General features: G+C 39.1%; 1 protein-coding gene across 2 annotated transcripts; it reads right to left on the reverse strand.

Moving 5' to 3' along the window:
- Nucleotides 1-14,265: 14,265 nt before the first annotated feature.
- On the reverse strand, nucleotides 14,266-56,928 carry LOC107770546 (two pore calcium channel protein 1A). 2 transcript variants are annotated; one of them, NM_001325066.1, is given in 25 exon segments: nucleotides 14,483-14,654; nucleotides 14,901-15,010; nucleotides 15,105-15,136; nucleotides 15,825-15,905; nucleotides 17,573-17,659; nucleotides 19,664-19,754; nucleotides 19,978-20,042; nucleotides 20,399-20,567; nucleotides 21,159-21,222; nucleotides 22,304-22,411; nucleotides 24,377-24,434; nucleotides 25,458-25,601; nucleotides 25,678-25,743; nucleotides 27,467-27,539; nucleotides 29,081-29,142; nucleotides 30,330-30,407; nucleotides 30,558-30,663; nucleotides 30,975-31,141; nucleotides 31,333-31,393; nucleotides 32,863-32,987; nucleotides 49,568-49,663; nucleotides 54,789-54,896; nucleotides 55,042-55,185; nucleotides 56,464-56,622; nucleotides 56,716-56,764. In NM_001325066.1, coding segments are annotated over 23 exon segments (2,208 nt in total). In that variant the 5' UTR covers nucleotides 56,599-56,622; nucleotides 56,716-56,764; the 3' UTR covers nucleotides 14,483-14,654; nucleotides 14,901-14,922.
- Between the last annotated feature and the right edge of the window lie 4,033 nt (nucleotides 56,929-60,961).

Below are 60,961 nucleotides of genomic sequence, written 5' to 3' on the forward strand. Positions count from 1 at the left end.
AATTACACAACTCTATAATTAAATTATAATTTTTAGAGTTTGGTTCAATTTGTGATTTTCCCTTGTTTTTTAGAAGCAGCCTGCAAATTCGGGGAAAAAGCTTCTAAAAATCAATAGAACTATATAAGGAAGAACACAACCTAATGAATTCCCTAATTACATGTATATTGTGTATCGTGTCATCCACCAAAAATACCATAACTCATAGATAACCTTTAATAAAAGGGACACTCCATGCATCTTTACAAGTTTTAATTAATTAAATAAATCAACAAACAAATTTCTAAAAGAATTTATAGGGAACTTTTTTAAAAGAAAAAAGAAAGGAGCAAAAGTATCATCCATCCTCGGTAGTGAGATTGAAAAGTTACCTCCTCAAATAAGTTGTTGGATCAATAATTACTACTCCCTCAGAAGTACACAGGTAGACAACTTCATCAATCCATCAAAACTATTTCTTCTGTGACATTAGTGATGCTTCAATTATTAAAAGTGAAAGTACTTCAAAGTGTCAAACAACCACCTTTCAAGACTGATCTTGTATTTGATTTCAACAGGTTCTGTTGCCAATAAGATTAGTGTTTACCCGAAAAATGAATAGAGTTGAATTTGTATCTAGTTCTAAGAATATGTGATATAACTTGACACAAATCGTAAAGACGAATGGAAATATCGAATATTGACTGTAGAGAATAAAAAATAAGCAAAGTTGGAAGGAGAATGATCGGATTGAGCGAATGATCGGATTGAGCAAGATGAGTCAACCTATGAAGCTGAAAAAGGATAATTCTTCAGTATGAGAGTATATGATATCTGAGTTACAGTGTATGCAAAACTTGTTCCTTTACAGAAATAATAACCAACCCCTTTATAGTAGAGGGATCCTACTTTAGATATAATTAAAAATACATAGTGGGAGACCCATGATAAATCAGTTTTTTCATAATTCCTCCCAAGATTCTCTCTCCTAATGCGGTTGCAACGGCTTTTGTCTATAAGCTCGATATTGTCTCGAGCTCGATATCAACTCGAGCTCTCGATCTTGACTCGAGCTCAATTCTAATTCGGAGCCTTGTATTGATTCGGGGACAGTGTTGGTCGGTCTCTGCCTCGTAAGGTCGGTAACTTCATCATAGTTCGATTTGGATTCGAGCTCAATAATGATATCAAGCTCGACATTGATCGGTCCCCAGGGCTCGGAGCTTGATGACCTGACTTTGGACCTCAACCTGATCTTCGATCCAATGCCTTACCATTTTGACCAGTTCGTACGAAGGACTAATCGATTTTTACCGTATATAGATAGTCCCCTCGTTTCTTGGGAAGGATATAGCGAGAAATGACATGATTTTTTAACGGTACGATTAGATATATATTGACGTTTGCATCGAGTCCGATCATGACGTGCGTGATAGCTGTCCCGTCGATTCAGTTTACCAAGGTATTTAATACGTGTCAGACGATGGTCGGCCATTATCGAAATTGAACCGCCATTGCTTTACCTATAAATATCCCCCATTTTCACTTTTAATCACTTTTACATCTCCAAACTCTAAATTTTCTAGCTTCTTTCTCACACCTTCTGAATTCATTCGCAAATCTGTGATTCTTCTATGCAAAATCCTTCTTCAAAACACCATATCTTTGTTATATCTTTAAATCCAAAAATGGTAAAAACATCAAAGACCGTCCCCCAAAAAGAAAAAGCTTCTTCTTCCTAATCTGCCGCTGACAAAACACTGGTGGATCCATGGCCTGAGGAGTGCGTTCCCGTGGCGTATGTTCTTACCTCCGATTTTAAGTTCAACAAAGGCTCTTCGGTTTCGAGCCGATGTGAGCTAGTATCGAGGTATATGTGTTCGATAACTGGGGGATATCTCGAACAGATAAAAAAAGACTGTAACTGGGGGAACAAAGAAGTGGTAGTTCCGTCTCCCGAATAGGATATTACTACTCATGTGGAAGGGTTTTTAAGTGTGTACACTTACCCTTTCATGTTAGGCCCCCTCGACCCTGTCACCATTGATTTTTGCCATAAATACCAAATAACCTTAGGCCAAATCCATCCTTCTTTTTGGCGGATCGTTATTCTGATCCGTTTCTTTGTGAACAAAATCGAGAGGATGTCTTTCACCCTCGACCACCTCATTAGATTGTACTTCCCCCGCCTCTTTCAAGACGGGTTAATAAAACTACAGTGCCGGGCTACCAAGGTACTGTTCTCGAGCATATATGAGGACAAGGATCGAGGCTGGATGGGAAGGTTTGTTCGAGTAAAGACGTCGGACCTAATATCGGCCGAGAATATGCCATTTCCCAAAGAATGGAACATGAAGCGTAAGTGTAACTCTGTTGTTACCTCCCATTGTTTTGCCCCTTCATTTCCTTTCTTACTGATATCCCCTTTTGTGGTGTAGCTGTTCCTTGGATGCCCTATACGGTTCCCGACCTCAAGAACTGGGTACGGGCCCTGGCTTTGACTTCTACGTACGCCGAGCGCTCGTGGCGCGATTTGTCATAGAGCCGATGGGATGCCAAAAATCATGGTAATCTCCTTTCTCGCATCATTGATAGTTCAAGTTGTTTTCCGTATACTCAAATCAATTTTCTTGTGTGTAGGTTTGGACAAGGATGCGGTTTTGAGACCCCTGTCCGGCGAGGAGGAAACTTCGACTCCGGCTTTTAAACCGGCGAAGGACAATAAGAGAAAAAGGGTCTCTACTCTCGAAAATCCAAAATCGAAGGCTCGTAAGTCGAGGAAGAATAGCATCCCTTTAACCTTAAAATAAGTTCGGTGTCTGAGGGATGAAGACGAGGAAGAAGAAAAAGATGATGGGTCCGTACTGGTGGCCCAAGTGAAGAAAACCATCGATGCCCCACATGCAGCTGAATCGATGGTGGTTTGCAAGGCTCCGCCTCAAACTGAGGGTATATCGGGGGAATATTCGGGCAAAGTCCCCGAGCCGTTGGGGATCGAGGATATTTTCCATCGAAGTCAATGGATGGTGGATCTGAAGGGGTCGTTCCTGACTCTCTTCGGACCGAAGAGAACGTCCCATACGACTCACTTGGGGCAGTAGTAATCGAAGACTCGCCCATTTTCCCTGCTTTTTTCGAAGGGGCGATTCGGGAAGCCCAAGCTTTGGGGGACCTCAAGATGAACCGATCTCATGAAGGGGAGGATCCCTTATGCGGTTTGTTTACTGGGGTCGAGGACTCTACTGGCCCTAGTGATGTGTCGGGCCTTTTCTGCGAAGTGCAGCAAGCTCTGAATCAGGTAAGCTTTAACTCTCTTCGTTGATATTACTTTTATGTTTGTTTTTATTTTCTAACTTTGTTTCTTCTTTCTTTGCAGGCCGCAGCAGTTCATCGAGAAGCATGTTCTCGGTCTCGAACTAAGCTGCATCGATATGAGGCCGAACTTTAACGGGTCACGGAGGAGAGGAATGCCCTTAAACTTCTCTTAGGGCAAAAGGGAGAGGAAATCAAAGACCTCCGAGCTGAGTTGGCCAAGGCTTACCAAGATCAGACCGATCTGTCCGAGCAGGTAATGATACTATTAAAAGCCTATGGGCTCGATACCGGAACGATGGCTAATATTTTGGTCTCACAGCTATAGCAAAAACTTGAGATGATCGGGAAACTCTATGAGGAGGTCGATGTGATAAGAGCGGAGTCCTTGAAGTGGAAAGAAGGTATGGACCGCTTTGCTGCAGAGAAAGAGGCTGCTCGAGCCCAATTATCATTGGCCGAAAGCCAACTTCAAAGTATGAAGGAGAAAATCTCGGTTCAAGCAAGAAGAATAGAGGAGTTCGAGGCTCGGTTGGCCACTGAACTTGCCAAGGCCGAATCCGATGCCAAAAAGGCAAAGGCCAATGCGGATGCATTCGTGGCCGTCTATCGGCCCGATGCTAAAGCTACTTAGGTACAAGCAAGAGAGGCAGTCGAGACCGCCAACACTCGAGCACATTGGGTTGCCGAACTTGCTAAGTGTCGATATCGGAGGGAGACCCTCGAGGAGATCCATGCTCGAGGTTTCGATGTCACTTAAGAGATAAAAAGGGCTAAAGAGCTCGAAGTTGATGCTAAAGCCTTGGCATTCGATGATGGCAATGATGATGATGATGACGATGATAGGATCAAGAGCGGGTCTGAGAGCGGGGAGGAGTCCGATGGAGAAGAGACCGCCCTCGGAGATAACCAAGAAACTTAGCCCTTAGTTTCCATTTCGGACGTTGTAAACAATCTTGTAAATAATCTGGTATATATATATATATCTTTCTTTTCCCGACTTGCCTTTGTTTTATTTTCTGCCTTGTGAAGATTTTGTTTCATTCATGCCTTATGAAGGTTTTCATAAGGCTTTAGGCAATTTGATCGGATTTGGACCTTGTAGCCTTTATAACCGAGTGAGTGCTTGCTCAAACTTGAAATGAGGTAGCCTGTAGGCTTAGTAGATGGGTGGGTGATTGCTTGAACTCGAAGTAATATAGCCCGTAGTCTTAATGGTCGAGTGAGTGCTTGCTCGAACTCGAAATAAGAGTAGCCCATAGGCTTAGTAGTCGAGTAAGTGATTCGAACTCGAAGTAATACAGCCCGTAGGCTTAATGGTCGAGTGAGTGCTTGCTCGAACTCGAAATAAGAATAGCTCATAGTCTTAGTAGTTGAGTGAGTGATTCGAACTCGAAGTAACGTAGCTCGTAGGCTTAATGGTCGAGTGAGTGCTTGCTCGACCTCGAAGTAGGGTAGCCCTTGAGCTTCGTAGATAGTCCCGAGTGAGAATGGTAGCTCGAACTCATTGATTTTAGGTTGGCAGTCCCTGATTTCTGGGGTAGTGGTCGGACCTTAAGCCTGTTTGCATAATAAGCCTCGAAATAGAGGAATTTTTCTTGGATATAAGATATCAGTAAAGAAGAAATTTCTCTTTGTAAGTCATTATACATGTGTTCATGTTTTGCGTCAGGGCTCGGGCCAACTACATGAGCATGGTTCATTTTGACCATTTGGCTCTTACAATTTTTCCTATCGGAACCCTGTTGTTATGAAGTAACTTTCTTGCATCGAACTTGATATATTTGAGGGGTAATGCCCCCCAGTATTCGAGGTCGATTGTAAAGAGGCCTCGGATACTGTCGAATTGCTTCTAAGTTAGCACGATCAATGGTTGACTCATTAAAAACCTTGCCGAAAAACCCATTTGGGATAAAACCGGTCTAAGGAAAAAAGAGTGCAACACGTGCTTTCAAACCTAGGGCTTCGTATTGAAGGATCCATCCTTGTTCCTGATCGAACTTCTGCAAGGGTTAGTTTCGAAATATAAACGAATATGGGATGGTCGTACCTTAGCAGTAGTATTGTTTTAGGTGTGACACATTCCAATTGCTTGATAGTTATTTATCGTTTATAATACCGAGCTTGTAGGATCCTTTACCAACGTTTTCGAGAACTTGATACGGTCCTTCCCAGTTTGGATCCAGTTTTCCTTCATTTGGATTTCGGGTACTAACGGTGACTTTCCTTAGCACTAAGTCCCTGATTTTAAAATGGCGAAGCTTGGTTCTTCGATTATAGTATCTTTCGTTCTGTTGCTTTTGCGCAGCCATTCGAACAAGTGCCGCTTCTCGTTTTTTATCCAATAATTCGAGTCTAGTATTCATAGCCTCGTGGTTTGATTCCTCCGATGTATGTCGAAACCTTGCGCTGGGTTTTTCGACTGGAATTAATGCTTCGGGGCCATACACTAAGGAAAACGGAGTTGCCCCCGTACTAGACTTTGATGTTGTTTGATATGCCCAAAGGACTACGGGCAGAATTTCTCTCCATTTCCCTTTAGCTTCATTTAACCTTTTCTTCAGGTTTTGGATGATAGTTTTGTTTATCGATTCGGCTTGTCCGTTCCCACTGGGGTGATATGGTGTTGACAATATCCTTTTTATTTTATGGTCTTTGAGAAATTTTGTCACTTTACTACCGATAAATTGCTTACCATTGTCGCATACTATTTTTGTAGGTATCCCAAATCGACACACGATGTGATCCCGAATGAAGTCTATAACCTCTTTTTCTCTCACTTTCTCAAACGCCTGTGCTTCAACCCATTTATAGAAATAAGCAGTCATAAACAAAATGAACTTAGCTTTACCTAGGGCCGATGGTAGAGGACCGACGATATCCATCCCCTATTTCATGAATGGCCATGGGGACAGGATTGAATAAAGTTGTTCTCCGCGTTGATGGATCATCGGTGCAAACCTATATTTATCACATTTTCGAACAAATTCCTTAGTGTCCTTTTCCATGCTATCCAGTAGTATCCTACTCTGATGATTTTGTGAATCAGTGGTTCGGTGCCGGAGTGGTTTCCACAAGTTCCTTCATGGACCTCTCGTAAAACATAATCGGTGTCTCCTGGTCCTAAGCATACTGCCAATGGTCCATCGAACATCCTTCTGTATAATGTTCCATATTCAGCCAATGTGACTAGAGCAGCTTTGGTTCGTAGGGCCCTCGATTCTTTAGGGTTCGATGGGAGTTTTCCGTTATTCAAGTATTCAATATACTTATTCCTCCAATCCCAGGTTATGCTTTTAGAATTTATCTCGGCATGACCTTCCTCGATTACGGATCCCGAGAGTTGAACGACAGTCCCCGAGTCGATCTTATCTTCCTCGACTGATGACCCCAAATTTGCGAGTCCATCGGCTTCACTATTTTGTTCTCGAGGCACATGTTGTAGCGTCCATCCATTGAAACGGTGCAAAGTTAGCTGTAATTTGTCCAAATACCTTTGCATTTTATCTTCTCGAACCTCGAAGATTTTGTTTACTTGGTTCACTACTAGTAAAGAGTCACATTTGGCTTCAATGACTTCTGCTCCCAAGCTTTTAGCTAGCTCGAGACCTGCAATCATGGCCTCGTACTCGGCCTCATTGTTAGTCAACCTAGAAGTTTTGATGGATTGCCTAATAGTGCCACCCGTGGGGGGTTTCAAAATGATGCCAAGCCCGGACCCCTTCATATTCGAAGCACCATCTGTGAAGAGGGTCCAAACCCCCAATGATGTACCCGATTTTATCAAGAGTTCTTTTTTAACTTCGGGCATGAGGGTTGGTGTGAAGACGGCTACAAAGTCCGCTAAAATTTGAGACTTGATGGTAGTACGGGGTTGATATTCGATATCGTACCCACTGAGTTTGACAGCCCATTTGGCCAATCGGCCCGATAGTTCGGGCTTGTGCAAAATATTATGAAGTGGGTACGTGGTTAACACGCATATTGAGTGACATTGAAAGTATGGTCTTAACTTTCTAGAGGCGCTTATCAGTGCAAGTGCCAATTTCTCTAAGTGTGGATATCTATTTTCTGCTTCTCCTAAGGTTCGACTTACATAATAAACGGGAAATTGCGTACCTTGATCTTCTCGAACTAGGACACCACTTACCGCGATTTTCGATACTGCCAAGTACAAGCAAAGTTTTTTGTCTGTTTTGGGAGTATGAAGCAGTGGTGGGCTCGATAGTATCACTTCAATTCTTCTAATGCATGTTGGCATTCCGGTGTCCGGCGAAATCGTTCTTCTTTTTGAGTAGAGAGAAGAATCTGTGGCTTCGATCCGATGACCTCGAAATCAATCGGCCTAAGGCGGCTATCCGTCCGGTTAGCTTCTGCACGGCTTTTACGCTATCCACGATGGTGATGTCTTCGATGGCCTTGATTTTATCGGGATTGATCTCGATTCCCCGATTTAATACCATGAAGCCAAGGAACTTGACCGAACCAACCCCAAAAGCACATTTCTCGGGGTTGAGCTTCATGTTGTATTTCCTTAAAATCTCAAACGTCTCCTGCAAATGAGTCAAACGGTCCTCTGCGTGCAGGGACCTAACTAGCATGTTATCAATATAAACTTTCATTGACTTACCTATTTGTTCTTCGAATATTTTATTTACTAGGTATTGGTAAGTAGCTCCTGCATTTTTTAGCCCGAATGGCATTACATTATAACAATATGTTCCATACTTGGTGATAAATGAAGTTTTTTCTCGGTCCCCCGGGTTCATTTGAATTTGATTGTACCCGGAATAGGCATCGAGAAAAGTAAGGATCCCGTGGCCGGCCGTGGCGTCGATCGTGTGTTCGATGTTAGGCAGTGGAAAAGAATCTTTGGGGAACGCCTTGTTTAAATCCTTATAATCTACACACATTCTAAGTTTGTTTCCTTTTTTAGGGACTACGACTACATTGGCTAACCATTCGGGATATTTCACTTCACGAATCGACCCTATTTTGAGAAGTTTAGTTACCTCATCCTTTACGAATGAGTGCTTTACCTCGGACTGAGGTCTTCTTTTTTGTTTCACCGGTTTGAACCTAGGGAGCGTTGTTATCAACGGTGGGATCCCTATCATGTCTAAATGGGACCAAGCAAAACAATCTATGTTATCGATAAGAAATTGAATAAGTTTTTTTCTGAGTTCGGGAGTCAATCCCGTTCCCAGGTATACCTTTCTCTCGGGAAGATGCTCGATCAATATAACCTGTTCCAGCTATTCGGCCGTTGATTTGGTCGCGTCAGAATCTTCGGGGAAGACAAAAGTTTGAGGGGTCAGAAAATCCTCCTCCTCTTCTTCTATTTCTTGCTTCCCTGATTTGGTCGAGGCTGGCGGCTGTGATTTCTATTTAACTTTTCATTTACCTTTGATGCTTGACCTTTCCGAGGTTGATAGTGTCGATGTCGGCATCACATCATCGACAACAAATATTTCCTTCGCAGCATGCTTCTCCCCGTATACTATTTTTACACCGTCCGACGTCGGGAATTTCATTACTTGGTGGAGAGTCGAAGGTATGGCCCTCATATTGTGGATCCAAGGCGTTCCGAATAGGGCATTGTACCTCATGCTACCCTCAATTATGTGGAATTTGGTATTTTAGATGGTCCCAGCCACGTTCACAAGTAGAATAATCTCCTATTTAGTCATTTCACTGGCCATACTGAAGTCGTTTAAGACCCGAGCTGCGGGCACAACTTTATTTTGCAGACCGAGCTGCTCCACGACCCTCGATCGGATGATATTCGCAGAGCTACCTGGATCCACTAAAACACGCTTAACTTGAACTTTATTTAATAAGATAGAAATTACCAGAGCATCGTTGTGAGGCTGAGATATGCCTTCGTCCTCTTCATTGTTGAATGATAAAGTGTCTTCGAGCACATAATCTCGGGTTCGTTTTTCTCTAGTAATCGGTATCTTGGTGCGTTTGAGTATGGGTCCTTGTGGGGTGTCGACCCTACCGACGATCATATGAATGATATGATGAGGTTCCTCCTGTTCATTTTTTCTGGTGGCATCTTTCTATGTGAAATGGTTCCTGGCTCGATCGCTGAGGAATTCTCGAAGGTGACCCTCATTGAATAGACGGGCTATTTTCTCCCTTAATTGTCTGCAATCCTCGGTCTTGTGGCCATGTGTTCTATGATATTTGCACATTGAATTTGGGTTTCTTTGGGAAGGATCAGTTTGCATGGGTCTGGGCCATCTAGTATCTTTGATCCTTCCGATTGCCTATACAATGCTTGATGCATCGATGCTAAAGTTATATTCCGATAATTGAGGTGCCTTTATAAGATCGACATATTTGTCAAAACCACTTTTGCTCATAAGTCCCCGAGAATTTTGTCATCGATCACTTCTTCGATTGTTCCGGGCTGAATTGCGTCCCGAACTATCGTTCCTTCGATTTGTGGTGTATGATTGATATCGGTCTCGGTTCGACCTTAGCTCTCTATTGATGTCCCTCTGGTTTTTAATAACCGACATGTTTGGATGTACTGGTCCGGAAGGAGCTCCTAATTGGTCGTCTTCGACTCTGATTTTTGACTGATATCGATTGTGCACATCTACCCAAGTTATAGCTAGATATTCAATCAAATTTTGTTTCAGCCGACGTGATGCTATCGAACTTCGTTCGTTCAACCCTTGGGTGAAATCTTGAACGGCCCAATCGACTTTGACTAGTGGAAATTCCATGTGTTCCCTTTGAAATCGGGACACGAACTCCCTCTGCATTTCATTATCCCTTTGTTTTACTTTGAAAAGGTCTGATTTCCTTGTTGCGACTTTTATGGCATCGGCGAGTGCTCTTATGAAAGAATATGCTATCATGGTAAATGAGTCGATGGAATTTGGTGGCAGGTTGTGATACCAAATCATTGCTCCCTTCGAGAGGGTCTCTCCGAATATTTTCAACAATACAGATTCGATTTCATCATCTTCTAAATCGTTACCTTTGATGGCACACGTGTAAGAGGTGACATGCTCATTTGGGTCGATCGTCCCGTTATATTTGGGAATCTCGGGCATAAGGAATTTTTTGGGGATTGGTTTTGGGGCTACACTCGAGGAAAAAGGCTTTTGCACGAATTTTTTGGAATCCAACCCTTTTTATCATTGGTGGTGCCCCCGGGATCTGATCGACCCTGGAGTTATAGGTTTTTACTTTTTTATCATTTGTTTCGATCCGCTTGTGAGCTCCTTGAGTATCTTAGCAATTTTGGGAGTAGTCTCCGATTCTTTCTCATTTGACCTTACTATTGCTGGCTCCGTTCAGTGGACAATTTCTCGAGGTGGACTGGGCTCCGGCCTTCTTGGTACCTGGGTTTGGATCTGTAACTGAGCTATTGCTACCTGTTGGGTTTGCAGCATTTCAAAAATCATACGCAAGCTGACTCTGTTTTCCTCAATGTTATGGGTGTCTCGAGCTGCAGATCGAGTACCACCATGAATGTTATTTTCGGCTTCAGAATGTTGGTTTGCCTCAGGGGCCATATGCGAATAGACATCTAGTGGTACTTCGACTCGAGCTTCAGGTACGTCGACTCAAGCTTCAACGGCATCGACAAGCGGCCTTCCGACCCTAGGCGTCAAGTTGTTATTTTCATCCTGAAGGCAAGCTTCATTGTCAATGGGTAAGCCCATTAATCGAAGGTTTGTCATTGCTAATCCGAAGTCAAAGACACTTACAAAAGACAAGCGTAAAATGGTGTGTATTGCAGATTTATATCAAATAACCACTGTTATCCTTAGCCCCACGGTGGGCGCTAAACTGTTTACCCGAAAAACGGATAGAGTTGAATTTGTATGTAGTTCTAAGAATATATGATATAACTTTACACAAATCGTAAAGACGAATGGAAATATCGAATATTGACTGTAGAGAATAAAAAATAAGCAAAGTTGGAAGGAGGATGATTTAAGGATTGAGTAAGATGAGTCAACCTATGAAGCTGAAAAAGGATAATTCTTCAGTATGAGAGTATATGATATCTGAGTTACAGTGTATGCAAAACTTGATCCTTTACAGAAATAATAACCAGCCCATTTATAGTGGAGGGATCCTACTTTAGATACAATTAAAAATATATAGTGGGAGACCCATGATAAATCAGCTTTTCCATAATTCCTGCCAAGATTCTCTCTCCTAGTGCGGTTGCAACGGCTTTTGTCTATGAGCTCGATATTGTCTCGAGCTCGATATCGACTCGAGCTCGATTATGATTCGGAGCCTTGTATTGATTCGGGGACAGTGTTGGTCGGTCTCTGCCTCGTAAGCTCGGTAACTTCATCATAGTTCGATTTGGATTCGAGCTCGACATTGATCGGTCCCCAGGGCTCGGAGCTTGATGACCTGACTGTGGACCTCAACCTGATCTTCGATCCAATGCATTACCATTTCGACCAGTTCGTACGAAGGACTAACCGGTTTTTACCGTATACAATTAGCATTTTAATTATTTGTTAATGGTGAGATCATACGAAAAAAAGAAGGAAATTGAAACTTTTTTATGCATTATCAAGTACAATCTTCTCATGTTTATGTGAACAACACAAAGAAAGATAATCATGTGGGCACCTTAAAGGAAAAGGCAAACTTATATGGACGATTATAATACTTCAACTTGAATTATAAACTTGAGAAATTTAATTCAGTTTCTCTTTTAATTCAATATAATGACGAGATTGTAATAATAGTCTCTTCATTTGCTCGTAAATAATTTTAATTATTACAAAGTGTTTAAGTTGAGTGTCCGAAGATAAAAGTACTACTACTTCACTTATAATTTACCTAGTTCACTTCTAAATGTAGTAAATTATTCAAAATTATGTAACAGATTTTTTTTTTCCTCAGGGACAAATTGACCTTCACTGAGAGTTTAAAAAGATATTATTATAAATCTATCTTGACGATAGGATCTTCCTATTTGATTTCCACCTAATAAGTATAGACCTTTTAAATGGTATGAATAATATTAGAATGTGTGAGATAATTTACACTAAATTTAAGGGATGAAAATACAAGAGCAAGTTAATTGTTGAAGGTCCAATTATCATATGAACTAATATTATTTACGTAAAATAGGATTGTCATACCAAATATTCAACGTGACAATTTTCTTTGTGATATATTTCAACAACATGTAAATTACGTTTGAATATGAGCAACATCGGCTATAGTTGCAAATACTTCACGTCTAGAAGTTTTTCCTTTGTCTTTAAGAAATTGTAGCCTTTTTACTTGTGCAGCCGCATACATATCAAGAAGTTGTTGTCGAATGAAAGTAGTAATTTGTAGAAGTTGTATAGAAATTCGATCAACATAGGTATTCTTTAGGGTGGCTAGTATATCATAATCAATTTCATGGTGTAAAGCTACAAAAAGAATAGTAGTTATTTATGATAAAGATATTTAATAGTTACTAATATCAAAAGGGTTTTATTGATATCATTGTTGCACGTACAAGGACACTTTGTCCGATTCAAGATTATGACTCGTAGTAACAAAAGAGGGATTAAAATTGGCCAAATAATAAGTGAAATAATACACTTTTTAAACGGGTTAATTAAATATTTTTGACAAGGAAAAAGACAAGAAAAATAATGCTTCTAAACTTTCAAGTGAAACATGCAACTGAAGAAAGGAGGGGGGGGGGGGGGTGTTTAAGAAAAACAAAAAATGATGAAGAAAGAAAGAAGAGGAAGCGAAAATGTTAAATAGCTTATACATTATTCTACTAATCTTCAATTGTCCAGATCATCTAGGCAAAGTATAATAATATAGCAAAAACTTACTTCTGGAAAACGTGAAGTGCTTTTGCCATGGATAGCCGCAATAGATTTTTAGGGAACTTTTAACATAACAAGAAAAATAGTATAATGTGCCTCAGTGATTAGAAAGTATGTTATGCAATTTTATAGAGTAAAGAATGTAAACAGACTCTGCAAAATTGTAATTACCGTGGAAGAAGAAACAAAGATGAAATGGAAAATGCTTTTGAAGGAGTAATAATTAAGGAAATTTACTGTCTGCCCCTTTTGGATATAAGAATTTTTTCCCTTTTTTCCAAAAGAAAATCACTTTTTTCCTAAATCAGCATTGTTTCATAAAATTTCCAATTTTCACAAGATGCATTTTGAAAATTTTCGAAAATTAGAAAAACTCCAAAAAACTGTTTTTCAAAATTTTCACTCAAGTCACTCACAAAACTTCAAAAACAACCAAAAATTATATTCATGTCCAAACACAACTCTAAATTTCAAATACCATTTTCACTTCAAAAACTTTTCCCCCTATTTTAGAATTTTACAATTCTTATGTCCAAACGCCCACTAATTATAGGTAGATAAACAATTCTCCATCTTCAACCACGTTAATGTAATAATAAAGAGTAATTGTTTTGTGGAAGATCAGATATTTTAATAGGGACAAAATTGTAACTTAGATTTTAAAGGATATTATTCAACTGTGAAATGTAGAAGCTTCCTACTTTTAGTATAATAATATGATTATCAAGGATGCTCTTATTTTATTAAGTAATATACACCAAATTTTTACACTATCAAATCATCTTTAACTGTCGTAATAGGTAACACATTTGCCAAGCCATTAAATACATTTGGAAGGTGCATCCCCTTTTCACTAACAATGGTGATATACAGAGAAGCAGTATCCAGAATGATTAATTGTTTTATTTTCCTTTTCACTAGGAACTAGGAATGGTGCAAAAGATTGTTCACGATTTCGTGTCAAAGCACCCTTATATATATGCTTTCATGAAAATGATGTGAAACGGTACAAGCATTTCAGCTATGTTCTCCAATAAAACAACAGCAATACATTTTGGCTATATAGCCTAAATTCTCCACAATTGGTTCCCAAGATTTATTTTGCATCACCTTAAACAAGTAACATAAAGATATGCATCAATTAAACAATAGACCACATAGAGTGAAAAACTAAAAATTGTTGAGTACATCATGTTTTAACTTGAATGTTTGAGCAGCAGAGTGAAAAACTAGAAGCAAGCAACGTACAATATTGAGAAAAAAGCAGCGTGTGAGGTGTTCATAGGTGAAACAAGGGCATCTTTTCCTTACATCCTTTCCCAAAGGTGCAGATAAATGATACTACTACATTACTTTGGCTAATTGCTTGTTTGAGTGGAGCAGCTAAAATTTTGTTTAGGCTTGATGGAATTTATACTACAGAGCACACTACAATTCACGATACACACACATAATTAGTTGGAGATGTACATTGCTTTCTCTTCACCACCAAAATAACTCAACTTCTGATGTTCACACGACTGCAGAAAGCTGAAATTAACGGAAAAATAATAGTTAAGAGTCAACAGCTTACACCTATAATGCGAGCATTTCTGTCAAGTTTACAATCAGAAATGGGTTTGGACATATTAGTGTATGTCCACATAATGATGAAGGATGCAATATTGAAGAAGGTTTGTGGAAAGAAATAAGAAGATTCAAATTAAACAATAAAAATGATTAGGTTTGTGGAAAAAATAACAAGATTCAAATTAAACCAAAAAAAAATGAAGTTACCAGCATGGAGAAAGGAGCAAACTTATGGATTCTCATTGGAGCATTCTGTTAGTTCAGATCTCAACATGTGATGGAGGAGGAAATCTACTCGCTGGCTCCGAGTCTTAGTGCTGTGCAATGGAAGTTGTCAATCAGAAAATTGGTTACATCCTATATGCGTTAATGAAAATTTCTCACAGTTTAAAATTAGTTAATAACACATACCCAACATTACGTCGCCGCTCACTTTTTGCTTCCTGAATTATAGAAAGAGAATTCAGGTTCACAAGAGTACTTAGAAATAAAGTGTATAAATACTTATTATTTAGCAAAGATAACACTGCTAAGTAACGAAATAAGAGATGTACATCTCCAAGGTTAGTACCGATTGGTTTGTTTAACGAGGACTTGGTTCAAGACTAAAGGAGCAAACCAGAGGGTAGGCTGGTGGAAAGACATAAAAGTCTTGAACTGTTTGAGGGTTATATAGTGATGAAAGCTAAGAATACAATTTAGTATGTTATGAAAACTGCTGCAGAAAAAGATGTGTAATGGTTGGTTTAAATGCAGAGAGTTGGGGGATTTAACAATAGGAGGAAGTGAGGGGAGAAGAGTAGAGAAACAGGTTTTATAGGGCAGAAGCTAAATATAGCTTGCACCAAGATATTTGTTGGTGTCATTCCATATGCTACTACATTTAGCAGTAATATTTTATTATGATTTGAAAACAGCTTCTGTTCTTCTCTTTTTAAGAGTGGCCTATCTGGTAGCTCATGAAGGAATATCTCTTTGTAAGTTTTGCTGGCTACAATTTTCATGAGGGTAAAAAATAACAGAGCATTTCTATGATGAGCCAAGAACTCCAACAACTCGCTAGAGTCTTTCAAGATGTTCCTGTCCGCAAAGGAATAACAAGAAATAATTATCTGCTGTTCATAAACTAACCTTGTCATCACCATCCACACATCTCGCTGATGCCTCTAGATCTACTTCTGCTTGAAATGCTTCCAAGACAAATGCTACAATCTAAAAAAGTCCAAGCAAAGGTGAAGTGTTAGTTTATCGTTTCAGCACTGATACATGCTATAGGGCTATACAGAGGATAAATACTTAGGAAAGAAGAAAGTGTCCGAACACAAAGGAAAAGCAAAAATGATAAGATCAACTATAAAAAACAAATCATTAGCTAAAAGTTTCTAAAAAATATGCAATATTACAACTTCTGTAATTTATTGAGCAGGAGTAGAACAATTAAGCTACCTTGCGTTGATATAGAATATAGTCGTACACACAAACCAGTATTACTACAAGAACAATAACAATTAGGCCTCAACCTTAAAGTAGTTGGGATCAGCTGTATGAACCCTCAGTATTCATTTTGCTCCATTTGGACCCATTTCATTCCAATATTCAAATGTACCAGTATCACTACCAAGAACATAAATGTTACGAAATTACATTCATGCATTACTTCTTACTTATATCATTATCTGTGCATACATAACTAAGCTTCTGAGACCATTTTGACAGCCATCAGAACAAATCTAGCAATTCTGAAAAAAAAGCAGATGCCTTATCATTTACTTCAATCTATTACTCCTAGCGCTACGATCGAAGCAGGGGTTGTTTTCTTATTGACCCCTCTCAGGAAGGTCGCTGAAGTGGAAAGTCTAAAGGCTAGTGATGCTAACATGGCTGGGGAAAGCCATGAAATCTCTGGAGATCTTAAGGTCATCAAGAAAAAGGCAAGTTGACTCGTGCATGAATTATCCAGTGATGATAAATGTCCAACTTCCCAATTAATGGCTCTAAATGGGCAGTCAACTGTATAGAATTCTTTAATTACTCTGTATGAAAAAAAACTGGTACCTATCTGTTCAAACATCTTCTCATTTATGAAATTTTTTAAATTGAATAAATATAAAATAAATATGAAGATCCTAGAAATATCAGCAGGAAAACACGGAGTTAGCTTGAATAAGACTACTAAGACTACTTGAATATATATATATATATATATATATATATATATGTATGTATGTGTGTGTGTGTGTGCGTTATAGGGGTGGGTAAACATATTTACATTATATCTTCTCAGATGATTCATAATCTAAAGGAACTAAATCCTTCCCACTTAGGAAGGAGGAATCTTCCTGGCATGGGTTTAGAACATTTTGAGGTCAGCTTTGAGTGGTTTAACTTTTCCAAATTCCAACTTCCGTATCAATCATGGAGAGAGAAATCAAAGGTCTTAGGAAACATCAATTTGGATACAGAATATTTCCAGTCATCAAAATAATTAGCTCTCAAGGGAATTTAAAGGCACATAAATTTAGCAGACAGCAGCTCATAAACATGTTGAATCACAAATAAAGCAATATAACAGTCTGTTTTGCGCATTAAGAGAAGAGGAGGGATCAAGAGCAGGCACATAAAACACAGATAACAAACTGGATATTGATGTAGTATACCTTCAAGTACCTAGAGATCAAAAAATGGGTAGCCACTGGAGAAGTACCCTCATTTTATGCAAACAGACACATTACCAATGTAATTATGTTATCTGGCATAGTGAACTCATGAGGACTTATCTCAACAATGAAATTTACTTTTTGGTTTGCCTTTATGTTTATGGAGAGCTTCAGTGGAAGTATAGAGACCAGACTTTGAAAAGAGTAGACATGGATGCTTACCAAATTTAACAGCCACAAAACTGAGATAAGATAGAAGCTGACAAAGTAGGCATAAGTCCAGGCAGTTCCCGTTAGTTCCTTGTAGCTCTGAAATGTTAGGAAATTATTATCAGCTACTTGGATCACCCATTGTAATAAGATATACCTACTTAAATTCATCAAGTTAGGAAAGCAGCCAGGTCAGAACTGTCAAAATGGAATTAATCATCAAAACTCTTTATATTTGCACGATAAAGCAATGCATGAAAGATGCAAAAACTGCAAATAGTTGTAACAACTAACATCTTACTACAGGTTACTCAAAGTTAATAAGTTCCCACGATTCATTGAATCCTCAAATACATAATTTAAACTTGTAAAGAAAGTCCACTTTGTTCACGTATGGGCTAATACTCAAAAAAGCACTAAGAGAAACCAAACCTATGACTTATCAACTAAGTTGCGCGGACTCTTCGATTTTGGTGCCGCCCCCGTCCGGATACGGATATGGGGACGGGATACGGTCAACTGACTTCGGACACTTTGACCGGAGTCCATCGACAAATTTGGGAGAAAAATTGAGATTTTGATTTCTCAAAATAAAAAATAAAACAGATTTAAAACAATAAAAGAATAATGTCCATCTTGGAGAATGAAAGATTGAATTGTACAATATTCATGTAAGTTTTTCACAGAATATCTCTCAAAATTTATAATTTTTTATAGCTCTATTTTTTATTAGCCGAATCTCCGCACCCGTATCCATATCCGGATCCGCACCCCCGAATCTTAAAATTTAGATTTTATCGAATCCGATACTCAGATCCGTCCCCGTATCGGATACCCGCACCCGAGCAATGAAAAAAAAAAACCAGATTTGTGATATTCATAGAACGTTGATCTTTTAAACCACATAAAGAAGGATGAGCAAATGGTGTTGGCTTTTCACAAACCACTCAAACATCAGAAATTTGCCAAGTGTCTTCGACTTCCATCTCTTTGGTGAGTACTCAATAAGCAAAAAAGAGAAACACTCTCCTCTCTCAAAATTGTTAATTACCACTCTACATAATAATCACCATCTCATAGCAGAGGAAATGTTCCTGAATAACAGAAATACCTCCTGTATATGTACTTGTCAATATAAACATTATGAAAGAATCTGAGCATCAGCCTAATGGTGGATGCTCAGCCTAATGGTCAAAGTCTTAGATCAGTGAAAACCCTTACATACTCGTCTAGGATATTGCATGTCTCCAACATAACCTGATTATAGAGTTCATGAATCAGACTTACAAGTGTCTGTCCAGGTCTACAAAGGTTGGATCAGATACATGCTGAAATATTTGAGCATCCAACCCAAAACTTTAAAGTAATGGGTGCGGTTACGAAAATGGACATTGGGTTTAATTCAACCCTAAAAGCTAGCTCATGAGGTGAGGTTTTCCCAAAACCTTATAAGAAGGGAAGGCAACTGCTCATCGCATGGGATACTTAACATCCCTGCCTTCCCCATGCATGGGACTGTGCATTGGTGCGTGGACAATATTAATTGGGGGGCCCATATTTGATAAAAGAAAAATAGGAATAGGTCTAGCTCTAATACGATTTTAAAGAATTTGAGCATCAAAATCCTAGAACCTTAAGCCAATTGGAGTAGTTCAGTATCATTTGAGCTCCTTTGGAAACCCTTACACAACCAATGAGGGACAAGTGTAATATTTTCTAGCAGGTGCAGTAGTCTAGAACCATTATACTCTTTCGGAAACCCTAATCCAAGTGATGTGTGCACTGTATAAGTGAATGCACATGGATGTTACTTTTTTCGTCTGTAAGATTCTCATTTTCTTAAAACCACACGACAAGCTTTCATCTCAATTATCCAGGAGAATTTTTCCTCCAAAGGAATTAATTCACAATCTGTAAAGACAAATATCTATCACAGCATTGACGAAACAAAGTTAGAATTCAGTAAAATATTACTTTAAATGTATGAAAAATACAGGACTGATTTATGAAGAATTTCAATGATAAAAGACGAAAAATACAAGTAAAAGATAGTTCTTCTAAGCAGATATAATGGTAATTGAGGAAATCCTAAAATCAGGATACCTGCATCCACACTTGCCAGTTTCCCATCACCAATATATTGAAAAGTGTGACCATGCCATTTGGATAGTCATTGAAGTTAAAAAGCAAATAGCTTAGACTGTCAAGAAAACAAAATTGATAAATTGACTTCCAAGTGGAGAACAGCACAAGAATATGCAACAAGAAAAAGGGATCTTGATATTATATGATAAATAGGATAAAATAGGTTCTTCCAAGAAGATAATTATGAAACAACAAAAAGATTATCCCCTTGTCGTTTGTTAAGAAAAATTGTCCTGTAGAATGCTCTAATTTAACCATTGACAAAAGGATACTCGTTACCAGCAAGATCAGTTTGGGCTAAATTGGGGTTTCCAGTGTTGACAATCCCCCCAAAGATCTGCACAAGTTAAAAGAAGAAACTAAGGATGAAAAGGCAGAGGAAGCATAGGAAAATAGTAGACACACAATACTGTAATATCAATAAAGAAAATGATGAGGAAAAGATATTTCAGTTTCTTGTATGACGCCATATAGACTAAAATCTGCAACCAAAGGCAATCTAACAGAGAAAAAGTCAAGTTAAGGACAAGGAGGTCTATACTTCAGAAAGATTAAAAACAGAGTTCACCATTACTTCAGGACAAATTTTTTGAAAGCTACTTCATTTAATAAGCAGAAAATGAGAGGAATGAAATCCTAATGGAGTGATTAGCATAGTAATAGGCTAATAGCAACAAAAGAAGTCAAATGTACCTGTAAACCAAGAGAGCAATAAAAGCATAAGATGCAGAATATGGTCCCCAAGTATGGCACCAGACTTGGTATAAGGGTAAAAAATGTGGCAACAAAAGCACGATAGCGTTCAACGTGCATCAAGAGTCTTATTAATCGTAACATTCTTGCGATAAGAAGATAGCGAATCCTGTAAGCAACATAGTTGTCAGCACACAGAAGCATTTAGTCTAACCAAAAGACAGGAGCGCTAAATTGTAAAGCATCAGAAAGAAAAGACACGGAGTAAACTGTGCAACCATATTCCTGTTTACTGTAAGCACCCAATAGTGGGTTTCTCATTCTCTTGCGGTGACACACATTCTATTAACATACTCTAAAAGTTTGACAATGCTATAATCTTAGGCAATCACATGAAGATGTGAATGTGCATTATACTAGGACTTGTGTTGTGACCACTGTAAGGATAATTAAGAATTTTTCTAATCATTCTCTAGCCTCTATTCTCTAGCTACAACACCTAAATCTTATTAATACCTCACTTTAAGAGTAGTATACAGAACACAGCACATAGAAAAAAAATCAAAACTCTATCCTATTGAGGAAGAAAAAACATCAATCAAATCATGGAGACACGCATCTATTTCACCGTCTCCAAAAAGTCTTTTGCTTGTACATGGTAATATATTCAGAAAAATAATTAAAGTACTCAAGAAATGCCAGAATTGCAAAGAGTAGAAAATTTGGCAGTCCCTGCAATATGAGCTATAGAGGCCTTTACCATTCTCCATTGGACAAGAAAGTCAGACCATCAGGGGCTACAAAAGTAGCTGTTTCTCCAATAACTGTGAAAATTGAATTCATCCATAAAATGAGTTAGAACCAGTAAAAGCAGAGAAAATGATTTTACCAATCTCACTATGTCCATAGAAGTGAGAAGTGCCAATTAATGCAAAGAACTTCACAAACAGTAACACTGATGAATGAGTTCACATAATTATACTTGTTTATTAGAAAATAAGATCGTTCTTGAACAGCCAGAGAAGTATTGGCAGTGGTGCACCATATTTTAGCAAAAAGACAAACAACCACCTCTAATAAATGAATTCAAATCATGGAAGTGCGCATATCTTTCAAGTAAGACACCATACTTCACATAAACTGCCATTTCCCAGCATGACAAAATTGTATCCTATCTTTCCATTGAGTTTTTCTCTTCGGATGGGGTGGGATGATGGAAGGACACAAGCAAGGTATATCACCAATAACCATCCAAGTTCAACTACTTCATTTGAGAGTTGTGAAGTCCTAGTTAATTAAAAGCTATAGAGGATCTCTTATCTCTTGTCTTTTCTCTATCCTTGACATAATATGCGTGAAGATATGGCGCCTGGACTTAACTCAACCCCAAAAGCTAGCTCTTGAGGGGAGGATTTCCCAAGTCCATATAAGGAGATCACCGACCCATTCCCCAACCAATGCGGGACTCTAAACCACTCTACCCAGTTCCAGGACTGGACAACTAATGCATGGATAACAGGGGGGTTCAACATTGAGAACACAACAACAGGGATCAATGGTCTGACTTTGATACCATGTGAAGAACTGAACCTTGGGCCGAACTCAACCCCAAAAGCTAGCTCATGAGAGGAGGATTGCCTAAGACCATAGTCACAACCCATTCACTCAACCAATGCAGGACTTAAAGAAACTGCAAGCATTATCAAACAAAGGTGTAGTAATATAGCGCATTTCAAAAGACACTTTCAGATACAACCTTACATATGTTATAAAAGGAATATGAATAGAGATCAAAGAAATAAAACTATGAGCCAAACAATTTGAAATGTCAATACAAGTGCTACTACAGTACTTGATATAAAATTTAATTAAGAGAAATCAGGGTTTAAAACATTTGAAACCTACCAATGACCCAAGTGACGACAAAATCAAATCGATTTTGACCATCCCTCCAATAGTTCTCAAAACCGTAAGTATACACTTTTAGTGCCATCTCAATAACATACAGCCAGCCTGTGCAACAAAGTAGAAAATGGTAAAATCCCAAATATGCTTAACTCAAAGAAGTAAGCATAGCACCACAATTTTAAGATGAGGGTCTATGAAGAACAATACACCTGTAAATTTGAAAATAATGTTTTGAAGTCAAAGGGGCACCATCAAAATGATAGCAGAAGAAATCTAAATATTCTTATTAATTACTCCAAGTGTACAAGATCATTACGCATTAAATTGACTGTAGAGGACAACTCCCAAGTCTAAGGAGAAGAAGACAAAATATCTAGGTCTTCAATACCAATACGTTCATTAATGTGGTGCTTATGCTTTCCTAAGCCGAGGGTTTATTGGAAACAACCTCTCTATCCTCACAAGGTAGGGGTAAGGTATGCGTACACACTACCCTCCCCAGAACCCACGGTGAGGGATATTACTGGGTATGTTGTTGTTGTCTTCAATACCAATACCCTTACCCTTTCCCTAATATCCTTATACCTTAAGAGACATTTCATTTGTCTTTCCAAGCTCTAAGCAGGCACAGAACGGCATAACCTCTACATGGTACTCTGAGTTATAAGTAGGATTATTTAGTGGTTAAAAGAGTGTAAAACTTGCTTCGGCTACACGAATCTAAAGAAGTTCAGATGCAACAAGAGACTGCCTATAGAAGTGAATAACTGTTGCTTATTTGCAGTTGGGTTAAGCCTTTTTCAGGCACCTAAAGTAAGATAATAAAGAACGGAACATCTTAAGGTACTTTCCCAAAATGCAGATAGAGAGAAAACAAAAACTCCTTGACAGAAAAAATGACTAGCGAGGTCTCTTTTCGCCAAACTTTTGGGCAATAAAGACATCAACATAATTTTTTTATGAAACTTTCTAGAAACCTTTTGTTGGGTATGATCATGGCAGGTAGACAATGAAACTTTTTCAGATTAAAGAAATGGGCCACTGCTGTACTTTGCCATATTGCCGAACTTACTGGTGTCTTGCGCTTTTTTATGATTTCTTTTAAAAATGGTACTCCCTCCGTCTCAATATATGTGTCTTACTTTCCTTTTTCAAGTAACGTAAATGGGTATTTGAACAAAAATCCCAAGCAGTGTAACGGGGATTTGAACCTGGGACCTCCAGGTTTTTCTCTCATACGTCTCAACTAGTTGGTGCTTCATGTGTAAACACTCGGAGGAGAATGTGGATCATCTCTTACTACATTGTCAGGTAGCGTCACGTCTGTGGTGGAGCTTTTTAGATGGTTCGTACAATGGATCATGCTGGGTACTGTGAAGGATGCGTTACTCAGTTGGGCCGTTAGAGGACGAAGAGCAGACGCCAGGCATGGGATTTTGCTCCATTAGCACTTATGTAGATCGTATGGAGGGAAAGAAATAGGAGAACGGAAAGAGCATGATTTTGTACATCTGAGGGATAGCCTCCTACTCTAATGTCTTTTTGATGACATTATGAGCTTCCTATTTGTATAGAAGATTGGGTGTGTCTAGTAGAGAACCATATCTTTCTGTAGATTCTCTACATTTTGGTATACTTCTTACATATAAAAGCTTTCCCATTATCAAAAAAAAGTATAAATTAAAAAAAGGGGTGATGCACTCTTAAGTAAGGATCTAACAATATTGAAGTCAAATCTCAAGAACTTAAAGAAGTCCTCAAATTCAGCAGAAAGAACTGTTAGGGCAAGAAAAAGTTTTAACATTTGAAATATCAAATAAAAACGCAAAATACAACCAGCACAATTCAGAAGCCATATATTTATATCTCTGCCTAAAACAATGAATCCTCTACTAGGTATGGTAATTGACGTAAACGGTAACAAGAGTGGTTACCACTGACATAAAACCATCTGGATAACTTTCTACCTAACGGGGTCAAACTATAACCAGAATCTCATGAATGAAAAAAGAAAATATCTAATTTCTAGAAATATTGGTACCAAGCCCTGAAATTCATTATGCGACTTACCAAAGGTGAACTCCACCTTCTGCCAAAAGGTTTGACCTGAGTTGTTCTGTATATCAAGCTAGAATACACCACCAGAGAAAGTCAGTGAGATTCATCCTGAACTTAGAAAAGATGTAAACAAAAACAATAAAAAGAACAGGATATTTCTTCAGTCGTTAGTCCTTGTCTCATGTATTATACATACAAGCAAAAAACTCACCACCCAAACAAAAGCTTTACTCATTGACATCCATGAAAGAAAAAAAACTGAAACCATCACAATATCATATCATATGAGGATCTTGACTTTTTTTTGGGTGAGAATGTTGACACTTTCCCCAAAACTCAGGTGGTCAGTAAGGTGTGCTGGTCCTTTCAAACGTAAATGATTTGGAAGAGAAGGTTTCTCTGAGGTAATTAAAGAGAACTTGTATAAATGGCACTGTGTTATTCTTAACAGACATAGAAGAGCAACCCCACTTCCTTGATGTTGCCTCCACACCATATCAAAAGCACTAGACAATAAACAAAGCAAGAAAAGTTCCTCGGTTGTTCAGGATCAATACTCAGCTGCATGTTTAATGGAGTCAGGAGGTACTCATTCTTATAAACAGGGGAAGGATGCCACCAGGCAGAGCTACCCTTGTCCAAGGGGAGTCAATTGACACCCCTTCGCCGGAAATTTACACTATATAGATAGGTCAAATCTTTTTATGTATATATACCATATGTTGAATCCCTGTGCTTCTTTGTGTGTTTACTTCTTTATCTTTTGAATCCCCTTAATTTCCTAGCTCCGCCACTGGACGCCACACTTAAGCTTAATTCAAGATCACAATTGTAACAATTAGGGTGGTAGCTAGTTAAGACTAGTTTGGGGGATCAGTGGTTGGTAATCTAAGGGTAATGTATTCTCCATATCAGTTTACTTTATAGACATGATTGTTCAACAATTAACAGATCACATACTAAAAGGAGTTAATATCACTTCACAAGTTCCAATACCACTAACAGATCTATATGCTGCGGCTACTTTTGCATAGAAATATTATTTATTTGCATCCAAAATCCAATTAGAGATTGTACAGAGTTTGATTCATACCGTAGTTTCAATAATAACAGCAACAAGATTGACAAGGAGAACGAACACTATTATGTACTCAAACGTAGCTCCACGGACGAAGCCTCTCAACTTCTCTGATGCTGGTGAATGATAGAAATTTGGACATGCTTCAAAGATTGGCAGCTGCAATAGAAAACAGAACATGAAGGATTCTCTGGTGTCACCTTCAAACTGTAACCAAAAGGGTAAATGGACTCACTGAATCTTCTTTCTGAAATCTTAGTCCAATGGCAGTGCACAGATCAGCAAATTCATCCAAATTTATCTGCATTTGAAAGAGAGAAGTTTATGAGAGGTGAAAGAACAAAAATGAAGATGAAATTTTGGTGATTAAGAATAGACTTCTTTCATGGAAAGGATCTGATCCTATAATTCAGACACCCATCTGGTTCCATGCATAAATATGAGAAACTTGAAGTTCTTAAACTTAAGAAGATCTAACAACTTGAAATCGTAAGGTACTAGACAGATGTGTTTATTGCTTAACATCAAGCTCTGGTGCTAAGTCATTCAACTTGATCACCCATTCCGATAACACACCAAGTATTGATAGGATAAACCAAAATTTTGACTTTGAGAAGCGATGGAAAATACCAAATAGGTAGTTTAATCTATCACATAATTTTTCATAATTTAAACGTAAAACTCAAGTTTGAGACATGGAAGTTTGAGACTGAAAAAATTAAGCTAGCGTTTGGACATAGATTTGCTTGAAATTTGAAAAAAGAGTTTTTGAAGTTACGTTGAAAAATAATTTTTGAAAGCTGAAGTTGTGTTTGGACATGCATTTTATTTGAAGAAAAGTTGAAGTTTTGCGAGTGGAAGAAAAACTTTCACCCAAAAACTGCCCTAAACCAGTTTTTGGAAACTTGAAAAATTTTGAAATTTTTTTCCCCAAAACATGATCATATTTCATAAACAAACAATGTTTTCAAAAAATATTTTAAAAAATGAATCCAAAATCTATGGCCAAACGGGAGCAAATATCAATGACAAGTTAAAAAGGAAAATCCGTTTTCCATGTAATAATGTTCTTGGAAATGTTTGGCAACCCTATTGGGTGGTCAAGATCATCAAGATAAACTGTAACAACGAAAACAAAAGCTAAAGCATAACAGTAAGACAAGATCTACAGTAGCTAATAGCATTGGCAACAATGAAAAGTTCCACCAACAAGGGTTATGGTGGAGTAGTAACTGGTAAGTATTCCTTCACAGTGTTATCAAAGGCGAGGATTTAAGCGCAAAGCGCAAGTAAAACGTGGGCTTTAATGAAAAAAGGTGCAACGGGAGAAAAAGTAAAAATATGCATTTAGTCCAAGATTAATCATTATAAGCATGAATAACAAATATATGAACAAAGAAATTGAAAAACAATTCATGATAAAGTAAAATATCAATTGTTTAATGTCGCCTTTTCAGGATTACACTCATTGGCAAGGAAAAATATGTCTTAGAGCTTTGATGCGACACTAAAGCGCCCACAAAGAGAGGCGAAGCGCTCAACGTGTTTTGAGCCTCGCTTCAGGGATTAAGCGCGCTTTAAGCGCGGCTTTAACAACTCTGGGGCAAATTGCAAATTTACCTTAACTAGATTTTATTATTTAGTCTTGCATTTATTAGGGAGCGCTTTACCCCCCCAATGTGGGACTTTCCGGCGCGAATCCGGATGTGATCGTGCCCCAATGTGGGTACCGGACACTAGGCGGGAAACCAAAAAAAAAACAATGAAAAGTTACGCTAGACCCTTTACAAATGTAATGGGGCATCATTGTCATTATCCAAACAATATATACAGAGGAAAATGTAGCCAACTCACACTATCAAAATATTTCAAAAATTTCCAAAGAAAATAATTAAAACATAAACTGTTAAAGTCACTATTCAATTATGAGAACAATTCAAATGTGTACAAATCAAGAGAAATGGAGAGTAACGAGAATGAAAGTACCTCACTGTATCAGAGAATTAAAAAAGATTCTTAAGTACCTTAAAGTCACCAGTATCATCCAGCTCACTGAATATTGACTTAAAATCATCTCCTGATATTTTCGGCAATGTCCTAAAGACATTTAAAGATAGTGTGTATCAATGTCTACTGCACTGTGGAAACTTGACTGATATACGTGGAAGAAAAAGTGCATGACATGGAGTATATTCATGTATCCAAAGAGAAGATAACATAAGTCAATTCAAACGCAGCAGTATCTGAAAATAGGTACAAACAGAATTTTAATTATATCATCCCCAAAGAAAACCAACAATAACTATTAGTATAAAAAACAGAAGAGTATAGAGGGTAGATTTATTCCTGAGCATCAAATCACTAATCATGACATTGACTGTTATGCTTATTTTTTTACAGAACCCATTTTGGTTTTGTATTTCCCGTACATGGATCTGTTTAATAGTATGCTTAATAACAGAAGATTCATTTTCAAACTCCTTAAAGACACTAGCTAAACTTATATCATAGGTGCTCCAGCTAGCCATGAAACTATTTTAATAACCTAAGGTGCGTTGTCAAAGTGACTTCAAGTTAAAGCGAAGTTTGCTAAACTTCCAAAATGATCGTCAAGGCCACAGCTGATTGTAAAATTACAATGACCAGAGAGAAGCTTAGTCAAAAGGTATGAACTGAATTTTATCTAGAAGAGACTACCAGCTAATCAACTGTCCTCTTCCTTCTCAGTCTACTAGCTCATAACCAGGATCAGCTTTCACAATTCAGATCAGGCATTGCTGCTTCACTAGTGTCCCCTTGGCTAGTAATACAGGAATGATTACAGAATATGAACTAGCTGTATCACAAGCTAAATCCTGGGAAGCAAACTGACACATGTAGTTGCATGTACTAGTACACGAACAACCAGCAATTTACAGGTGAACCATCAAATACAAGTTTTGAGAAATGCCTTTTTTTTTGTTGTTGCACTCCTAAAGTACATTAGTATCAAAATTTAAATATTCCCTTTCTCTCAGTTAAATGGAAGACAAGATATATCAAAATTTGAATATTCCTTTCTCTCAGATAAATAGAAGACATTCTTTCTTTTTATAAAACTTAAAGGTAAAGGTTTCTTTTATTTTCTTGCTCAATTGACCTTGCAACAACAAATGGAAGAAGGTCTACTCATGTAACCACTACTTAGAAGCGAGAAAATCTTCATATGGTCATAGGTTGAAAATCCAATTCGTGGGAATGATTTAATTAGTTTTATGATGAATGGTGCCACTAAGCATGATGTCTCCGAGAATGCAGCTATTGCCTATTACAGTGTGCGCAGCCTGGACAATATCCTAAGTAAGCCGCTAAATCAATTAAAGCTTCATGGTAAATGGCCGTGGCAACATCAGATTGCTCTCATGCCAGTACTGGAAATGCTGTGTCCCAAAACGCAGATTCACTACATTGTCAGCTTGAAAGCTTTACAGCCAACATGTTGATTTGAATTTTATCAAACGGCCTTATCCAGTTCAAGTTGCAACTGTTAGGTCAATTTCAGTTTCAAGGAATGGAAGTATGAGCCACACTACAAAAAGAAGACAATTAATGAGAAGAACTAGTGCATAGCAGCAGAACTGTACATGTCTGAACGTTACCTGTATTTGTTAAGTTCCTCAAACAGAAGGGTACATTGCTTCTCGTTGAGGTGCCCATTGTTCTGCCAATGTCAAAAGAAGACAACTTTAAAAGGAATGGCAACCATAAGATTTAAGGACACATAAAACCCTTCCGGAAGAAGTTCATAGTAAATCAAAAAAAAAATTACCTATTAAATTCTTGACCACAACAGAAATCTATGAAAGTACTTTCTCCTTTTCCATTATCTTCTTTCTACCTTCACCCTTGTGTTGCTACCTATGCATACTTACATACAGCTATTCATGTCAAACGGGCCTGACCAAATTTCAGGCTGGTGCATAGCGGGCCGAACTCACTTTTTTGGGTTAAATGTGTTTTACGAATTATTAATAGTAAATCGTAATTTAAACAATTAATGCGGATACCAAAATTTGAAGAAAAGGAAGATCTCAAATTTCATTAAATATGAAAAAGTTGAAACTTATAATTACATGAAAGTTGATAGTTAAAATTTGAATTTCATAACACAAACTACTAAAATTTGAAAACAACAACTCTTTCCTACCAGGCCAGGCTAACTCGTATATTGGTCACTGGTACCAGGCTGGTTCACTTATAAGAGAGGCCCAGAATGGGCCAATTTAAAGACAAATTTGACCAGGCTCTTTATGTATGGCACCAGACCGATTACGGGCCGAGCTGCCCACTTGACATGAATAACATAGATACACACACACACACACACATGTAAACCTGTTTGGAATCATTCAGGTAAGGGGAGCAAGAAGTATCTTCAAATTCTATTATGCCTTTTAAACACCAATGCAAATTTGTTCTACCTGTTTCTGCGTATGAGAATACCAGAAGGTGTCTGTCCTATAGTCATCGGAACTGTATCAACTGCCTCTTTCAGTTCTCAATATAATCTATCTTCTAATACTGTAAGTTTTCCCATCACATTAATGGAATTATTACTTTATCAAAAAAATATAATCCCTCTTCTTGTTGGTGCTAGATTACGTTCTCTCTAAATTTGATCTGTGAGCAGAAGCAGGCAACTACATACAATATACAGGATGCCTACATAAGATTTGTGCGGGAAAATATTCTTATTAAAAACTGTTACTGCCATTTTTCTTCTGGAAAAGGAAAGAACAAGGATAGAAGCTTCTCTTCCATGAGTAAAAGGAAGGAGTAGAAGCATATTAAATGCATGTAAACCACAGAAGATTAATTGGAGAACCAGTTGTGACGTGTCCTACTCACAGCTTCATCAATCAAGCTAAATGCTTTCTTCAAAGTCCTTAGCCTCAAACGATCTTTATCAGCCACTTGTTTTACAAGCTACAACCAAAAAAGAATAAATAAATAAATAAATATATACGTGCAAGGTGCAAAATCTACAGGAAAAGTACGTGCTATGTGCTATGGCAAACACTAACATGGTGGCAATTATTTGCAACAGCTTGAAGCAAAAACGATGGAAGACATTACCTCACTTTTGAAGCTATCATATACAACAGCAAGAATTAAGTTGGTAACAAAGTAAACGCCCAATAGCACGTACAGAACAAAAAACAAGCAGTACCAACGTGAGTCCCTGAAAGGAAAAATACATAATACAGGTTTCAACTCAAAAGTTTACATGGAAATAAAAATTAACTCAAAAATTGAGTTTAATAAGAGAAAACACTCAGTAAGAAAGCTGACGATGAGAGCAAGATGTACGTTGCTCAGATTGCTCTCTTGTTATGAAGGTGGGAGACGCTATCTTTGATTGTAACCATAAACATAACCAAAACTCAGAGCTTTTAATGGCAAAACTATCTTACACATTCCAGATTTAGGCAAACTTCAACGGTATTATAGAGAGTAAAAGGGGGACTTAAGACAATTTTCTGAGGCACTCACTTGTACGCAGGAATCCAGACATCTGGATTGTTTGATGTTGTGAATAAGACAAACATTTGGTACAACGTGGTGCCGTACGAAGTAAACGTTGTCTTCCCCTGACGCGTGTCTTCAAAGAAGACGTATGCTAACCAGCTCGAGAACAGAAGAAATAAAGCAGATAGAGCCTGCAGAGGGGAGGAAAGAGAACATAGATCAAAAGAGAAGGGCTTAGGTTAACTATCAGTTGGAGAAAGGATGCAAGATGATAAAATTCAGGTGTGAAATTTTTAGTTTATCTTATCATCTGGCATAAAGTGTCTGTTGAAAATTATACTATGAAAATAACCACTAACCCCCAAAGATAAGGATAACTAACCACAACATTAAGGTAGGTACCAAGCATTCCTGCAAGGATGAAGAAGCTATCTCGTAATTCCCTATTGTCCAAAGTATGAAATTAAGATCATATTAGCAACAATAGCTAAGAAACCAAGTAAATCAAGAAAAATAAACGACAGGATGTGGACCCAACATGCCATCTTTCTGAACCTTCGGAACGAAGAAAAAGAGAAGGAACCTCTAGTGGATTACACTGCTTAGGCTTCATTTGTTTGCACTTAATGGACATTCAGATTCAGCCTATTAAGTGCATTTGTTTGTTTTTCTTTAACAACTTATTAGCTCTTAATAGGTCTGAATTATTTCGATCTTGTACAGAATCTCAACATTAGGATGTTCCCTTAAATATTCCTAAGAATGTAATCACTACTGTATTTATTACCACTCCCAACTACCACCACTGCCGCCTCCATTACCACCACCAACCGCCACAGCCGCCAGCCACCACCAACCACCGCCACTGCCTGCCATCACCACCAGGCACCAACCACCTCTACCACCAACCACTAGCTGTCACCGCACACCACCACCACCACTAGTCACCACGACCAACCTTGTGCACTCCACAACTACCAGAAAATGCAGCACCAGCTGTAGGGATCCATGGAAAAATCTATAATTTACATCAATTGAAAGGCGGTGGTCTTTCTGTACAATCGATGTCCTTGACTTCACATGCACTAATAACATAATACTGATAAACAGTGGAAACACTATGGAGATGCATCAGCATGAATAAGTCCATATGAACCTTCATAAGTTTAAAATGAGTATATTTATAACTAAAACATACTCCTTATACGAGACGTGCATTCTTATTATCAGAAGAAAAGTTGTGATTACTATAACTTATGCGGAAATTTGAATTTTATACATCAGGCATACTGCTTGTCCAAGACATACTTTACACATTTGAAGCTCATACAAGTCGAAGATGGCAACATGACCACAAAGAGAGAGAGAGAGAGAGAGAGAGAGAGAGAGAGAGAGAGAGAGAGAGAGAGAGAGAGAGAGAGAGAGAGAGAGAGAGAGAACACTGAATAAATTCATATCTGGACACTGCCATTCATTTCAAAAGTTGATAAAAGCCATCCATTTCACAGAACCACAGAAGATCAGGCCCCCCTTCTTTCCTTGGTGGGGTGGGAGAGTGCGTGAAAGCATTATGGACAGTGAAAGAACATAAGCATGAGAGTATAATTGATTAACAGCAGTAAAAACACAATGCTATTTGCTTAATATTTGGGGAGACAACAACAGAAAAAGCTCACTTCTTTAAATTCCTTCACAGTTCACATATAATACTTAAGTTACAAATTGTGTACAAAAATCATATTCCTAGCAACGATTATATGATTAATTAAAATTTTAAAAAAACAGCTAGTAAAGAAAAATGCGAGACCACTTGGCGGGAGAAGTCCGGGTAAAGAAATTTAAAACACAACACCAATACGAGGTTGTGACTAGAGTTGAAAATTAAATAAGAAGCGATCCTACAACGGCTTACCTAATGTTCAAAATAAAGAACACCACACGGAGATAGGGTGCAATACGGAATGGTAGATAATAGAAGTCTGCTAGAAAGAGAATGTAGACCACAATATCTGCGACCAAGATTAACAGCAAAATGACCTGAAAAATCAAGCCAAACAAGAAAGAAATTGTCATTAACTAAAGTTAACTATCAGTATTGGAGCAACCTAAGATTCATCAATATTACTGAACCTTCCAACAATTTCTTTCCTCAAAATCATTATGAAAAATCTAGGTCTGCAGGTTAGTTTTGAACATAAAACAGTTTAAGCAGAATCATAAGAGTGGCTTTTACACAAACTTTGTGGGTTTATTAGAGAGAGAACTTTTTCTTGAAACGTACCCTCTGTTTGGGAATGAATTGAATGGAAAGTACAGAGAGGACAAATAAAAAGTGATTCTGTTTTTTCAAAATTACATACACATATATAAAAACATATTGTTTTATGGCTTATGCTCTAATTTCTCTCTACATTATCTTCCCTCCCACATGAGAGAGAAAAAGGAGCCCAAAATGAAAACTATTTTCCTTTGTCCAATTTCTTTCCACTTTGTTCTTGTCAAACCAAAGCAGGAAATGACTATTAGTAATTACTTTCCTCAGTTACAAAACAAATTAATTACTATTACTAATGGCTCTCTAAGTATGCGCTTTCCAAAGTAAAAGTTAAAGCAATAGAAATGCTTTAAAAAGATGAATTGGAGGAGAAATTTTAAGAGAAGCACAACATAAAGAACCTCCCCGACCAAAAATGTTTTCCTTATGCAGCTCTGATATGGTTCCACTTCCTCTATGGAGTACAGAGTTCAAGTGAGTTGATATCTCTAATACCTCATTGCTCTGTCATGTTACACCATATCGAAAAACACCACAGAAGAACGTGCAACGGAGGCAATGCATGAGTAGTCATGCTAAGGTGGAATATAACTGTTAGTTTACAGATATGTATAGTATAGACTTGTCCCACATTGGAAGAGGAGTAATATGTCCTTGTAGTGTATAGCTATAAATAGGGACCTCTTGTATTGTATTCATTATCCAATATCAATAACATATTTTCTCCCATGCCTTCTCACATGGTATCAGAGCAATTGTGAGAGATTTATCGTTGTGCATAAATTTCAGCGATTCCGGAAAGAGAAATCAGTCAGCGAAAGTTTTTTTTTTCCGGCGGCTCTTTTAAGGCTGTTTTGCGTCTGCTTCGTCTCCGTCAGTGTTGTGCAAAATCCAACACTACCAAAAGAGTCGTCATTGTCCGGCGACCAAACCCCAGTGAAAATCTCCGGCAGCACCCTCCTCACGCGCCTCCACGCGCCACCAGAAGCTCATGCGCCGGCGCGTACGACCACTTCCGGCCATTTTTTGAAAAACTTCCTTCAGAACAGTTGGGTCGCCTGGTAATTTCTATCCTACCCTTACTGTTTTCATTTCATTCCGACCACTTTGAGTTTTTTCCGGCATCTACAGTAAGATTCCGGCAGCTACAGTATTTCCTTATTCTGTTTCTGTGTTTCCTTACTCTGTTTCAGTGGATTACAGTTGATTCTTTCTCTTATTTGGTAATAATATGCAAACAGTCTAGCGAAGGAGATGAAAAGGCAATAGCACTTTGGGCAAAGATCGATGCTCAGTTATGTAGCATCTTGTGGCGATCTACTGATTCCAAGTTGATGCCCTTGTTTCGTCCATTCCAGACATGTTATTTGGTTTGGGCAAAGGCACGCACCTTATACACTAATGACATATCTCGCTTCTATTATGTGATATTGCGGATGACAAACTTAAAGAAGCAGGAATTAGATACTTACTTGGGTCAAGTACAGGCAGTCATGGAGGAATTTGAGAAGTTGATGCCAGTTTCTGCTAGTGTTGAAAAACAACAAGAGCAACGACAGAAGATGTTTCTCGTTCTTACCCTCGCTGGACTTCCTAATAATCTTGATTCAGTACGCGACCAGATTTTGGCTAGTCCGACTGCCCCGACAATTGATGAATTATTCTCCTGATTACTCCGCCTTGCTGCAGCACCAAGTCACCCAGTGATCCCATCACAGATACTTGATTCCTCTGTTCTTGCATCCTAGACAGTGGATGTTTGGGCATCTCAAACTATGGAGCATAGACGAGGAGGAGGTCGTTTTGGAAGATCTAGACCCAAGTGTTCTTATTGTCAGAAACTTGGACACACTCGTGAAATGTGCTATTCCTTACATGGTCGTCCACCCAAAAATGTTTACATTGCTCAGACCGAGACTACAGGTAATCAGGGATTTTCTTTATCTAAAGAAGAATATAACGAGCTCCTTCAGTATCGAGCAAGTAAGCAGATATATCCACAAGTAGCCTCAGTTGCTCAGACTGATACTTCTGTTACTGGTAATTCTTTTGCTTGTGTTTCCCAGTCTAGTACTCTTGACCCATGGGTCATGAACTCAGGCGCTTCTGATCACATCTCTGGTAATATATCATTTTTGTCAAATATTATATATTCACAATCTCTTCCCACTGTTACTTTAGCCGATGGATGTCAAACTAAGGCAAAAGGAGTTGGATAAGTTAATCCCTTGTCTTCTATCACCCTAGATTCCGTTCTTTATGTCCCTGACTGTCTTTTTAGTCTTGCATTTGTTAGTCGTTTGACTCGTGCCCTCTATTGTGGTATATATTTTATTGACGATTCTTTTATTATGCAGGACGCAGTACGGGACAGAAAATTAGTACAGGACATGAATCAGAAGGCCTTTACTACCTTAACCCACTCAGTCCTTCCACAATATGTCTAGTTACAGATCCTCCAGATCTAATCCACAGACGTTTAGAACATCCGAGTTTATCCAAACTTCAGAAGATTATGCCTAGTTTATCTAGTTTGTCTACATTAGATTGTGAGTCGTGTCAACTTGGGAAACATACCCGAGCCTCCTTTCCGCGTAGTGTTGAGAGTCATGCAAAGTCTGTCTTCTCCTTAGTTCATTCTGATATATGGGGTCCTAGTAGAGTCGGTTCAACCTTGGGATTTCGTTAGTTTGTTAGTTTCATTGATGATTATTCAAGATGTATTTGGCTTTTCTTAATGAAAGATCGTTCTGAGTTATTTTCTATATTCCAGAGTTTATGTGCTGAAATCAAAAACCAATTTGGTGTTTCTATTCGCATGTTTCGCAGTGATAATGCCTTAGAATATTTATCTTCTCAGTTTCAGCAGTTTATGACTTCTCAAGGAATAATTCATCAGACATCTTGTCCTTATACCCCTCAGCAAAATGGGGTTGCTGAGAGAAAGAAAAGGCACCTTATTGAGACTGCTCGCACCCTTCTAATTGAATCTCGTGTTCTGTTGCGCTTTTGGGGCTATGCAGTTCTCACAACTTGTTATTTGATTAATCAGATGCTTTTATCTCCCATCAAGGATCAGATTCCACATTCAGTATTGTTTCCCCAGTCACCCTTATACTCTTTTCCACCACGTGTTTTTGGAAGCACGTGTTTTATTCATAATTTAGCCCCTGGGAAAGACAAGTTAGCTCCCCGTGCTCTCAAGTGTGTCTTCCTTGGTTATTCTCGTATTCAAAAGGGATAGCGCTGTTATTCTCCAGATTTTCGTAGGTACCTTATGTCAGCTGACGTCACATTTTTTTAGTCTAAACCTTTCTTTATCTCTGTTGACTACCATGATAAATTTGAGGTCTTACCTATACCGACCTTTGAGGAGTTTACTATAGCTCCTCCTCCACCTTCGACCACAGAAGTTTCACCCATACCAACCGTTGAGGAGTCTAGTGTTGTTCCTCCTAGATCCCCAGCCACAGGAACACCACTCTTGACTTATCATCGTCGTTTGCACCCTACATCAGGCCCAACTGGTTCTCGTCCTGCACTTGACCCTGCTCCTACTGCGGACTTGTCTCTTCCTAGTACACCGATTGCACTTCGGAAAGGTATACGGACAACACTTAAGCCTAATCCCCATTATGTCGGTTTAAGTTATCATCGTCCGTCATCTCCCAATTATGCTTTTATATCTTCTTGTCCTCGGTTTCCATCCCTAAGTCTACAGGTGAGCCGGTCCAGACCCGGGACCGTCCTGGGACCGCGGCCCAAACGGGCCAGGCCCGTTTGGCCCGGTTTTAGTGGGCCCGGGCCGGTCTCGTGGGCCAGTCCTATGATTTGGGCCCGCCAGGCCCGGGACCATTTAACCCGCCAGGGACCGGACCGGTCCCTTAGCGGGCCAAACGGTCCCAACGGCTATATTTTTAGGTAGCCGAAAAATAGCCGTTGTCTATTTAGAAAATAGTCATTTAACCCCCAACTTTGTTTTAACCCCAAACTTTTTATACATTTAATATATATACTATACTATACTATATATACATCTTATATACTAATACATCTTATATATAGTATATAAGATGTATATATAGCTTATCGAATATAGCTTTTATATATATATATATATATACTTACACTATATATATTTGTTTTAACCCCAAACGTTTTATACATTTAATATATATACTATACTATACTATATATACATCTTATATATAGTATATAAGATGTATATATAGCTTATCCAACTTTTTTCCTTCAGACAGCCTCTTCGCGAGGCTATTCCGACCTCACCCATCCATCAACCTCCAACTTCCGACCACTTTTGCTATTTTTCGGCGACGGAGGTGTCTTTTTCCGGCCAGATTTCACTCCCTCTCACTTTCCCTTCTTCAGTCAGTCTCCTTGCGAGGCTCTTGGTTTAGCTATGACGGACTCTACAGAGAGAAGCTCCTACTTCTCCCTAGAATCTAGAAAATTAGAAAGCATGTCTTTTAGCAAAGCTGCATCTTGGCCAGCCCTCGAACTTGGGGGAAGATGCCAGCGAAAGCTTGACGTAGGGCAGGAGCCACACTTCTCGCTGTCCGAGAAGCACACTCTCAGGCGTAAAGGTTTTTTGGACTCTTGTTTGATTATATATATATATATATTGCGAGGCTCTTGGTTTAGCTATGACAGACTCTACAGAGAGAAGCTCCTACTTCTCCCTAGAATCTAGAAAATTAGAAAGCATGTCTTTTAGCAAAGCTGCATCTTGGCCAGCCCTCGAACTTGGGGGAAGATGCCAGCGAAAGCTTGACGTAGGGCAGGAGCCACACTTCTCGCTGTCCGAGAAGCACACTCTCAGGCGTAAAGGTTTTTTGGACTCTTGTTTGATTGGGTCTTTCTCCAAATGGGTTGGTTCTCCAGAAGCTGTTAGGAACTGGGCAGCAGAGGCATGGAACGTCAAGGACGGACTGAAAATATCGAAACTGGGTGACACGCAATATCTCTTTCGATTTGTCGACGAGTCTCAAGCTTCAGAAATTCTTGTCAAAGGAAACAGGTGGTTTGATGGGAATTTCTTAAAGTTAGACAGATGGGTGGAGCACGATGGGTGTCTTAACCCTCGTTTCACTGGCGAAACATTGGTGGTCAACATGGTGGGTCTCCCGGTGCATCTCTGGTGTCTTGACCTATTCAAGAAGGTTGGGGAAATCTGTGGGGGTTTCATTGATGTCACTTGCAGCTTGCACGATCTCTCGCGGGTAAGGATTGTGGTGAGGAAAATGGGCAGAATCCCTGTCTCCACTGTGGTGGAAGATGGCTACTTGAGCTACAGGGTTTGGTTGAGCCCTGAATTTCGCCCCGTCTTTATGCCTGTGATTTTGGCGGAAGAAAAGGAAAGGTCAAATAGAAGGGAGGGAAGGGGAAATCAGTTTCTGAAGGGAGGGGAGGGCTCACCGGATCAGTGGACTAAGCTGGAATCAGACGGTAGATCGAGAAGTGACGGGAGGTTTGAACTTGGGAGAAGAAGACAAAATTTTAACAGGAGGAAAAGACGTGAATGGGATAGTGATGCGTCCTCTTTTAACTATCATAGGGTCGGGCCTCTCTTAACTATCATAGGGTCGGGCAAGATTTCAGCAAGTATAGGTCTGGGCCTCTACACATGGGCCCAGCAACTTTTCCCAATTCTATTAGAATCGATCCAAAGGGGCCCAAATTATATCAAGCGGCGTCCGATAAGGCTCCTAAACATATGGGAGCAGTCACTCCTCCTCCTTCTGCCAATGATGCCTCAAACAATGCTATACCAAACACTAGGGACTTGTGCTCCTCTTCAACCACTGTTCCAGGGGCAGCACCGGCAAAAGCTGGCGGTGTTATTCCACGGCCCACCGCCTCTGATGGACCCAGCTCCATCGCCCCCTCATCTCCCACTGTGCTTAGATGTGCTGAGGTTACAATACAATCTCCTCCAAGAGAGGCATTAATTCCTGCGGTTGGTGCCTCTCAACGATTGGAGAAGTGGACATGTCCTTATGGGTGGAGGATAAACTATTAAACTTTGGGAAGTTCTTACGTGTTTCTTTTGAAGGGAAGGAAGAAAGGGTGCTGGAACTGTTGAGGGAGATTGAGCAACAACCTTGTTACGAAGGCGCGGGGAGGGAGTTGGGTAAAGGTGTTAATCAAAATAAAATAGGGGATGTAGTGGTGTATCAGAGAAGGGGTCGAGTGTGTGACATGGAGAAAGGGACCTCGTCTAGGGGGGGTGGGGAAATGAGGGCTATTGTTGCTTATGGAAGTTAAGATCCTTTCATGGAATGTCAGGGGGATGAATGACCCAAACAAAAGGGCCATCATCAAAGTGGGAGTTAGGGAGTGGGGTGCCAACCTAATTTGTTTTCAGGAGACCAAAATGGAAGTTTTGTCGGATGCGATCGTGAGAAATGTCTGGGGAGGTAGTTGGGTGAAATATGACTGGGTCCCTGCAGCGGGAAGTGCCGGGGGCATTCTACTTATGTGGGATGATAGAAGCTTGGAGGTAAAGGAGATTAGGAAGGGAGCTTTCTCTTTGGCAGCTCTCGTCAAAGATAGAGTGAGTGGGGTGGAGTGGGGATTTGGGGGAGTGTATGGGCCGGTAGGGGAAGAGTCCAAAGTGTCTTTCTGGGAGGAACTTGCTAATATTATGGGGGAATGGGACATTCCATGGGTTCTAGGGGGAGACTTTAACACAATTAGATTCCCGGAGGAGAGATTAGGGTGCAATTTGATTTCGAGGGCCATGGAGGAGTTTTCTGACTTCATCAATGATCACTTTCTCATTGATCTTCCTCTGTCAGGGGAAAGGTTTACTTGGGCCAGGGCGGAGGATTCAAACTCAAGGTCCAGACTCGATAGATTTCTGATATCGTCCTCCTGGGATAAGCTGGTGCCGAATGTGTTGTAGATCCCTTTACCTAGGCTGACTTCAGATCACTTGCCTATCTTGCTAGATGGATGCAGAGGGATGGGGGTCCGTGCTCCCTTCCGGTTCGAGAACATGTGGTTGAAAGTGCCAGGATTTTGTGACAAAGTGAAAGAATGGTGGACTAACTACGGGGTATCAGGGTCACCCTCATTCCGTCTGTCGAAGAAACTCAAATTGCTCAAGGGAGATATTATTAGGTGGAACAAGGAGGTCTTCGGGAGGGTGGAGGTCAAAATGAGGGAGCTTATGCATGAATTGGGGGAATTAGAGAGAGGGGAAGGGGTGGGGGAGCTAGATGAATCTGAGAAAGTGAGATTGGGGGAGGTTAAGAGTGAAATAGTCGAGCTAGCAATAGCTCAGGAGACTAGTTGGCGACAAAAATCAAGGGCGCTCTGGTTAAAGGAGGGGGATTCGAATACTAAGTTTTTCCACAGGGTTGCGATTGCAAATCGAAGGAGAAACTTCATAGAGTCCTTAGTTGTAGATGGGGTGAGGATCGAGGGAGAAGATGAGGTAAAATGGGCGATAGTGGGGTTTTATGAGAACTTATACAAAGAGGAAGTTAGTTGGAGGCCTACTTTGGGGGGAATAGAGTTCAACCACATAGGGGAGGGAGACAATGAGTGGCTAGAAAGAGCTTTCGAGGAGGAGGAGGTGCACGATGCTGCGTCGAGCTGTGATGGTGATAAGGCCCCTGGGCCTGATGGTTTCTCCTTGGCCTTCTTCCAGCTCTGTTGGGACACTGTTAAGGGGGAGTTGATGGAAGCCATCGAATACTTCCACGTGAATGGTGCTTTCGAGAGAAGCATCAATGCTTCTTTTATTACCATTGTGCCTAAGAAAGAAGGCGCATCTTGTATCAGAGACTATAGGCCTATCAGTCTAGTGGGGAGCATTTACAAGATTATTTCTAAAGTGCTCTCCAACAGACTAAAGAAGGTTCTTGACGTGTCTGTTTCGTCCTCCCAGAATGCGTTTGTGGAAGGTAGGCAGATCCTGGATGCTGCTCTAGTGGCAAATGAACTTGTAGACTCCAGAAGGAAAAATAGAGAATCCGGATTACTGTGCAAGTTGGACCTTGAGAAGGCTTTCGATCATGTCAATTGGGAGTTCCTGGACTTCATTATGAAACGGATGGGGTTTGGGAAAAGATGGAGGGGATGGATCAAGTTTTGCATTTCATCGGTCAGATTCTCTGTCCTGGTTAATGGTAGCCCGTGTGGTTTCTTTGGCAGCTCCAGGGGGCACAAGCAAGGTGACCCCCTATCCCCCATGCTATTCATTTTAGTGATGGATGCTCTGAGTAAAATGATGGATCGTGTAGCGAGTGGAGGCTTCTTGAGAGGTTTCTCAGCTCCGATCGGGGTGCTCAGTGCCTGAAGGGTCTCTCATTTGCTTTTTGCGGATGACACCCTAGTTTTCTGTGATGCTGATATGGATCAGTTGACCTGCCTGAAGCAGGTACTGCAGTGGTTTCAGATAGTATCAGGATTCAAAATCAACCTCGGCAAGTGTGAGATTTTCCCGGTGGGTGAGGTTGTTAACATTGATGCTTTGTCTCATGTTCTCGGATGCAAGATGGGCTCTCTCCCCACTACCTACCTGGGTCTACCATTGGGTGCCTTGCAAAAGGATACTACTGTTTAGAATCCAGTCATTGAAAGGGTTGAAAAAGATTAGCAGGCTGGCAGAAACGATATTTGTCAAAAGGCGGTAAGGAAGTGCTTATTAAAAGCACTTTGTCAAGTATCCCTACCTATTACTTATCCCTGTTGCAAGCACCTGTGAGCATCACAGAAAAACTGGAGCGGCTTCAAAGGAATTTTCTCTGGGATGCGACAGATGGAACTAGAAAGTTTCATCTAGTGAATTGGCAGACAGTCACTTCCCCAAAGAAGTGGGGTGGACTTGGAGTAAAAGATCTCAGGGTATTCAACAGAGCTTTGCTGGGGAAGTGGCTGTGGAGATTCGGGGTAGAAAAGCATGCTCTATGGAGGGAGGTCATAGCAGAAAAGTACGATTCCACGGGAGGGGGTTGGAGGACCAAGGCAATCACAGCACCGTTCGGGTGTGGCATGTGGAGGAACATCATGAAGAACTGGGAAGCTTTCTATGGCAACATCACTTACAAGGTGGGAGATGGAAGGAGAATTAGCTTTTGGAATCACAGGTGGTGTGGAGAGGCTACTCTGAGGGTCTCTTTCCCCCATGTCTTCAGAGTCTCAAACCAGAAGGAATTGATGGTCCAACAAATTCGCAAGGAGCATGAAGGGGGATAGTATGGGACCTCTCTTTTAGAAGGAACATGCAAGATTGGGAGATTGCGGAGCTCCAAAATTTGTTGGCACTGCTATACGGGCAAGATATGCCCCATCCATCTTATGATTCTTGGAGATGGGGGTTGCGTGATGATGGCTTTTCACCGTAAAGTCCTTCTACCAGAGTATGTTGGTGAGACGGGAGGCTACTTTCCCATACTCATCGATCTGGATTCCTAAGGCGCCCACGAAGGTGTGCTTCTTTGCATGGCTAGCAGCGAGGGGAGTGATCTTGACATCTGAAAATCTGCGAAAGAGAGGAATTACACATGTTAGTTGGTGCTACATGTGTAAAAGCTCAGGGGAAGAAGTTGATCATCTTATGCTGCATTGCCTTGTGTCCTGGGATTTATGGAAGGCAATCCTGAATCTTTTTGGTGTTCAATGGGTGATGCCAAACACTGTAAAGGAAATGCTATATAGCTGGGCCGGTTTCCGTAGAAGAAGCAAGCAAAAGGCGTGGAAGTACGCCCCGTTAGCTCTCATGTGGTTAGTCTGGGGAGAGAGAAATAGGAGAGTTTTTAAGGGGATTGAGTCTCCGTTTTCACATCTTAAGAATACTCTTTTATCTTTGATCGCTTTTTGGTGCACACATGTAGCACCTACTTGTGTAGAAGATTGGGCGTCATTTGTAGAGAATCATGTTCTGATGTAAATTCTCTACTTTTTGTATACTTCTTGTATGCGGGAGCTTTTTTTCTCCCTTTTGATTAATACAATTTACCTTATCAAAAAAAAAAATCAAGACGCCGAGGGAAATGAGAGCGAGTATGCTTACTCGCTGACATGACTCACGCTCTAGAGCTGACAAGTGAGATAAACCCGATATTAAATATTGAATATTAAAATTTAGGATGTTAAATAAAATTTAGGTCACAATTCTATAATAAAATTTACAAAGCATTGCCTTAGATATTTTTTTTAACATCCTTTTGTCTCTAATATCTATTTAATTTTTTTTTTAAAAATATATGTTGGGCCCCCACTTAGCCCGTTTAGCCCGGGACCAAACGGTCCCGGTCCCTACAAAAAGCCCGTTTAGCCCGGGACCGTTTGGCCCGTTTAATTTGGGACCGGCCCGGGACCGGGACCGTTTGGACCGGCCCACTTGGCCCATTTATAGTGTAGTCTTGTCCCACATTGGAAGATGAGTAATATCTCCTTGTAGTGTATAGCTATAAATAGGGACCTCTTGTATTGTATTTATTATCTAATATCAATAATATATTTTCTCCCGTGCTTTCTCACATGGTATCAGAGCGTTAGTGAGAAACCCGTCGATGTGCATCATTCCAGCGACTTCCGGGAATAAAGACCTCTTCGCCGTGTAATTTTCCGGCGACTTAGAAGGTTGTCCGTAAGCAAATCACTTTTTGTTGGTGTTGTGCAAAAACCAACACCACCACAAGACTACTCAGGCTCCGGCGACCAAACCCCAGTCAACCCCATCGAAAAACACACGTCCACGCGCCCTCACGCGCATGGAAAAAAAAAATTACTGCGAGATCTGACCTCCGCGCCGGCGCGTGAGCACTGTTACGGGCAGATTTTGAAAAAGTTCCAGTTGAACAGTAGGATCGCCTGGTAATTCCGATCCTACTCTCACTGGTTTTGTTTCATTCCGACCACTTTGAGTTTTTCCGTCAGCTACAGTAGATTCCGGCGTGAACAATGTTCCGGCGCAGAACAGTGTTCTGTTTTTACTGTTGTAACCAGTGTTTTCAAGCTTAACCGGTGTTCTATTTTCTCACCGGAGTTACTTATTTCTACTATTTCAAGTTAACCCTACTACTACAAATTGTAGCGACATGGGAACCGATGCTTTGAATAGTCGGATGGCTTTTTTAGCAGATTTTATTGAGTTCCTTCAGTACAAAGTATGTAAGCATACATCTTCTAAGATAAATTCTGTTGTTCAAATAGGTAATAGCGTGACTTGTTTCTCCCAATCTTCATCCTCTGAGTCTTGGGTCAATGATTCAGGTGCATCAGATCATATTTCTGGTAACAAATCTCTTTTCACTATTATTTCGTATTCTCAATCTCTTCCAAAAGTCACAATGGCCAATGGGTCTCAAACCATGGCAACTGCAATAGGTCAAGCAAGCCCACTTCCTTCCTTACCTTTAGATTCAGTCCTTTATGTTCCCAATCGTCCTTTTAATCTCATAGTTGTTAGTCGCTTAGCCAAATCACTTAAATGCGTTGTTTTATTTCTTGATGACCATGTTTTTATAAAGGAACGCAGTACGGGGCGGATCATTGGTACCGGGCATGAATCAAACGGACTTTATTACCTTATCCTTGCTAAATCACATGGACTCACATCTTGTCTTCCATCTACAACTTGTCCTGTTACTGATTCACCAGATTTATTACATAAACGGTTGGGACATCCCAGTTTGTCAAAACTTCAGAAAATGGTATCTGGTTTATCTCACTTGTCAGCTCTAGAGTGTGAGTCATGTCAGCTCGGTAAGCATACTCGCTCCCATTTCCCTCGGCGTCTTGATAATCGAGCAGAGTCACCTTTTACTTTAGTCCGTTCAGATGTTTGGGATCCTAGTCGGGTCAGTTCCACCTTGGGATTCCGCTACTTTGTCAGTTTCATTGATGATTATTCCAAGTGCACTTGAATATTTTTGATAAAAAATCGATCTGAACTGTTTTCTATTTTCCAGACCTTCCACGCTGAAATTCAAAATCAATTTGGGGTTTCTATTTGCACATTTCGTAGTGATAATGCCCAAGAGTATTTGTCTTCCCCATTTCAGCAGTTTATGAAATCTCATGGATTATTTATCAAACATCTTGTCCATACACATCTCAACAAAATGGGGTAGCTGAAAGAAAGAATAGACATCTTATTGAAACTGATGTACCATACTCATACAATCTCATGCTCCGTTGCGTTTTTTAGGGGATGCAGTTCTTACATCTTGCTATCTTATTAATCGTATGCCATCTTCAGCTATCCAGAACCAAGTTCCATTCTCTGTCATGTTTCCACACTTACCTTTGTTCTCTCTTCCACCTCGTATCTTTGGAAGCACTTGTTTTGTCCATAACCTTATTCCAGGAACAGATAAGTTAGCTCTTAAGTGCGTATTTCTGGGTTTCTCGAGAACACAAAAGGGGTATCGATGCTACTCTCCTGACCTCCAGCGGTACCTTATGTCCGCTGATGTTACCTTCTTTGAAACCCAATCATACTTCACAGGTTCAGGTCATCACTTAGATATTTCTGAGGTACTACCAGTTTCATCTTTTGGAGATTCAGTCACTCCAGCTCCACCACCTACAGCTCCAGTTGTAGCTCCACCACCTATAGCTCCAGTTGTAGCTCTACCACCTATAGCTCCAGTTCCACCTCCACCACCTATAGCTCCAGTTCCTCCACATAATTCAGTTCAACCTTTTGCAGCTCCACCACTCTTGACTTATCATCGTCGTCCACATCCAGCATCAGGCCCAAACAATTGCTCAAGGCACTTCCAGACTAAGGATCTGGGCATATTGAAGTATTTTCTAGGTATTGAGGTCGCTCAATCTAGCTCGGGTATTGTTATTTCACAGCGAAAGTATGCCTTAGACATTCTTGAGGAGACTGGAATGATGGGTTGCAGACCTATTGACTCTCCTATGAATCCGAATGCTAAGCTTCTACCTGGACAGGGGAGCCTCTTAGAGACCCTACGAGATATAGGAGGTTGGTTGGCAAATTGAATTACCTCACAGTCACTAGACGTGACATTTCTTTTCCGGTGAGTGTTGTAAGTCAGCCTATGGATTCTCCCTGTGATAGTCTATCACAGGGATGCAGTTGTTCGCATTCTTCGGTATATAAAGTCAGCTCCAAGCAAAGGATTACTATTCGAGGATCAAGGCCACGAGGAGATTGTTGGGTACACAGATGTTGATTGGGCAGGATCACCCTTTGATAGACGTTCTACGTCTGGATATTGTGTTCTAGTAGGAGGTAACTTGGTCTGGTGGAAGAGCAAGAAACAGAATGTAGTTGCTCGATCTAGCGCCGAAGTCGAATATCGGGCCATGGCTATGGCGACGTGTGAGTTAGTTTGGGTCAAGCAGTTGCTCAAGGAGTTAAAGTTCGGAGAAATCAGCAAGATGGAACTAGTGTGATAACCAAGCTGCTCTTCATATTGCGTCAAATCCGGTGTTCCATGAAAGGACTAAACACATTGAGATCGACTGTCACTTTGTCAGAGAAAAAATACTTTCAGGAGATATTGTTACAAAGTTTATAAAGTCGAATGATCAACTAGCAGATATTTTCACTAAGTCTCTTACTGGTTCTCGTATTAGCTACATGTGTAACAAGCTCGGTACATATGATGTGTATGCACCGGCTTGAGGGAGAGTGTTAGTTTACAGATATGTATAGTTCTTGTCCCACATTAGAAGAGGAGTAATATCTTTTTGTAGTGTATAGCTATAAATAGGGACCTCTTGTATTGTATTTATTATCTAATATTAATAATATATTTTCTCTCGTGCTTTCTCACATCTTCTTTGTCCTCGATTTACATCCTTAAGTCTACAGGTGAAGCGTTGTCTCATCCAGGATGGCGACAGGCTATGAGTGACGAGATGTCTGCTTTACATACAAGTGGTACTTGGGAGCTTGTTCCTCTTCATTCAGGTAAATCTACTGTTGGTTATCGTTGGGCTTATGCAGTCAAAGTTGGTCCCGATGGCCAGGTTGATTGACTTAAGGCCCGTCTTGTTGCCAAAGGCTATACTCAAATATTTGGGCTCGATTATAGTGATACCTTCTCTCCCGTGGCTAAAGTCGCATCAATCCGCATTTTTTTATCCATGGATGCGGTTCGTCATTGGCCTCTCTATCAGCTGGACATTAAGAATGTCTTTCTTCACGGTGATCTTGAGGATGGGGTTTATATGGAGCAACCACCTGGTTTTGTTGCTCAGGAGGAGTCTCGTAACCTTGTATGTCGTCTGCGTCGGTCACCTTATGGTCTAAAGCAGTCTCCTCGAGCCTGGTTTGGTAAGTTCAGCACGGTTATCTAGGAGTTTGACATGACTCGTAGTGAAGCTGATCACTCTGTGTTCTATTGGCACTCTGCTTCAAGTCTCTGTATTTATCTCGTAATCTATGTTGATGATATTGTTATTACTGGCAATGATCAGGATGGTATTACCAATCTGAAGCAGCATCTTTTCCAACACTTCCAAACTAAGGATTTAGGCAGATTGAAGTACTTTTTAGGTATTGAGGTTGCTCAATCTAGCTCAGGTATTGTTATTTCTCAAAGAAAATATGCTTTAGACATTCTTGAGGAGACATGGATGATAGGTTGCAGACCTGTTGACACTCCGATGGATTCGAATTCCAAACTTATTCCAGGGCAGGGGGAGCCGCTTAGCGATCCTGCAAGCTATAGGCGGCTGGTTGGTAAATTAAATTATCTCACAGTGACTAGACCCGATATTTCTTATCCTGTGAGTGTTACAAGTCAGTTTATGAATTCTCCTTGTGATAGTCATTGGGATGTAGTTGTCCGCATTATTCGGTATATAAAATCGGCTCCAGACAAAGGGTTATTGTTTGAGGATCGAGGTCATGAGCAGATCGTTGGATACTCAGATGCTGATTGGGCAGGATCACCTTCTGATAGACGTTCTACGTCTGGATATTGTGTTTTACTAGGAGGAAATTTGGTGTCTTGGAAGAGCAAGAAACAGAATGTAGTTGCTCGGTCTAGTGCGGAAGCAGAATATCGAGCAATGGCTATGGCAACATGTGAGTTAGTCTGGACCAAACAATTGCTCAAGGAGTTGAAATTTGGTAAAATCAGTTGGATGGAACTTGTGTGCGATAATCAAGCTGCCCTTCATATTGCATCAAATCCGGTGTTCCATGAGAGAACTAAACACATTGAGATTGATTATCACTTCGTCAGAGAAAAGATACTTTTAGGAGAAATTGCTACAAAGTTTGTGAGTTCGAATGATCAGCTTGCAGATATTTTCACCAAGTCTCTCACTGGTCCTCGTATTGGTTATATATGTAACAAGCTCGGTACATATGATTTGTATGCACCGGCTTGAGGGCGAGTGTTAGTTTACAGATATGTATAGTGTAGTCTTGTCCCACATTGGAAGAGGAGTAATATGTCCTTGTAGTGTATAGCTATAAATGCCTCTTGTATTATATTCATTATCCAATATCAATAACATATTTTCTCCCGTGCTTTCTCACAATAACAATCATTATTCAGACACCTATGCATCTAAAATCTCTTAACACAGGTCCATAGTCACAGTCAAGTAAAATTCCCACAACCAATTTGGTTCATTATCTATCGCTATTCTTTTGGCAGATTTCCAACACTATAAAGAACCACGATCTCAAATCCATTCTATGTTCCTTCATCAAACCGCAGTCTGCACATGGTTGATTAGTTAGATGCATCTTCTTATTGTCTTTCCTCTCTCTTTCAGTGAGGAGAGAATGTCCCCATATTTCAACTGTAATAAAATATTATTTTTTTTCCTTTTTCAATTAATATACTCCATATCCCCCCATCCAAGAATATTTAGTTCTATAGAGTTACTCTTTCTGGTGTTTGATCTTGAACATAGAATTTGAGGAAAATGTGAAGGGAGAGGAGGAGGAGGAGGAGGAGACTAAATGCAGGCTCAGTTTGATGTCTTTTCTCATGATTCATTGGATGTCTTTATTTCTGTAGCTAGGGAAGGTGCTAAGTCACTCTCGATTTTGCTTCGATTGTTCTTTCAGTCATCCATTGCTTACTGTTGTAAGAAATTTTAAAAAATTGAGTTTCCTATTATGCGTAATTCACCTTACCATGTTTTGTTTTCTTCAATTGCAGAAATGTGATATATCACCACCAAGATATTTCACCTTCTACTCTTAGGGAGAAGAGTGACAAGAACATCAATGCAAAAGCACTAACTTCAGACTATCTTCACAAACAAGCTATCCTTTACAAGGAGGAATCGAAATGTATGAATTTTTTTTAAAAAGATCACCATTCATAAGGAGAGAACATAAAGGACTGGTACCAAATACCTTCACTCTGTTGAGAAGACTTCTCCAATAGAGATTGAAGCCTTCATATGATATTGGAAATAAAATGTGTATTATAAGAAGCAGAAGAGTGACACCCTGCAGAAGACAGTTAAAAAGAAAATGTTAGTGAGCCCAGGAAGAATAAGGTAGTCTACCCAACTAAATAATCGCTGGTGCTAATGTTTCTGCATTTGGTACGAGTCTCCTTACGGCCTAATAAATGACCAGAGAAGTTCCTTTTCTGAAGCTACCTAGCTAACTACATATGTGTGATAGTAATGTTTATGCATCCAGAGTAGGCCCCTATTATTCAGTGGACCAAAGAATTTTCCTCTTTTAAAGCTACCTAGTAAAGAATTAGAACAAGAAATCCTCAACGCAAAGTAAGAATTGTCCTTATTTATCGTGTAATAATAATGCAGCCATGGCTTTAAGAATGAAATGGAAGTCCTAGTTTCCTTATTCAAGCTTCCTATAAACAATAACAACTATGCTTTAATTCCAAGTAAGTTGGGGTCGGCTATATGAATTCTCACGATCCATATCGCACCATTTAAGCTCGTGTCACAATAATAATAACAACAACAATAACAATAACAATAGCAATAACAATAACAATAACAAAAAGTAACAATAACAATTAACAATTATAAGCTTCTTTTGTACTAGAAGTTCTCCACATTTTCTACTGGCATAAAAATCTTATGAAAAAAACTAAAGGACTCATAGCAAACGTTGGACCTAAAGTAGATGTCCTAACATGACTTAAATTAACACCAACTAATTGATAGTGCATTCATAGATCTTTTGTCTTCCATTATGCCCAACTTTTCGCTAGGTCTGCATGAACACCAAGAGGTTTAGGTTTTTTTCTTCCATGTGATTTTAGGTTTACCACATCTCCTTCTAACACCTTCATTCACTAGATGGTTATACACCTACGGACTGATGCATCTAAAGGTCGACGTAGGACATGTTCAAGTTATCTCAAGCAACTTCTTTTGATTTATCCTTTATGATGCTACTTGCACCTTTTGCCAAATATGATCATTTTTAATCTTGTCTAATCTTGTACGATTATCTTCTTTATCAATAAAACTTTATTAACGTATGACTACACATTAATCTTAACAACCACTTATCTGTGACATTCATCTTGTGGATATGATGGACTTTAGAGGGCCAACATTCACTGTCATAAAACATTGTTGGTCTTATAACCGTTTTATAGAGTTGCCTTTTACTTTGGTAGGTATCATTCTATCACGTAACACTCTGTTAGCACTTCTTTGTTTCAACTATCTGATTTTGATTCTGTGTAACATCTTCATCTGTCAGTTGATTATGTGTAACATCTTCATCTGTCATACCATTTAATCGAGCCTAGGTATCTAAATTGTTTGCATTTAAGCACCGCAATCCCGACTAATCTTATCTTAGCTTCACACTTCTTATGCTAGCTAAATTTGCAGTGCATAAATTTAATCTTATTTCTACTTATTATAAAACCCTTACTTCCTAATGTATTTCTCCAAAGTTCAAGCTTTTGGTTGACTTCCTCTTTAATTTCGTCAATTAGTACAATACTGTTAGTTATGTGTAGTCCCACATTGGAATGGGAGTAATATGTACTTTGAAGACTATAGCTATAAATAGGACCTCTTGTATTATATTGAGTTTCTAATATCAATAATATATTTTTCTCCCGTGCTTTCACACATGGTATCAGAGCATTAGTGAAAAAAGATCGTTGTACGTAATTCCAGCATTAACGGGGAAGAAAGAACTTAGTCATCATGCAATTTTTTCGGTGACCTAAGGCATGTCTACGTGAAAGTCACTTTCTATCGGTGTTGTGTTAAAACCAACACCACCACGAGTTAGATCCTCCGACGACCAACCCCTGAAAATTTATCCGGCAGAAAAGTTGTCACGCGCCTCCACGCGTCGGCAACAACAACTTTTCCGGCGAGGGTTACGGCCACTTTCCGGCCATCTTTTCGCGAAACTTCTTCAGGACAGTCTGTTCTCCTCACAATTCCGAGCCTATCCATCTAATTCAAATCAAATTCCGACCACTTTTATATTTTTCCGGTGTGAACAGTGACCTTTCCGGCCATTTTTTGAAAACATTTCTTCAGGGCAGCTTGCTCGCAAGGGAATTCCGAGTCTATCTATCCTGGTTACGACAAATTCCGACAACTTTACAATTTTCCGGCGAGCTACAATGTTTTCCGGTGTGAACAATGTTTACGACGTAAAATAGCTTTTGTTTTCTGTTGTAAGCCTGTAACCAGTGTTTTCTCATCTATTTTTTCAGTTTTTCCACAGGAGTTATTTATTTCCACTATTTCAAGTTAACCCTACTACTACAAATTGTAGCGACATGGGAACTGATACTTTGAATAGTCGGATGGTTTCTTTAGCAAATTATATTGAGTTCCTTCAGTACAAAGCATGTAAGCAGACATCTTATGAGATAGCTTCTGTTGTTCAAACAGGTAATAGCGTGACTTATTTCTCCCAATCTTCATCCTCTGAGTCTTGGGTCATTGATTCAGGTGCATCAGATCATATTTCTGGAAACAAATGTCTTTTCACTACTATTTCGTATTCTCAATCTCTTTCAAGAGTCACAATGGCCAATGGGTCTCAAATCATGGCAACTGCAATAGGTCAAACAAGCTCACTTCCTTCCTTACCTTTAGATTCGGTCCTTTATGTTCCCAATAGTCCTTTTAATCTCATAGTTATTAGTCACTTAGCCAAATCACTTTAATGCGTTGTTTTATTTTTTGATGACCATGTTTTTATACAGGAACGCAGTACGGGACAGATCATTGGTACACGGTGTGAATCAAACGGACTTTATTACCGTATCCTTGCTAAATCACATGGACTCACATCTTGTCTTCCTTCAACAACTTGTCATGTTACTGATTCACCAGATTTATTACATAAACGGTTGGGACATCCCAATTTGTCAAAACTTCAGAAAATGGTATCTGGTTTATCTCACTTGTTAGCTCTAGAGTGTGAGTCATGTCAGCTCGTTAAGCATACTCGCTCCCATTTCCCTCTGCGTCTTGATAATCGAGCAAAGTCACATTTTACTTTAGTCCATTCAGATGTTTGGGGTCCTAGTCGGGTCAGTTCCACCTTGGGATTCCGCTACTTTGTCAGTTTCATTAATGATTATTCCAGATGCACTTGGATATTTTTGATAAAAAATCGATCTGAGCTGTTTTCTATTTTCCAGACCTCTCACGCTGAAAGTCAAAATCAATTTGGGGTTTCTATTCGCACATTTCGTAGTGATAATGCCCGAGAGTATTTGTCTTCCCCATTTCAGCAGTTTATGAAATCTCATGGGATTATTCATCAAACATCTTGTCCGTACACATCTCAACAAAATAGGGCAGCTAAAAGAAAGAATAGAAATCTTATTGAAACTGCTCGTATCCTACTCGTACAATCTCATGCTCCGTTGCGTTTTTGGGGGATGCAGTTCTTACATTTTGCTATCTTATTAATCGTATGCTATCTACAGCTATCCAGAACCAAGTTCCATTTTGTGTCATGTTTCCCAACTTACCTTTGTTCTCTCTTCCACCCCGTACAGCTATAAATAGGACCTCTTGTATTATATTGAGTATCTAATATCAATAATATATTTTTCTCCCGTGCTTTCTCACATTAATCTTAACAAGCACTTACTGTGACATTCATCTTGTGGATATGATGGACTTTAGAGGGCCAACATTCACTGTCATAAAACATTGTTGGTCTTATAACCGTTTTATAGAGTTGCCCTTTACTTTGGTAGGTATCCTTCTATCACGTAACACTCTGTTAGCACTTCTTTATTTCAACTATCTTATTTTGATTCTGTGTAACATCTTCATCTGCCATACCATTTAGTCGAGCCTAGGTATCTGAATTGTTTGCATTTAATCACCGCATTCCTGACTAATCTCATCTCAGCTTCACACTTCTTATGCTAGCTAAACTTGCAATGCATAAATGTAGTCTTACTTCTACTTATTCTAAAACCCTTACTTTCTAATGTGTTTCTCCATAGTCCAAGCTTTTGGTTGACATCCTCTTTAATTTCGTCAATTAGTACAATACCATTTGCAAACATTATAAATCATGGGACCTCATCCAGTATAGTGTTAGTTAGTTAGTTAATCAAAATATAGGATAGTACAGGCTCAGTGCCGATCCAGAGATCCTTAGTTCTTTTGTATCTCCTAATATTATTCTCATGCTAGTGACAACTCCTTCATACATATCCTTTATGGCATTTATATATTCAATATGAGTTCCCTTTTTGTCTAACATCCACCGAATGACTTTTCTAGGCACTCAATCATATGCTTTCTTTGGGTCAATGAACACCATGTATAGATTTTTCTTCCTCTAGCGATAAACTTACATTAATCTTCAAAAATATAGCTTCCATTGTAGATCTACCACGCATTAATCCAAACTGGTTCTTTTTCACTCTTGTAGTATCCCTAAGTCTACACTCTTTCTCTCTTTCCCAAAGTTCATTGTATGGCCCATAAATTCAATGCCACGCACAGTTTTGAATATCTCTTCTGCTCTTATATATTGGAATCAGGATACTCTCTCCCCACTCGCCGGGTATCCTACCATTTCTTGGTATAGCATTAAATAGTTTGGCCAGCCAAACTACTCCAACCTCCCCAAGACACTTCTAAACCTCTACAAGAATACTATCTGGACCAAACGGCTTTTCTAATCCTCAAATTTTCATGGTATCCTTTAATTCTGCCTGTCTAATTCTAGGAATGTAGATAGAATTTCTACCATGCATAGTTGTGTAGATCTATAGAGTTATCCTCGTGATTCGACTTGAACAATTGATAAAAATAGCGTCTCCAGCTCCCCTTGATATCATTATTTCCTGTCAACACTTGTGGAGAATTCGATGGACCGTCTTTAATGTGCTTCATCTAGGTTTCTAAAGAAAGTTAATTTAAGTTTCCTTGCAGAAGCACATGCATCAGTCCTGAACCCTGGGAGGAAACAATCTCCTAAGGCTCATCGAAATAACCAAACTTGAAGATAGCCTAAATCAATAAAATTCACAGTAAACTAGGCAAAATCCGGAACCATTGACGGTTCTGCGTAAAACATTTGCCTCTTCACATATTAAAGACTCATCAATTTAACAAACAAACCAGCCACTTACCTCAAATATAAGGGACTCGGCACCAGTCAAAAATGGCAGCTCTCCTAGATAGTAATAGTCTCTGTTATTGCAAGACTCAGCTAAATGCTTGGAACACCACAATGGTTTCTGCGAAAAATGTACAGGAAATCAATGAAACTATAATTGCCAGTTCTAAATTCAAAGAACTAGTAGGAATTATGAAGTCAATTTAACATGCAGAAAAAATACAAAGGACTGAAGCTGGAATAGACAGCAAGGGAACTGTGCAAACCTCAAAGAAGTTTAGAACGACCAGTGCGAGATAATTAAGTGACCAGAGGAAGTCAAAACGAGTAAATATGAAGTACAACTCTGCTGCTTTCTCAAAGCTCGCTCCCTCAAGAATTTCCTCAGGCAGACCAATGCCATCTTCAGCCTGCACGAATAACTTCCAGAATTAATATCTCACTAAACCACTACTAAAAGGAAAACACTGAAATTTATCAGTCAAATAACTATTTCACCATTTTCACAAAAATAAATAAATTAATTAATATTTCACCATTACACATCACAAAACATTACTCTCAATGCTTTTCTATTAAGTAACTCAATATGGCAATATATTAAAACATTTTATTGCTAATAACCGTGCAGGTCAATCGAGGCCTATTCTATAAACCAGGGAGTATTTTTTTGGACGCAAACATCTAGGACATTCAGCTAGCATCTTTCAGTACAAAGGCTTTCTCAAAGTGTCTGCTTTAAGTTCTTTCTGGAAAAAGAAAATTGTGCATAAAAAAGGCAAAAGAAAATACAGTACAAGAAGAGTTATTTCCTTGGGAAAAGTGAAAAGTTCTCAATAAAACCTGCCTCAATTTCGTAGGTTGGACGTGGAATTCTTGACCAAAAAAATGACCTTCATTTTCAGAAGAATGGGACCAAAAAGAAAAAGATCAGCCTGAAAACATTTGGGCGCACCCAAAAATGTAGCCTAGTGGTCAATGAATTGTGTTGAGAACCATGAAATCTCATTCTAATAGAGGCAAAAATAGTAGGTGACTTCTTCTCATTTGTTCAAGCCTCGGTGGACAGAGTTACCTCAATACCTAATACTTATGTTGTAGGACGTAGCAAGTATCTGTGGAATTAGTCGAGGTATGAGCAAGCCGACCCGTACATCAATTAGAAAAAAAAAACATCTGGAAGGCGCACACTTCTGTGGTGAAGTCACTAAGTTCCTCAATGTCTTCTCTTTTTCTTGTCGTCTCAAACTGTATACGACACGAAAAATAGAAAGATGATGAAGCCCAGAATTTTCACACTCTTGGAGTCTTTAATATTTCCTGAATTCTAATTAATTTCCTTGCAATTGCAGACACCAACTAGTGTGCTTCATCTCAGATCAGATTGACCGAAAATTCGCATTTTTCTGGCATGATGGTGTTAATTTTATCTTGAATAACATGACCCCCATTTTACCATTCTAAGCATCTGATTTCAAAATTCGAATCTTTCAACTACCCAAATACTACAGTACCCACATTACAAATCCACTATTTGTTTGCTGCCAACCTACTAAGATCTCTACTTCAGGGGAAGCATTATTAACAAAGAAAGGGATCATTCAGTTCAAAAGTGAAACTCAACAGACAATAAGCATTGAAGTGAGGCTAATTACAGAAAAGAAAACAGCAAAAAGGGCGGGACGTACAAGATCAACCAAAGCAGCAGCCTTTTGATAAGCTGATCCATGAGCAATAGCGTCTCTGCGATCAAATATCGAACCGATCCTCCTCCGAGTCCGACCCGAATTACTACTCTCCCCTGACAGTAGATATTCTTCCATAGCTTTTTAACTTCCAAGTTCCAACTTGAAACAATGAGAAGACAACAGGACAAGAATGAGTATATTATATATGCAGGAAAGAAAAAGGATCGTTGATATCAGTTAAGATTTACATACAGTAGTTGGGAGAGAATTCCAAAAAGAATTTATGTGGATGTTGAGTAGTTTTAGTCAATGTCAAGAAAACTACTAAAATGAGACCCACCTACGTGTGAAGGGGTGACATAAAATCGTGGCATAAGATGATAAACATTGGAAAATAGTAAGGCACTACTACTACTTGCAAAAATATTAAGAGGTCAAGCTTCATGTTATGTACGGATAACTAACTATTGATATTCCCGGAATAGGGTAATTAAGGTAAGTTCAAAAATTTCAGAAAAACTCCATATTACAGTAATATGATGTGACTTCTGTCCAATTGAATCTTTCTTATAAGCTATGTAAAAAAGACAGTAACCGAAAATATGCAGCATTCAAGACTATAGTCTAACGCTAAATCAGTTATTAAGAGTTATCAAAATGTATAAAAATAAATATAAAAAAAAAATCAAAAAAAATCAACGTATATTATATATACATATAATTTGCTTTACATATCTACGCAGTGTATGTGTCCCGTGAAAGCTTTAAGGTGGCTACACAATGATTGAAAATCATAAAAAAGTATTGATAAAATTTCTATGAAAGTAAAATGTAAGGCGAGGTGTAGCAATAGCTACTTTTAAGCCCGCTATTTAAAATATATTTACAATTTACAATGTATTTAAATATTAGTCAATTCACCCAAACTTCAGGACTAAGTATCTTGAATTTGAAAATTTACGACTAAGTATCTTGAATTTGAAAATTCAGGACTTAGGACCCGTTTGACCATAAATTTTGCCAAAATAAATTTGGGTTTTATTTGGCAAACACATGTTTGGTCATAGATTTTGCCTATATTTTGGCCAAATCCCAAAACCAATTCAATAGCTGATTTTGGGCCAAAATATCACTATTATATTTTTTTAAAAATTGCCCCAAACTTTTGTATTTTATAAAAGAGCCCACCATTTATTATTTTGTAACAATGTTGCTTTGTCTTCTCGGTCACATGATAGTGTATCATGTAATTCATAATAAAAATGATAATTTTGTATCAAATTTATTTATGTTCAAGACTATGGTTTGCGATAATATAATGAATGTTATTGATAATGGTACTGTCGGGTATTTGTGATAGTTTTTAGAATTTGTGGGTATAAGTCATGTTTCATATTTTTTCAAAATAAATTTGAAAAATATGTTTTGAAAACTGATGTCCAAACACATTTTCATCTTCAAACCAAACTTCACCACTCAAATCAGATTTTTCAGAATAAATTTGAGAATGTATGGTCAAACGCTAGCTTAGTGTCCTGGATTTTTGAGTTGCTAATTTAAAATCCAGGACAAAATGTCCTGAATTTTGAACCACTAATTTAAAATTCAGGACACAATTTTCGAACGTTAGGACACGATGTCCTGAATTTCTGAACTATTAATTTAAAATTCAAGACATAAAATTCGAACTTCAGGATACAATTTTCGAACTTTAGGAAACGATACCCTCAAATTTGAATTTTGAGGTTTAAACTCTAGAACTTCATGTCATGAAATTTGAACGAAATTGTCTAATCTTTAAATATATTGTAAACTGTGAATATATTTTAAATATCATGCTTAAAAGTGGTTACCTGATGTCATTTTCACTAAAATGTATATTAGTTTGTGATTCCTATGAAATTAAAATGTATTAGTTTGTGATTTCTTTTTATTTACCTAAATTTTGCTAGGCAGCAAAAAAAGTTGTTATCATGTGATCAGGAAGTTACGGGTTCGAGCCGTGAAAACAGATTCTTGCAGAAATATAGTGTAAGGCTGCGTACGATAGACTCTTATGGTCCGGCCCCTGTCTGGATCCCGCGTATAACGAAAACTTAGTGTACCAAGCTGCCCTTTTAGTTATATGGGAATAAATAAAAAAACGTTGAAAGAAGAAGACGTGCATCAGCTATCCAACGTGGGATAGTCAGGAATTATGATCGGATCAGTAAGATAGCAACAATGTTAATGTAAACTAATCCATTATAACGATCCATCTAATCTTAATCCCCCACCCACCCCTTTGTTTTTCTTTGGTATAATTTTGACCCATTAAATTTTATTCATTGCCGACAGATCTATCACTGCTAATAATTTATTAGTCTTGCCCACCTTCTGTCAATTTAAAAGTATTTTTCTGTGTTTCTTGTCGAAACACGATGCATTCAGTTAAGTCGTATGAATTTCTCAAAAAAAAAAAAAAACATATCCTTTTTTCCTCCTTAAAATTGTTTTTCCTTAATCTGTTAATCAGATGGATTGACTTAGAAATGAAAGAGGAGAAGGATATTGTTTACCTGTAAAAAGGTACAGCTGAATTTATACGTGATTTTTAGACAAGTGAATTAATTTGATCCTGAAATAATATAATAATTGAAGAAATGTATAATACTTAGCCTTGAAATATAGATGAAAACAGCAGAGATGACAATTCCGAGACAGTGTTTCCGGGCACAGCAATAATGAGATCAAAAAAGTAAGAAAGTAAAATTGTATAAAATTTTGTATTAATAGAGTGTGAGTTTAGCCATCAAATTCGTGTCATTTACAATGATAACTGAGCTCACTAGTTATAATTATGTCTAGGGAAGGAAGTCCTAGGATCATGTCCTCCTTTAATGTCAATTATGAGGGTCATTGATGAATACGTAACGATGAACATAAATGTCAAATACTCTGTAACGGACCGTCGCTCTTAATGCTGCAGAATATTCCCGATTAAATGTTACCGGGCGCAGAGTATTTAACACACCTTTATGAACGTTATCCTTTCTGGTGACAAGCTGAATGGTTGCATTCGGTCTTCGGTCATTCATGTATTGGGTTTCACGTGTCCTCTCTTTAGACGTCCACGTGTCATATCATATTTTACCCTATACAGATAGTCTCCCTGCTTTTCGGTGACATAACTTTGTGTTATCGGGAAGTTAGTAGAAACACCTTTTTGTGACATAACTTTGTGTTATCGGAAAGTTGTTAGAAATACATTTTTGGCGGGAATTACTATATCTCCCTCTGAAAGTTCCTGACAATTGATTAGACGTACGTCTCTCCGTATTTAATACCCCGAACATGCGTCATCCCATGATTCAGTACAACTTTTACCGAGTATCGAGGTAATCATAGCCGTGAATTTAGCCGCCAAAATTTTACATATACATTTTTTTCCTTTGTGTTTCATAATTTCTCGAGCTCCTGATTTACATCTTTGTTTTCCATTCTTTCTCTAGTTCTCTTCAAACACAAAATATTTTCCTTCTTCTTTTTCAATGGCTTCTTTCTCTAAGCATGCTGGTTCTACAAAGAACAAAATCGAGGACTTTGTTCCTCCAACGCTGGGTTCCATCATCACAAAAAAACTCAGTACCACAAAGGACCTTGAAGAGAAATTCCCTATTGTTAACCTTCATACATGGGCTGTTAGTAAGTACCCTTCTTCCATTCTTCCTTCCAGTATTCCTATTGTGAAGGAAGACTGTCGTTGCCATGAGTTGGATATCATCGCTCCTGATCTATCGGAGCGAGTGACCCTTCCCAAGGAAGGTTTTACATACTTTTACACATATCCTTTTACTTTGGGTGCGTTTTCTTTGAGTGGAGATTTTGATTCCGTGATTGTATAGTTTTGCCTTCGCTACCAAGTGTGTTTGGCACAGGTAAGTCCTTCGGTGTAGAGGACGGTCGCCTGTCTTTGACCATTGTGCCAGAAAACTGGACAAGAGCTAACCTTAGCTCATATGATGAATCTCTATTTCCCCAAAATCATCCGCGGGGGAATGATAAACCGTTGCAAACGCGGTCACCATGCTTTGCTATCTAGCATGAATGGTGACAACGACCGTGGGAGGATGGAACGGTTCGTTGTAGTTGCCACCAATGATATCATTACGACAACATCTTCATCCTTTCCAGCCGTTTGGGACCGCACTCGTAAGCTCTTTGTTTTGTATTTCTTTTTACTAGATATTCCTTTGTGGTCATATTAACTTTTCACCCTTTGCACGTTTCAGCAACTCGATGGATACCATCGGTGGTGGAAGTTTTGGACCGGTGGGTTCAAAAGATCTTGGACGTCATAACGCCCGAAACTCGTTTATGAAAAGAACTGGCCCTTAAATACGGGTGGAAGGCCAAAACTCATGGTAATTTTAATATACCTTGCTTCCATTATGAAGAACTTGCTTGAACCCTTCTGACTTGTTCATGAAATTAGGTCTACCTGCAGGATTTGTTGTTG

Source organism: Nicotiana tabacum, chromosome 2 (assembly GCF_000715075.1).
Source record: "Nicotiana tabacum cultivar K326 chromosome 2, ASM71507v2, whole genome shotgun sequence".
NCBI lineage: Eukaryota > Viridiplantae > Streptophyta > Magnoliopsida > Solanales > Solanaceae > Nicotiana > Nicotiana tabacum.

Bases quoted from the DNA above. Each gene is read 5' to 3' on its own strand.
- LOC107770546 (XM_075224181.1), bottom strand. From the start codon at position 56,598: ATGGAAGAATATCTACTGTCAGGGGAGAGTAGTAATTCGGGTCGGACT. The intron at 54,897-55,041 runs GTTTGCACAGTT...CATTTTTCGCAG, and splicing joins TCGTTCTAAACTTCTTTGAG to AAACCATTGTGGTGTTCCAA. The intron at 30,664-30,974 runs GTGAGTGCCTCA...TTTTCCTTTCAG, and splicing joins GTCTGGATTCCTGCGTACAA to GGACTCACGTTGGTACTGCT.